General features: G+C 46.4%; 1 protein-coding gene, 1 non-coding gene and 1 pseudogene across 2 annotated transcripts; all 3 read left to right on the top strand.

Moving 5' to 3' along the window:
- Window positions 1-10,510: 10,510 nt before the first annotated feature.
- On the top strand, window positions 10,511-10,651 carry LOC117033482 (U4 spliceosomal RNA). Its single transcript, XR_004424883.1, has one exon. It is a non-coding gene; the product is annotated as a U4 spliceosomal RNA (small nuclear RNA).
- A 15,636-nt stretch (window positions 10,652-26,287) lies between these two features.
- Window positions 26,288-32,839, top strand: LOC117032822 (b(0,+)-type amino acid transporter 1-like; annotated as a pseudogene).
- Window positions 32,840-51,119: 18,280 nt separating this feature from the next.
- RHOB (ras homolog family member B) lies at window positions 51,120-53,518 on the top strand. The gene has a single exon (XM_033125323.1). It carries the CDS (start codon window positions 51,510-51,512, stop codon window positions 52,098-52,100), a length of 591 nt encoding a protein of 196 aa, XP_032981214.1. The 5' UTR covers window positions 51,120-51,509; the 3' UTR covers window positions 52,101-53,518.
- The last annotated feature ends 15,742 nt before the right edge of the window (window positions 53,519-69,260 follow it).

The raw sequence follows: 69,260 nt of genomic DNA, 5'->3' as shown, positions 1-69,260 counted from the left end.
TTCCTAAATATTTCTGGAGACAGTCTTTTCCTCTGCTCCCCAGGTCTGGATTTCTGTAGCAGGCCCTTCATAAGCCTTCCTGTGTTCAGTCTCACTCCCTCCAGTTAGTTGTGATCACTGCCATCTAAAATGAAAATCTGATTCCTGGCACTCATGCCTTTTCTTCAACCATTCTATTGCTTCCTGTTACCCACACCTACATTTCCCAAGTGTGTTCTGGTCAGTGCTAATAGGTATTACTTTAAGAAATGTCCCATGATCAAGTAAATATGGAAGACACTGGGATGGACATATTTTGCCTGCCTTATCCTTCCCCCTCCATTGGGCTGATAATAGCAGAAGAGTTTATATAGTTTAATCGGTGAAAATAGGTGGAGCCATCAGAGACCCTCCCTCCCTCAGATTTCAGAATTGGGACCAAGGGATTCCAATATCCCCCTGAGAAGTCTGTTGAACCAGGGATCTCTGGGCTGACTCGTCCCCCCAGGTGGACAGGGAACCCATAGAGAAGAGTGGAGTTGAGAGAGAAAAGGAAAGTCCTGGCAATGTTTCTCTTCCCCTTTCTTCCTGTACCGTGCTGGCAGCCTCTACCCTTGGATTCTGTAACACATGCGTAGATCCTTATAATAAATTCTGCTTTTTTGCTTCAGCTAGATAAAGTGAGTTTCTGTTACAACCGAGAGTCCTAAAAACCATGTGTATAACACAGTTATTATTTATTTATGTACTGCTTACAATATGCAAGCACTAAAGCATGCCCCATACATGGTCTCATTTAATGCTCCAGTATCCCCGTGAGCAGGGCAGCCCTGTGGGCATGTGACCTGTGCAGACCTTAGGCTTCAGAAGGGTTCCACCATTGGTTTACTGTTCTGTTGTCCCCATCTAGAAAGTCGATAGTTTTTTGGAAAAGAGGCCCTTTAGTTTCATTTTACACTGGGCTCTGCTATTATATAGCCCATTCTGTCTATGAGGTATTATCTCTATTGCTAAAAGGCTACTACCAGACTTCTTAGCACCTAAAAATCAAAATGTGCGTTGCAACATTTCCCAAACAAATTGGATTCTAGAAGACTTTATTTTTTCATGGAAAATCTCTTAGAGGTTTTGTACTCTGCAGAACACAGGTTAAAGCCCAAACTTTTAGTGATCTGACTCCCCCTATCTCCAGCTCCTGATTCCCTAAGCCAGAGAGCAGTTTCTTGACTCTGTGCCTTCACACATGCTTTGCAATCTGGCCTTGCTCATTAAGCACCCTCTCTTTATAATTGGCTTCTCTTGTAGCTTTACCTACAAAGAAAGAATGCACTCCTCAGCTACTATAAATATTAGATAGTTAAGGTGGACATTGTAATTGAAGCCTGACAGCCACTCGAATCACGTTGGGGAGCTTGTTAGAAATGCAGAATCTCGGCCCCATTCCAGAATTACTGATTCAGAATTTGCATTTTAACAAGATTCCCGAGCAATCCTCTACACAATAAAGTTTAAGAAGCATTGGTAAAACCAACCACAGTAATTTCATCTGACTTGATAGGAACTGGTTCTGTAATGAATGTTCATCCATTTTGAGCCAGTGAGGACACAAAGAGGTGTCCAACTCAGAGCATCTCTCTCTGAGCCAGTCTCTCTCTCCTGGATATAAACAAGAAAGCATGATGCCCCAGTTCCTGCTGACAGGCCTTTTATGACCACAAGGGAACCCAGACTGCTGCCAAGAATGCTACCGTGTTTGCCCGAAATAAGACCTAGCCGGACAATCAGCTCTATGTGTCTTTTGGAACAAAATTAATATAAGACCTGGTCTTATATAAGACCCGGCATATTATATTTATTATATTTATGATATTTATATATTATACCATATAATGGTTTAATTATATAAAACAGGGTTTTCTATTGTAGTAAAATAAGACCGGGTCTTATATTAATTTTTGCTCCAAAAGACGCATTGGAGCTGATGGTCCGGCTAGGTCTTATTTTTGGGGAAACACGGGAGTATCCTACCCAGAGTATTCGTTCTCCCCTTCTTCTTTAGTAACAGGTCCTGTGGATGCTCCTGTGGGCTGGAGGAGGCGTATGATAGAAGGAGTGTCCCGACACTCCAGCAACATGTGTTGCGTCTTACAAATGTGTCTACATGGCCTGTTGAGACAAGTGGTTCTCAACCAGATTTGCATATCAGAATCACCAGGAAAACATCTAAAATATAACGACTCCCAGGCCCCACCCCAGACATTTTGATTTCATGGGTGTGAGCTGAAGCCTAGATATTGATATTTTTAGAAAGCTCCTCGACTGTTTATAAAACGTAGCCATTGAAAACCACCAGTGTAGACAGATCGTATCAGCATAATGCCATCTTAATATTCCCTAGGCAAATACCCCCTTTCCACTGGGACTGCTTATGAAACTTCTTACAAACTCTTTTTATAACTATTTTTTTTAGAACAAGAAATACAGAAAAGTTTGAATCATCCCCATTTTAATATCACTGAAATACTAATATCCATATTTGGCGAACACCATTGTTACATGCGTAGATACAGATAATGGATGGATGAGAACTACACAGATAGTAGAAGGAATAGTGTCAATCTGCACTTGCTATTTTTAAAACACTGTGTTGAATTTAGTCTTACTTGAACAAGAGAAATAACTGAAGAAACTACTCAGATGTATATTTCTTCTTTGCAAGAGAGATTGATTCATAAAAGGGTTCTCAAAGGTTAAACAAAATTATAAAAATCATTAGTAGGATGGGATGACTTTTTCAAACTGTGTGCTTCACTATTGGTCAAAAGAGTTTCTCTTTTCTTATGGAAAAGTCTAAAAAGCATGAAAATTAGCACTTTCACTTCCTTCTACCTCTTCCCCATACTTCCTAATGTTTTGCTTATAGTATTTTTCGCTTTGTCAGGGTTTATAACATTTGCATTCTATGTTTTATCCATCATTTACCTATTGATTTGTCTTAATTCAGTCTGTATTCTCTGTCTTTTGTGTGATGTGCTCCGTCCCAACCCGCCCCCCCCAACCCCCCACGCACCTAATGGAAAGGTGGAAAGGCCACTTCTTTTTTTTCTGGCTACTCAAGGTTCCATGGGCAGATCCGGCACACTTTGTTTTGAGCTGTTGCGGGTGAAATCTTTTTGATAGCTTTCTTATTCATCTGGGACCAATGTATCTTACCTTCAGAGCTATAGTTTGAGTATTAGATATAGTTTTAAGCCATTTTTCTGTAGTTTTAAGCCACTTTTCTATAGCCTGACGAAAAAGCTTAGTCAGCACTAAGTTGGATTCTTGCTGGAGGGCCTAGATTCTCTTGAACATTTTTTGCCAAGACCCATGCCATCCAGTCAAGGGTGTATTTTACTCCCATTGGCTTCTTCTTGTTCTGTCAGCTAAAAAGGTCCTAGAAGATGGCAAACTATGGTCATATCCACTTTGCTTCCTGGCTTGTCCTGTCGTAGCAGCATGGTCTCTTAGAGACCTATCTCAGTAGTGAAGCAAAGCAAGAGGCCTGATCAACTTGTGCATAGCTGCCGGAAGGCCCCTGCTACTTCCAGGACAGCCCAGTTTCTTTAGGAATTGTCTGTTTGTGGAGGCTTGGTTTACATCCATTTCCCATCTAAAAAAAATGTTTTCCATCTAAAAAAATTATGAGGAAATTTTTCTTAGATGTTCTTAGTCTGGTGACCTTACATAACATAGAATAATCCCTTGATCTCCAAGTGAAATGTTCAGTCTCAAGTAGAACATTTCTCCAAAGCTTTTCCTTCCAATCTCAAAGTCATTGCCACCATTTCCTTCTGTCATTCTGGTGGTATTCTAAGGAGCAACGTGGCTTGTTGCTCCCTTGCCCTAAAGCCTTCACAAAGTAAAGATCCCACTGTTAGCTAAACCTTGACTATTGTTCTCCCGTGACAGGCCATAAAACAGTGGGCATCTGGACTGTGGTATGTTCTGGAACAGTTGTTCTAGCTTGGATAAGCTATGGTAACTATGGGTTTGCTTATCTTCTCTGAATGTTTATGCGTGAGACCAGTGCTGTCCTAATCTTACAGGTCCATTGACCCCTGAAGGAGAGCTAACTGAATATTAGAGGAGAGCCGGAGGCATTTCCCTGAACGTGAACATGCCTGGATAGGGTGGGGCTCTCCCCACTTATTATGGTTTCAGGTGGAAAATACTGGGTATTCCTTGCACTTGGGCATGGTGGAGAGTAGGGCTTTTCTTGGCTTAAAATAAGAAAGTTTAGATCCTAGAGATAGGGAGATCCACGACTGGCCAATGTCTCTGACTAAGGCAAAGGTAAAAACGCACCAGGAGGCGGCACTACCTCAGACATGCCACACTTCCATAATTCCCAGAGGATGACTTGCATACCATTGAGGTGATTCTGAGGCTGTGAGAAGGTAAGTCAGGGAGTCAAATTATGCTCATAAATTCAAAAATAAAAATCACCATTAGTCTACGGTGTCGAGGAAAATCTACTGGTATCTTGTACTTTATAGACTGCCAGGAATGGAGATTTTTAAATGTAGATTATATTTTCTCATTTTGTCAGTAAACTAGAGATGCATTCACATAGGAAAAATATATACAAAATATTATAAAAAATTTCCCACTAGTGCAGTAGGCTCACTGTGATATTGTGATGTATAATGTGGATGAAAAAGAGGCACTGTAAGAAATCTAACCAAAGTAACCTCACAGGGTGTTCTGATCCTACATTCCTAACTGGCCAGATCATAGTGCGTAGTCATGCCCCAGGCCTATAACTTCTTTAATAAAAGATTTGTGCTTTTGTGCAGTAAGTTAACACCTTCGAAAGGCCAGAAATAATACTACTTTTCCAGACCCCTATGATTCGTAAACCATCTCAGGAGCACATAATTTGTTAACTGTACTGTACTTTGCTTTCTCCCACCTTCATGTCATCTTCCTTATGGTCCCTCCTTAATTCCAAAGGTATAAAAGAAACAGCAAACTCATTCTCCAGAGCATTTCAGATCTTGCTTCCCAGCATTGTCGTCAATTTGGCTCAAGTAAAATCTTACAAAAATTCTCTACAGGGTTGTATCCTAAAAGGTGATGTGAGACCATTGGTAAATGTAAACATGAGTAAGGGGCAAAAAGGAACACATGTCTACTAGTTTGAAAATTGACCCCTACGTGAAACCATGGTAATTTCATGTTTTCTTAGGTCACCATGGTACTGGAAATGAATCGGCTTTTTATGGGACAAAATGTATACTTCAAAAATGTGATTTATATAGGGAAGAACTTTCTTCAGGTTTCATGTTCATTTTTACAAAATGAATGCTTTCCTGATTTTAACCCCTTTTCTGCAGCGTTAAGTACTATGTTTCACTGAATGGTGTTTCAATTATATGTAATAAATAGTGGATCAAGTAAAAAAAAAATCTCTACAGGTTTGGACATTTCTTACATTGACAATAATAAGAAATATATATTTGGTCTTCATCGCCATTCCTGGCAGAGCTGTTAAAACCTTTGGAATTCCCTCAGTGAAAATAGAGATAAAGGTGTCGTTTGTTATTCATAGTAAGTCATTTTTCAACCACACCTGAGTTAATGTTAATATAGTGACTTTTGGAAAGCCCATAAGGGTAGGGACTGGATGCCAGAGTAACCAACCAGGTAATTAGAGGGTTGGAACTTTCAGCCTATCCCTCACCTCTGGAGAGGTGTTGGAGGTTGAATTAATCACTGATGGCCAATGAGTTAATCAAACATGCCTGCATAATGAAGCCTCTATAAAAGCCCTAAACAACAGAGTTCAGAGAACTTTTGGATTGGTGAGTAGGTGGGGGTGCTGGGAGGGTAACACAGCTGGAGAGGGCAAGGAACCTCCTCTGTATCCCTTCCCCCGTACCTTGCCATATGTATTTCTTCCATCTGGCTATTCTGACTTGTATCCTTTTATAACAAACCTATAATCTAGTAAGTAAACTATTTTCCTGAGTTCTGTGAGCCTCTTTAGCAAATCATCGAACCCAAGGAGGGTGTTGTGGGAATCTGGCAACTTCTGATTTATAGCCAATAGGTTAGAAGCACAAGGAACAATCTGGGTGTGTGTTGGCAGCTGAAGTGGCGGGGGGGGGGGCGGGGATGAGTCTTGTGGGACTAGCCCTTAACTTGTGGGTCTACAATAATCCCAGGGAGATAGTGTCAGAACTGAATTGTGCTGAATTGTAGGACATTCAGTTGATGTCCACAGAGAATTGGGGAATTGTTTGGTGTGGGTGGTCACTACATTTGGTGACCAGAAGTGAAGTATTGAGAGTAGTAGCAGGAGAAACAGTGTTTTCCTTTAGTTGGTGTAGAAGAGGAAACAAAGAGTGTTTCCTACTCATTCAGCCTCAGTGTAAGGTCCCCTGTGTGTTGTGTGTGTCAAAAGGGCTTTACAAAGTCTCTCCATCACCGAAGCTCGTGGAGGAGGATGATCCCAGAGAGAAAACACAGCGTGACATGGACGACAGGACTGACCCATCACGTAGCCATCTCAGGTTGACAGGTAGAGCCAACATTCAGCATTTTATAGAGCGTATTACAGAGAAGCAAAACTTCCTTTGAAATACAGACATAAGCAAAACCTATGAATCCTTAAACATTTTTTTAAAATTTTTATTGGGGAATATTGGGGAACAGTGTGCCCTTCCAGGACCCATCAGCTCCAAGTCAAGTTGCCATCCTTCAGTCTAGTTGTGGAGGGCACAGAGCAACTCCAAATCAATCCATTGTTCTCACGCTAGTTGTGGAGGGCGCTTCACTCAGTTGTCTCACTGGTCCACGCGGGAATCGAACTGGCAACGTTGGTGTTATGAGCACTGAGCTCCAACCAACTGAGCCACCCGGCCGCCCTAAAACCTATGAATCCTTGACCATGAACAGTAACATATAGTTTGAAGTGAGAAGTAAACATCCTAGAGCAGACTACACCATGTGGGACAATCCCAGCATGGTTCACACAAAGGAGGTCACGGAAGAATCCTCGGACTGAGGAAATCCGAGAGGAAGAGAGACTATTATTCATTCTCTTGGCTGCACTAATTCATGGCTTTCACCAGCTTCCAAGTGAGGAGAAACTGAAGGCCAAGATCAGAACCTTCTGCACAGCGTTTACAGTTTATTGTCTATGAGAAGTTAGAGTAAACTGATTGTCGTTCTCATTCCAGGGTTATGTGCTCCTCATTTTCAACTAATCCTTTTGATATCTACACAAAGTCCCAAATAACAACTCAAGGTTTTGCTACAGATATTAGAGCTGGATGAATTTTATTGGACTATTGAAGTCAAAGATCTAGTACATACATTGTTCAAACGAGGTGAGTAGCTGTCCTTCCAGGCTGCTACTTGAACGATATTCTTCTGGGTGTACCTCATGGTACGTGCATATCCGAATGCCCACCTGTAGCGTCACCCACCACACGTGCCTTAGGATCCCCTGCATGTACCCACATGCCGAACAGGAGTGGCATGACCTCGTTGTGCCCTTGTGTACCTACATGCCCATAGACATGCACACTTGCAGGGTCACTCTCTTTAGTGGACTATGATTACTGTGTCCAGGTCCTTGGCCTATCTCTTTCTTGATTCCTGATTTTCATTTTCTCTGCAGAGAAATACCAGATCCCAGCACTGAAAGCATTGCTTCATGATAGCTTCATTCTTCCTGTTTGCTCAGATCAACATTCTGACTCATCCCTGGTGTCGTCCGTGACCTTTATCTTCCTTTAATACTGCACATGCAATGCATCAGAAAACCTTGTCGGCTCTGCCTTGGAAACAAATATATCCAGATTCCATCCATTTCCTACCACTTCCATTACTGCCACCCTCAGCTGGATTACTGCAAAGCCTTGTCTCCCTGCCTCCACCCTTGCCCAGCTCTAGTCTATTCTGTACCCAGAGCCAGTGTGTTCCTTTTGTTACTCAAGTCAGGCTACATCTCTCCTCCACTTAGAGACTTTTAAGGCCTTCTCACGTCACTTGGAATAAATCTAGAATCTTTGCCATGACATTTGTGATCTGACTCCTTGCTACCTCTCAGATCTACCTGTCACCCTTACCGAAGTCACAGTGGATACTTAGCTGTTCCTCAAACACACCAGCCCCCTTGCTTCAGGGTTCTTTGTGTTTTTAATTCCCCTTTCTGAACCCCCCCCCCAGAGTCACACATAGCTCACTTCCTCACTTCCTCCATGTCTCTGCTCAAATTCACTTTGTTGGGAAGACCTCTGAAGACTCTTCCTTAGATAACACACACACACTTACGTCTTTCCCTGCCATTCTGTATCCCCTTACTCTGATGGATTTTTCTTCATGGCACTGAGCACCGCCCACGGTATTATCTGTCTGTTTACCGTCTGTCTTCTCGCACTGGCTCTGTGAGGGCAGGGACGTTTCTGTGTTCACTGCTGAGCCCCAGCTCCTATATGGGGTAAATACGTAAGAAATATGTGTGCAATGAGTGAATGAACTCGTCATGGCAAGGTGGCTCCGCACGCTTGCCTAAGTGTCTCTGGGAAAAAGCTTTTACAGGGATTACTTCCAGGGCCTCTGAAGAGACGTGGTCAGTGAGAGTGCTAGCTGGTTCTCTTTCTGTCCTCACCAGAGCGGGCAGCTGCCCCGGGAAAGTAAGGTTGAGCGGTGGGAGAGATGACACTGTGAAGTGTTTATGTTTCCAGAAGTGCAGGCCCCGGGAAATGGAGCCATCAAAACCAGTCTGACAGGAGTGAGGGCAGGATTCTGCCCAGACTGGTAAAAATGAGAATCATGGGGGCCTCCCAAGCACTGATTCCGTCCATGCTGAGCAAGACTAGCAGAGAGGACACTGCGGCAGTGCCTTGGAGGTCTTGCTGAAAGACTGAGACGGTGAGGGGAATGGGGCATCATCCCAATCCACAAAGGATAGGGAAGCTGCAAAGCTGTTTTGCCATGAAACCAGCAGCTCCAGGTAAGCAGGCCTTACTTTCAGAGTCATCCATTCATTCGGTGAATATTTACTGAGTATGTGCCAAGCACTGTGATAGGCCTTTGACGACTGTTCTAGGACCTGGAGATTTCTGGGATATGGACCATAGGGCCACAGGAAGGGGCCGAGGTTGGCTCAGGAGAGGGCCCAGACCACCTTCAGTTCAGAGTCCTCTGTTTTTTCTCCATGTGGGCGGCAGCGGAGGGATGCCTCTCCACCTGCAGAACCTGCTGCCTCTCCACCTGCAGCGGGTTCAACGCTGCCTGTGTCACTGAGGCTGCTGGTGAGTCAAGGAGGCCCTGGGCAGCCTCTGGAGGTTTCCGTCACTGCTCTTCGTCACGAGGACCCCCAGCCCCTCCTCCTAACTGTTGTTAAATCCCTGAGAGATGGAGGGATATCTCTATCACCTGCTGCCCTGTGCTCTGGACCCAGAACTCCACCTGCTGACAGTCTCTCTCCCTTCGCCACCCTGGAGCTGCCCTGGGCACTGGCATTGTGGTATGCTGGGGGCAAGGAAGATGGCTGTGCCTGGTGGGGAAGCAGAAACTGGAAAAAGGTGTTTCTTCAGGGCAGGGTATTTGGGTGAGGAGGTCTCTGGTAGAGATAGAAGGGGACCAAATTATAAGCCAGTCGATTTGGGAGTTTCGAATGGAGCTCAGCCCTGACACTGGAGCTGAAACATTGAGCCCAGGGCCCGTCTGACACTGGGAGAGGTCCCCTGGGTGCCAAGTCCTGGAGGGCAATGGAAGAGCCACAGAATCATCAGTGGGTCATGACAACCCTGTGGTCTTACAGGTTGGCCTCACCCATTTACTTTTAGGCACAGCGGCCACAGGCCCAGCTCAGACTTCCTACAGGACTCTGGGAGTGGCGGGACTTCTGCGATAACTATCTTCTCTCTGGCAACCGGAGGGGGTGAAGTCACCTGTAAACACTTGGGTATACATACGAAATAGCTGGATGAGGCTCAGAACACAGAAAGGCTGATGCAATCTGGTTTCCAGTATTTGGTGCTCCCTGCCTGGCCCATGCAATCCATCCTGAGTTCCGGTGGTGATCAGCCCAGTGGGCTGGGGCTGTCCTTACAAGTAGAATGAGGACATTACTTTGGGTCATCTCTGGGGGTGCTTTCAGCGGGGCTGTTCTCTGACTCAGGGGAGGAGAGATGTATCTTGTGGGCTTGCAGATTTTTCAGTGTCCGTATGGGAACCCTCTGAACTCTGAGTACAGCACTTCGTCTTTTTCAGCACATTTGTACATGGAAATTCCGAGACAACCCAGACCTGCTGCAGAGTTGGCCAGAGGTTGTCGTTTGCAGAGTCTGGGCACCGGGGATGTTCTCCAGGCAGGGGAAGCTGGTGAGTGACAAGGAAGATAAATCCCGGCAGCGCAAGCCTTTCTGAGGGCCTCAAAATACTGAAGGGAGGCACTGCCAACTGGGCTTCCAGTTCAGAGAGAGGGAGCTGGGAGGTAAAGGAAGGTCTTATCATTATTAAAAATTAGGTTAGCTTTGCGCAGTGGCAGTATCGTAGCCAATGAGGTTTATCCGAGGCGCGATTACTGCTAATTGAAAACTTTTCCCAATACCCCGCCATGACGACTTGAAATATAGTCGGCATTGGCAATTTTTGACAGTCTCTACGGAGACTGTAAAAAAAAAAAGTAAAAAAAAAAAATTAGGTTACATTTTTTTTTTAAGGACCTTATTTGGCAGCTGCAAGTTGCTGAGATCTGGGCGAAACAAGCAGGGTTACTCCAGGCTATAAAGATTTCACAAAATGAAGGAAATTTCTGCCTGGGGCCCACCACCTTGGCTCCTCCTCAGTCAGCAGCTTTGGAAACGTGAAGAGAGTATTCTTGGGACAGACATTGCCTTTTCACGAGGGGCACTTGTGATGAGGCAGAGATGAGATGCTCTTGCTGCAGCATCATGAGCAGAGCACATTGGCGGAGAGAAGGGCAGGAGGTGGCTGACGCTGACAGTCTGGTTCATGCGCACACATGAGGCGCTGCCTGAGATCTCCCCAAAACACTCGAGGGGAATTTGCAGGGACTTGGAGCCTAGAGTCAGAGACTGGGAACAAGAGCAGGACATCTGACTCCCTGAATTTACAGCTGCGTGCTGATGGGAAGTGGGAACTTCTGGGTTACACTTACGGGATTCCTGTGAAGTACTCAGGATTTGTGTTTTACACAGGGGACAGCAGCCAGTGAGGCTCATAGTAAAACACACTGTCTAAAGCAAAGTGTTTTGGTCCCGGACTGCTCTTCTTCCTCCCCTGCACCACTGCTGAGAGCTGATGGGGCCACAGGCAGAGTCTGCACCCTTGTACGAGTGATGACAACCTGGCAATGGGGCTTCACAGGGACCCCACGGAAGCTGCAGGACACTTAGGTATGACAGGTGGGAGATGGTTCTGGGAGGACTGGTTTAGGTCTGCCATGGCCAACGGACCTCAGCCTCCCCAGTCTTCTCAGACCATGAAACCCCCAAGCTGGTTCTTCCCCTCCTCCATTACTTTCTTGGCAGTTCTAAGCTCTAACCTTACTTTCTACCAGCTTCTTCAGGGCAGAGGCCCTGCTGACCTATGGTGTCAACTCACCTCATACCCCCATCTTCCCATAGATTGATGGACCCCAGAAGGCTTCTGAGCCTTTGGGGTTCAACGGGGATCCTGTGGTTTATAGACTAATAAATTCTCACTAGGGGGGCCCTATGAAGTTGCTGGTTTCTTACCTCAGACACCAGATAATTTCCCTTTCCTGTTGATCCCATTCTATCCCCTCACTCCCCATATATTCGCTTTCCCCATCTTCGCTACCCTGGCTCTGTTACTCCCCGTGCATAAGAAATCCCATGGGTGCTGGTCTGAAGAGGACAATCAATGCCACCTCTTCTTCAGGCCTCTGTCTGATAGGCTTTTGTGCAGAAGGTTCAAGTAAGAATGGGATCGTTGGGGAACTCTACTCCAGTAGAAACATCTGCATGGCACTTGACCCATTCACAAAGCCCTTCGTAACACCAGGAAGAAATACCCAGATAGCTATCGTTCATTATTGTGCTTCAGCGATGCCTATCTGGGAGTGGTTTCTCATCTGCTTTGCCCACTCTGGACTCCATCTGGACCACAATTAGCAGCTGAGTTCATTTAACTTGCCTACACAGGACTCCAGAGCTCTGCAAAGTTGACCTACATGAATAAGAAGGGTTCTTTAACTAAAAATATTATTTACACAAAAATAATTTTTTAATTATCTGAGACAATTGAAAACTACCAAAATAACACAAGAAACCAGCAGTCAATTATGCAATGACCACAAACTGTGTAGAGCTGGACTATCTAGTATGGTAGCCACTAACCACATGGGCCTATGGAAATATTTTAATTCATGCAAATCAAGTAAAATGAAAAAAGCACTTCCTCAATTGCACTAACCACATTTCAAGTGCACATTTCAAGCCACATATAACTAGTGCTGCTGTATTAGTGCCGATAGAGAACGTATCCACCATTGCAGAAATTTTTGTTACACTCTGTTCTGGAGTGTCAATCCTGCATTTAATCCACTCTCTTCATAGCATGGAAGCAGGTGAAACCCTTAGTCAGATATGCTTGGTGAAACATCTCTGTCCCGGTTCTGTTCATAGCTTCCTCATCCTTAATTCTGCGGCTTGTCATCTGTGTCCCTCATCCCACGCTGTCTGGCCTGGAAAGAGTGCCTCTTGATATCTTTGCTGGTACGCACCTAACATCATATCACTGTCTTTCCATTTACAATTGGTTGGAGTTTACATTTTAAGTGCAGAATCCTCTTCAGCTAGTTCTATACCAGCTGCTTTAGAGAGTGAGTAGGAAGAGTTTGCATGAAAACCTCTTCTTTTTGGAACAGGGCTGAACTGTCCTGGCATTTACATAGTCTGGGTCAGTAAGGTGCCAGACACAGCTGAGGCCAGAGCCAAGGTCTTCAGAGTAGCCTGCTTTCCTTTGGTTCAAACACCCCTGGGCTGCTGTAATCATTAACTTTTGCAGGTGGCTCAGATCACTTATCCCTGATCAACTAGAGGCAGTTTCTATTGAAGTCTGCGATGGAGCAAAGTAAGGAAAAAAAATGGAAGTGAAAGGGTATCAGCAAGAGCCCAGGGGTGGGACGCTGGGGAGGGAGGGAGATGGACCAGCAATGCACCGTGTACCTAATCATGTCTCTGCAGTTGTGTGGGTCCCTGTGAATAGCCCTGGGGTCAGCTCATGGTCTGGGCAGCCTGTGGCCTCCTGGTCAGGGTGGGCACTGTGTGCTATGCTAGGCCCGGCACCCTGGTTCCCAAGTCTGGGCTCGGGGAAGTGTTCTACACTTCCATCTTATCTCCCATGGCTCCTTGCCTGCCTTTCTTGTCACCTACACATTGGTCCTGATAACCCGTTGCTAAGTACGCACAGCCATTTACCCTGGCTGCTCCTCACTACCCCAGCTGACAGTCAGGCCGCAGCAGTTCATGCTGGACTGCCTCCCGTCCTGCGCTGAGGTCATTCGCACATTGCTTGGGCTCTAACACCCTGTGCTCTACCATGCAGAAGCCCTCCTTACCCGTCAGCACCCCATGCCAGTCTGCCCCCTACAGAGACACTCTCCTCACCCGACTTGGGCTGTGACACCCTGCACCAGCCAGCTGTTTCCTATGTGGCACCCTCCTTACCCAACTTAGTCTCCGACATCCCAGAACCGATCACTGTCTTAGTTCTGCCTGCAGTAACGAAGTAGCATAGACTGGATGGCTTATAAACAACAGACATTTATTTCTCACAGTTCTAGAGACTGGAAGTCTGCGATCAGGGTACCAGCATGGTTGGGTTCTTGGGAGGAACCTCTTTCAGGTTGCAGATAGTCATCTTCTTGTACCCTCACATGGTGGAAAGAGACTGAGGAGCTCTCTGACGTCCTTTTTATAAGGGCACTAATCCCATTCACGAAGCCTTCATTTTCATAACCTAATCACCATCCAAAGACCCTATATTTAAATACTGTCACATCGGGGGTCAAGATTTTGACATAAGAAATCGGGGCGGGGCACAAACATTCTGTCCATTGCACTCTTCTATCCAGACGTCCTCCATACTATGCTTAGGCTCCAACACTACTACTTTTGGGGCTGTGGCACCTCTGCCCCACTCCCTACATACATGCCTATTTTGCTTGGTGCCACCAAGTGATATTTGGACCGAATTGATTAGAAGGGAAAGGGAAAAGAAAGAGGAAGAGAAAGAGGAAGAAATATGGTTTATTTTTAACATCCAACAAGTCTCAGCAGTGACCATTTTGTGTCAGTTTCTCCTAGTGCACGGTATTTCAAGTTGCCTTTTACTTCAGGAACATTTTCTTGCACTCTTTGTTCCGTTCCATTGTCTTGCTTTTCTTCTTTGGAGATTCCACATTATGTGCTTATTGCCTCTCTACTGTCTTCTCCATGTATCAATGAGTTATTTAAAAGCTGTATTCTGTTTTATTCTCTACACTCGTTTCACTTCTGTTCTCAAGCTTTTTTTAACTCCTGTTTCCTCTACTCACACCAAATGTGAGGGTTTTCCACACCAAGCAATTCTCCAGTTTTCGGTGGACACCAACTAGGTGTCCTGCAATTTACTCAGTTCTGACACTAATCGCTGGGGTTAGTGCAGACCCCACAGGTTAAGAGCTCAGCCTCACAAGACTGCCCCCCACCCCAATTTCAGATGCTAATTGCAAGTACCAGGTTGTCACCTGTACTTTGGACAAACCAGCTATAAATTAGGGGTTCCCATGACCCCCTCCTTATGTTTGATAATTTGCTAAAATAGCTCACAAAATGCAGGGAAACACTTAGGTTTACTGGTTTATAATAAAGGATATACGAAAGAATAGAGGAACAGCCACATGAAGAGGTACCCAGTGCAAGGTCCGGACAGGTCCCCAATGCAAAAGCTTCTGTCCCCGTGGTGTTGGAGAGCTCCGCCCTGCACCAATCATGAAGCTCCCCGAAGCCCATACTCGAGGGATTTTTATGGAGGCTTCATTCCATAGGCATAATGGATTATTAACTCAATCTCTAGCCCCTGTTCCCTCCCTGGAGGATAGGGCTTGGGGCTGAAAAGTTCTTAGCTTCTAATCATGTTAGTCTTTCTGCTAACCGACCCCCACCCAGGAGTCCACTAAGAGTCACCGTATTAGAACAAGTGATGCTATCATCACCCAGGAAATTCCAAGGAATTTAGTTCTTTGTAAAAGGCTCTTATCATGCCCATTGTTCAGGAACGTACAAAGGTTTTGGGAGCTCTGTGTCAGGAATGGGGTCAAAGATCAAATATTAGAACAAAAGATGCTTCTAGCACCTCTATCACTCAAAGGATTCAAGGATTTTAGGAAGTCTGTCAGGAACCAGGGTCAAAGACCAAATATTAACAGAAACGGGGGCAGAGACCAATATACATATTTCTTATTATTTCACATATACCATTCTTCTTTGCCCTTTCAATGGTTTTATATAATTGACAATTCTTTATGTGAACTTTTTCCTGTTAAATTAAAACTGCTGTGTGGTTTCTGTCACCTGATTGGATTCTGACAGACACAGATGGCTCCTGGGTTTTGTGAAATAAAAAACAAAATATCCATATTTTCTTGTAGTCCTTTTAGGATTTTTGTCTTTACGTTTTAAATCCTTGATTCATTTGTCAATTATCTTGGTAAAAGGCATGAAAGTATGGATATATCTTACTATTTTTTCCCAGATAGCTACCTAGATGTTTCAACATCGTTTATTGAACAATCCACCCTTCCCCCACTGATTTGAAATGTCACCTTTGTCATGAACTGTATTTCCATCTATATGTGGGTCTGTTTCTGGACTTTCAATTTGTTCCATTGTTCCACCTGTCTATTCACACGCCGGCATTATACTTTTAATTATTTTAGCTTTATATTTCATATCTCATTAAGGCTAATCTTCCCTTATACTCTTTTATTTTAGAATTTCCTGGCCATTCTTATTTGTTTGATTGTTTCAGAAGAACTTTTAGAATCAGCATATCTAATTAATTAATGAAAAATTAATGAAAAATTAATCTCCTAACCTAGGGCATGGTTTGAGTTTCCATTTGTTCTACTTTTTTTCTTTTGTCTCCATCAAGAAAATTTAAAAACTTTTAAAATGAATCTTGTACATTAACGTTTTAATTGGTTTAGAGTTTAATTTGCATCATTATTATGAAGGCAGAGACTATTTTATAGTTTAACTAACCATTCATTTCCTCTCCCCTTATTTTGCGAGTAGCCTGTTTATAACTTACTGCCAAAGCTTTACTGCAGCTAATTTTTTTCTTATTCATTTATAAATGTTGATTTCTACATCTTACATAATCCACATACTAATTTGTTGTCAGTACTATGCATTGGAAATATCTTCTCCCACTGTGTGGTTTATTCTTCATTGGTGCTATTTGATTTTAAAAAGCTTAATTTTAAAATATAATAATAGTTATCCATCTTTTCCTTTATGGTCAATGCTTTTTGGGTACTGTTTTAAAAAGGAATATTTTCTTAAACTAAGTCAAAAAGATAGTTTTCTATGCTGTTTTTCTTAACATTTTAAAATTTAGTTTTCATGTTTTGGTGCTTTAATCCAATTCTACAAATCCATGTAGAATTGACGTCTGGTATGATATGAAGTAGGATTAATTTTATTTTTCTTTTCAACATGGTTAAGCTATTTACCATCACCAATTATTGAAAAGGCACTGCTGACATATATTAAGCTTCCACAGATGTGTATGTCCCTCTCTGGGCTCTCAGGTCTGCTCCTTTGTGGTCTTTCTTCCCCATCCAACATCACACTGTTTTAATTACTATACGTTTTACTGTGCAGGCCAAGACTCCTCACCTTGTTCTTTCCCCCCCCAAATTTCCTTGGCTTGAAATTGCATCAAATTACAGATTAATTTGGGGAAAATGGACATCTTACACCTTTGGGTCTTTCTATGCAGTAACACCTTTGGGTCTTTCTATAGTATATTTCTCCATTTATGTATATTCTAAAATACTTTCAATAAAGTTGCATACATTTCTCAGTAAAAATCAAGAAAATATCTTTTACTAGAGTAATTCCTAGGTACCTTTTTAAAAAGTTGCTATTATAAAATGATGTGATAGGGTGGGTACATTATTATTTCCAACTCTTCATCCTTCCCCATCTCTGAATCTTTTGCTATGTGTCTTTGTAGTTCTTCCCAGGGGAAGAGTAAATTCCACCCTCAGTACTGATGTTGGACTTGCTTTGAATCATGTAATTTGGGTGCAAGTGATAATGTGCCAGGTTTGAGACTTTCTCATTTATACCCATGGGATTTTAATTTTTGGAGAGGCCAGTGCCATTGAAAGAAGACTTTATTACTTATATTTCCCCAGAGATAGGGGCCTGCCAACCCAGCAAGTTCACAGAGGAAAAGCACCAGTCTTGGTCAGGAGACAGAAAGGAGTGAGGGAAGGCATAAGCCACAGCCTCTACTGGGGTTTCCGCAGGAAAGCCAAGACAGGGCAGGGTAAACAGCTTCGGATTGGCTAGGTGGAATAATTCCGGCAGGCTTTGGGCTATCAGGGTGGTCTCCAGTTGTCTGGGCCTTGGCCCTGGAAGATCTAGGGCTGGGGAAATGTGGGCTAGGTATGTGAGAGTTGGACAGAGGGGCTGGTTGGCTTGTCTATGAGAGGCAAGCTCCCAGGTAAGTTGTCTCCTATCTTTAGGAATTAGCTGGCCCTGGGAGGAGCAGTCTCTCCCTGAGAGTGTAAGGCCCCCAAAATGCCGGAGCATCGAGAATATTGAAAATATAGTTAGCATAGAGACCAGGTCTTAGGGTGAATTGTGAGTTCCTGCTTGCCCTCTGGTGCTTTTGCCTTGTGAACAATATACCCCATTGTCTCAGGAGAAGGAGAGACACACAGAGCAGAGATGTCCCAGCCCAACTGCAAGCCTGCAGGTGGAAGCAGAGCCAGGGCAGGTATGCAGAACTCCAACTACCTCTAGGTGTGCAAGCAAACTAAGTGATTGCTGTTTCAAGCTACGGAGTTTGAAATGGTTTTGTCACACAGCATTATTGTGGCAATAGATTACGGATACAATTAGTATGTTTTATAAAATGACACTTGTTTTGTTTTCTGCTTGTTGCTTGACACTTTCTACCTTTTTGATATTAGTGCATTACAATGTGATTTTTTTCAAAGTTGAACTCTCTTAATTCTAATAATTGTTGATTCTGTATAGACAATCATCTTGTCTGTGAACCATAATTTGTTTTTCCATTTTCAATGATTTTGTTTTTATTTTTGTCTTGCTACACCGGTTAGACTTCCAGCACAGGGCTCAGCAGAAGCAGTGTTGTGATCATTCTTGCCTCGTTGCTGACTTTGAAGGAAATATCATGTCACTAACATTTCTTATTAAGAAAGTGCCTCAAGACATCCGCTCTGGGGCTCCAGAGGGGTGCTCAGAGTATCGAAACTTTCTCCATGCTTCTTACACCTGTGCTAATAGGGGGTTCGTTGTTAAGGGGGTGCAGACACCAACAATGGCCATGGAGGATCTGGACAACGTGAATCCCCATGGTCGACAGAACCTTTACAACCAAAGTGGGCTCATTTGAAATTGAATAAATACATGTACCTTATAACTCCTGCTTAGCAGGCTACGATATAAACCCTGGATTGGTGAGTAATTGTATCTGGCAGCCTTCTTCGTTGCAGACAACAGCAACTGACTGATTTATGCAGAAAAAGAGATTTATGAATACATGTTAAGTAATAACAACAATAGTTAACATTAATTAAGCATTGATACTTTGCCAAGCATCATTCAAAATTCTTTGCATGTGTGAAACTCAGGAAATCCTTTTTACTACCTTCATAAAAACAATAGTACCTCTGAGATTGATACTATAATTAGCTCCACATTGTGGATAGGGAAATGGTACAAAGAAGTTAAGGAACTTGCCCAAGGTCACACAGCTAATTGGGAATAAAGCCAGGCAGCTGGACTCCAGAGCTTCTCCGTTGCTCACTACACTTCTGAGACCTGGTGGTAGGAGAGCTGGTGTGTTGGGGAGGAGGAAGGACTGAAAAACTATGCTGGAAAGATATGGCGGCAGGAACAATATTCCAGATCATAACATACAAATTATGGGGTGAAGACACAGGGAGAAACCCTTGCATTGCTCACACCACTGATGCTGGCACGAGTCATCGTTCCTCGAACTGCCACCACTCATTAACCAAATGGGTTTCCTGCTTCTTCACATCACAGGTTTCTGATTCAAAATGTAAATGCATCTGATTGGCAGAACTGAGGCCGTGTGCCCCCATGCCCAAGCTGGAAGGGAGTTTGAGGAACATTTTTTAGCTTCTCTAACAAAATACAGTCTCTACTTCATAAGGTGAAGGACTTATATATAGAAAGCTGTTCCAATGCTGGGCAACTGAAAGTATTGACAAATATCATTATATTAGATATTTTGCTTTTCTTTTTCTCTTCTCTGAAAGGGACTTTTTGTTATGCTGTTTTTTGTGTGTGTGGTTTTTTTTTTTTTTTTTTTTTTTAATCTTCAGCATTGTTTCTTGGGTATTTTGGAGATGACTGAATTTCTCACTTAATATGTGGGTTACTGTATGATGATAAACCATATCTTAAGCTTTTGGAGAAGAACACAGATCACTTAGAGATCCTGGACTCAGCAGAATGTCATGATTGGGTGTAATCCTTGGTTGTCTCCCTTTGGGGAATAGGTTAAGTGTATCAAGTAGCTTTTGCTGTACAACAAATTACCTTAACATGTATGGCTTTACCACGGTAATAATTTATTAGTCAGTAATTCTGTGGGTCAGCAATTTGGGCTGGGTCCAGTGGCTACTTCTGCTGGTTTTGGCTGGGCTCACCCAAGCTTCTATGGCCTTCTCCATGTTTGGAGGCTTTCAGTCAATGGCCCCCCACTTATATTTCTGGCTGTTGGCTAGGGCGAACAGGACAATTGGTTATGTGTCTCTCCCCATCCAGCTCATTCACACGGTTGATGTCAGGGTTCTAACGAGCAAGAGAGGGCAAACTTCAATGTGCAAGCAAGTTTTAAGTCTGCTTGGTTCAAGTTTGCTATTGTCACATGAAGTGACATGAGGCCAAACCCTGGGCTAGTGTGGGAAGGGACAATGGTATGAGAGCTTGAGAGCCGAATGTTAAATTTCTAGAAATTTTGCAAGCTACGTGTTAAACTGCTTAAAGTTTTAAATTAGCCATGGTGGGATAGCTGCACTACAGAAATTGGCATACATTACAAACCAGGGCTTCCCCGCCATCCCTCTTCCCAGAGAACCAGTTACCACTATGTCACTCGGACTCTCTGAGGACATGGCTAGACGGAGAGGAATTATTGAAACAATCTATCATAGTGAATTTAGTCTTTTTTTGTATTTGAGAGTCATAGTTTTCAAACATAAGCATTATTGGAATATAAAGATTGGTTGTGTATGTGTTGAGCAGTCAAGTGTTCACATGGTCATGGTCATTTATGTTTTCTTAAAGCAGCCTTTAGTCTTTTCCAGTAACAAACCCTGCTTGAAACAGGCTAAACTACTCTCAATGACACAATGATTTATCCAAAGGACAAGTCCATGAACCAAGCTAATCCAGTCAGAATCATTCCCCAGGTTTTTTTTCAAAACTGAAGTCGGGAGAGAGAAGACCCTGTTACAAATTGTGATGATATGAGCCAAGAGCTGCCAGAAGTGATAACTCCACTTCTGTGGGGTCAGCCAGCCTAAGAGAGAAAAGCTAACATACAGAGATTTGCATGAAGGAGAGGCAGAAACAGAGATCAAGAGTGAGAGTGTTCAAGGAGAGAGAGAGGAAAAGTTGGATCTACCCCAGCCCTTCTGGCTGTTTGGTTGTATCTGACACAACATATGTGTTGAATTAACACTTTCTGTCACTTGCAACCAAATAGCCCTGACTAACACCCATATCCTGGTGAAGAGGTGGAGAAACTAGGATAAGGAAGGAATCAGCATTGCTATGCAAAGACAAAACCTGGGTCAGGGTGTTGTGTTCATCCCGGGGTGGGGGAGTTGGTGGTGGCGGGAGTAAATTAAAGGAGGGGATTGGTAATATCATAGGAAGAGCTCCTTTGAGATTTGCAATTCTCTTTACCCCCATCCCCTGTATCAGTTCAAGGTATGGTTGAAGATAATGGAAATGACTTTGGACAATTGAAGCAGAAAGAGACTTACTACAGGGAATTAGGTGATTACAAAATTGCTGTGAGGGCAGGTGGATCAGACTGGAGGCTGAGCTTCCGGGAATAGCTCCTTCACGCGTGTGTGCTTGTGTGTATGCATACATGTGTATAAACAAAATGGGATCACACTGGATATTGGTCTGGTGGCCAACTGATTGAAAGGGCCTCTATTTGGATGCCTTTTCTAAGTGAACAATGAAAGAATATGACTGTTTCTTAAACAAATTGCTCCAAACCCTAATTTTGACACGGAGTCAGCATCCTTGGGAATAAATCTAAAATATCAAGAATTAAATAAATAATGGAATAACTCTTTGAAAATCACTTCAAAATGAAATGTTTTTCTGAAGGGAAGTTTGGATTTGTGTATACACTTTTTTTTCATTTAAAAATGACAGCTGTTATAATTTATGAAGGTGAAAATGTATATTCATTAATTTATAAAATACCAGAATTTTACAGTTTTATCTAAATGCTATTTCAAAACTTGCAGAGCAAAGACATTATTCTTTTAAAAACATGGTATAAAGAGCAAAATAAAAACAAAATTTAAAAATCATCCAAACACTAGAAATTAAAAAACAAAAAACAAAAACCACCTAAAAACATAAAAAGAAAGAAAAATTTCTGCATCTAAGAGTAAATGGCATTTATAGGCTTGATTTCACATAAGGGATAATCAGACTAATATATTACCTAGTCAATGCCACTGAACAGACTCTATAGTTCAGTGATGTTAAGACAAAAGTCTAGATGAAGAGAAAAGAACAAGGAAGTCACTTGGCAGAGAAGAGCATCTGGCCTCACCCTCACTTCTCACTGGCAGGCGGGTCCCAGGTCCTCCCACACGCCCTGGGGGGTGTACGAGGGACAGACGAGGCTGCACAGTCCTGAGTTACTGCCTTTGTGTGGTGACCCTGCTCCAGGAGCCCCATCTCTGTCTGCCATTCATCCATCCTGGCGCCGCTCGCGGCTGTTAATCACCACAGCCCAGAGAGTGGTCTCCTGAGTGTGAGACTCAAACAGGGAGAGATTCCACCCCGTCTCCATGGACAACCAGTCCATTCTAAAGTTGGTGTCACCCAACCTCACGCGCTAACACTGGGGACATCCCCCTGGCTGGCCTCCTCCGGGAGCAGGATGGGGCCTGACTGGGCAGCCCAGGGGGGATGTATGGGGTCAAGTGAGGGTCATTTGGCTCAGATAATGGGGGACTCTCGCGAGAGAGGCATTGGGCCTTGAGTTCAGCTGCAGCTGTAGAGAGGAGAGTGGTGTTCTAGAAGATAATGTAGCTCCTTTTACTGAGGGAACTGGGGCAGCAAGAACAGGTCTGAGGGGCATAGATGCATCTGAGACACAGCAAGGGAGGCCTGGCCTGGTGTTTCCTGTGGAGGGTGAGGAGAAGGGGTGTCAGCCCTGGCTGTCAGGGTTTGGCCCTGGTGACCAAACGTTGCAGATTGCAGTCCCTGGAGAGGGGTCTCTGAGACAGACTCACATTCCAAAGGTTGATTAGGCAGTTCTCTTGGGATCCCTATGGGAGGGAAGGGAAGGAAGCAGCATTGGGAATATGGAGAAGTCGAGCCACGGTGCAGCCTCCGTGGAGAGCTCTGCTGAGCCTATGGGATGTCCCTGCAGAGTTGTGCCAACTTGGGCAGTGGGGCTGGCATTATGTTCCCACACTGACAGGTCTTTGGATACAGATCTCCCTGGGAAAAGAGTGGTGGTGGAGAGGTGGCTCCCTGCAGCTGAGGAAATCCCCCAGGGAGACTGACAGCTGAGGGCTTCCTGCTGGCAGCTCTCCCAGCAGATGCGGGGATAAACCCATCATTCCTGAGGGGATCTGGGCAGCCCATCGCCATGTCTGCCATAGTAAGGAAACATGGTAGGGCTTAAAGAGGAGTGGATTTGGGGAAGGTGATGAGTTCCATTTTGGACACGTTGAGTTTGAGGTGTTCAAGGGACAGGCAGGTGGGGTATCCAGTGGACAGCTGAGTGTATAGGTCTGAAGCACTGGAGGAAGGTTAAGGATAGAAGTACAGATTTAGCAGAAACCTAAAAGTGGAGCGGAAGTCAGAGGACTCGATGGGGCAGTTGGAGTCCGAGTGAGACGACACTTGAGCTGACCTACCCGGTAGCTGGTCCTCAGAGGGGCCTCATAAGAGGAGGCATCTGTGTAAGATCAGCAAAAATCAGGTGGGTTCAACAATTCCCACCCATTCGGAGCTCTTGGAGTTGAGTGAGAGCCCTGGTCACACACAGCCTGGTAGAGCTCTCAGTGGCTGATGTACAAATCCGGGGGAAATACTTGACTGCATGGTGAGAAACAGCACTGCCCAGGGGATGGGGATTCTCACACAGGGAGGCCTCTCCCCTTCAGTTCACTCCATCTTTCACGTCCTTCCTCCTCCGTCTTCCTCTACCCATTTTACTTTCAGGCCTTTCTCTCTTCCTGTCTCCTCCCCCTTCCTCTCTCTCTGTCTCATCTTTCTCCTCTCTGTCCGGTTCTCTCTCCTTTCCTCCCTCTGCGCCCACTAGAGGGCGGCAGCTCACAGTCCAGGCCCCCTGTGGCCTTTGCCTGAGCTCCACCCTCTGGTTGGCGGGCGGAGAGGGGAGATGTTAAGGGAGGGAGGGAGGATGAGGGAGGACGGCGAAGGGGAGGTTGAGGGGGTCAAGCACGAAGATTACCCTCAGGCCCTTGGGGCTTCTTGCCCGAGAGGCCTGTGCTTGTAGAACTCCTGTGTGGTGGGAAACGCTGTGTTCGGTAGAGAGGACACAAATTGCTTCTTTGCCCTGCTTCCTTGAAGCATAGAAACACAGCGGCCAGCTGCACCCATGTTGGACTGATGGGAGGGTTGAGGCCCCGAGAAGGGCCAGGACTTTCTCAAGCTCTCTGAATTGACAATTCCTTTCCCCTGCTCTCTCATGGGGCTGTAAGGCCGCGGAGACTTAAGAAATTGGGGCTGGATCTTGTTCCCACCGTTCGTGTCCCAGGTGCTCTTGAAAGGAATTTTCTTGGAAGTAACAGGCTCCAATATTGTCCAGGAATCAAAAGACGAGTGCTGGTTCCCAGGCTGCTGCAGTCCACCTCACCTGGAAGCCTCACCTGGACTTGGTTGCCTGGGTGTCTGTGAGACCCCAGTGATTCCTGAAAGGTTCCTTCTGACCACAAGTCAAAGAGGCTGTGTCTGAGCAGGGTGTCTGGACCTGCATTACTGAAGGCATGGTCAAGCCAAGAAAGACTAAGTTTTTCCAAGTGAGGGGAAGGAACATGGAATAACCTGGTTGGGGAGGAGACATGCTGGGAGAAAACCCTTACAACAGCAGGTCAGGGATCAGAGTCCTTGCCTGAAACACCTGCCTTCTCCCCCGGCATCCCCACTCCTCCCCACACATATGTACACAGGCTAGCTTCATAGACGTGACCACTTGGGACAGTATCGGCTCTTCGGGGCTCAGAGAGCAGCCCTGGTCAAGGAGAAGTTTGAGGAGCCAGGCCTAGGAGTGCAGGGACTTCAGTAGCAAGTCACAACCCCTGATCAGCATCTTTGACTTTTGAGAGTTTGATAATGAAGTGTCTGTGGCACAAGGTTATGAGATGCCCCTGGCATTTTCACGGGGATGAGGTGTCCTCATTGGAATGTCATGGATATCAGAAAGGAGTTGCACACTACAGCCTGTGGGAAAAATCTGGCCTGCTGCCCATTTTTTTTTTAATGGCCTGTCAACTAAGAATTATATTTTTAAAAGGTTGAAAAAAAAATCAAAAGAACACGACTTTGTGACAGTTATGTGAACTGAATTATATGAATTAACTGTATCACATGACAACTATATGAATGTGACAATTACATGAAATTAAAATTTCATTGTCCATAAATAAAGTTTTATTGGAACACAGCCACACTCATTCATTGACATATTGTCTACGGCTCATTTCTCACTGCAATGGCAGAGTTGAGAAACTGCGATAAGGACTGTACACCCTGCAGAGCCTAGACTATTTACACTCTGGCCCTTTACAAAAAGAGTTGCTGTCCCCTGATATCTGCTACTGACAGGGAGAGTTGGGCAGGAGAGAGAACACAGTGGATGCCATGCATAGACTGAGGCTGGCAAGTGAGATATTTCCTAAGAATTCCCTAAAATACTTGAGAAGACTTGTAGGAGATCATGCATGACCAACAGGGCAAGAGCAGGGAACATGAGTTTTTGATGTTGACAGAACTTCAGTCATCTCTGTAGGATGATGGCATAGAGCGGTTTTTCGGTTTATTCTCATGAACACTTTTGTGGGAGAATCATCAGCCCCATTTTACTAAAGGGAAACTGAACTAACGAAGATCTTGCTGAAAGCACAGTGATATAAACACACAATTCTGCGGTTCTCAGATGCCAAATTTCTTCCTGCTGCATCCATTCTGCTGAGCCTTACACAGGGTCAGATCAGCTACTCCTATTAAATGTGGTGGCAGCACAGGGATGTCATATGGGGTGGCCCTGCTTCAGAGGGTCCTTTCCTCATCGTCAGGCCCGACCTTAGAGCTAAGACCACACTAGGGCTGTGGGTGTTGCTAATTGAAGCCTGTACCACCCCAGTGTCTCCAGTTCTCCCCACCCAAGAACACCCTGAGGCGAGCCCTTCCCCACTGTACTTCCACCTGTCCCCTTCTTCAAATTCCTGCTGGTTCCAACTTCTTAAACTGGCATTTAGGCTCCTCCTCTTTAGACACACTGCTTGACAAGATGAGTCATTAAAAAGAATCTTTATGTTCGCATAATGTTCCTTAGGTTACAGGTACCTCCACATCTGTGTGGTAAAGAATTTAACCTTGCCTAAAGAGAGGGCTGGCCCTCGCCCGTCAGCTCCTGGGAGGTCATCTCTAAAGCCTTGGAATGTCATGCTTGATGGCAGTGTCTTTGTTTGCCTGGGGTCCTCGGGTCAGCCCCATAGTAATAATGGGATTTTGGATGAGAGCTTTGGGTCATGGCATATCAGCTCGCCCTCTTGAGGGGCCGGAAACCGAGGTCAGCCACGTGAGCAGTCAACCATGTGTATGTCCTGGAACCCCAGTAGAAGGTGGACACTAAGGCTCCCAACTCCACAGGGAGAGAAGAACTGGAAGCCCTGTGTTTGGAACCCTCTTGGGTTCTGCCCTATGTCCTTTCTCCTTTGGCTGACTTTAGGTGTAATAAAGCATAACTTTAGTAGAGAAGCTTTTGGTGAGTTCTGTGAGTCCTTCTAGCAAATTTGGGAACTCCCAAATTTGCCATTGGTGTCAGAGGTGAGGGTGGTCTCGTGGATTGTTGTTAGACTGCGCAGTTGGCTAACTTTCACCGCGTCATCCATCAGCAACATCCCCTGGAGGAGAGGTTTGACATTTGAGTGTCTTAGTTACTGCTTAGTTACTGACAGGAAGGCAGCTGCTTTTCCTTCCTGAGCTTCCAGGATGCTTTCCTTTTTTAGCCTCTTTCCCCTAGTTTTTCTATTTTTTTTTCCTTATGTACTTCTCTGCCTTCTTCTCTTCTCTCTTCCTACCGGGTAGGAACTTGGAAGGACCTCCTTGTGAATTTTGGAGAGACCCCTCTCAGGGATTTTCTGAAGAAGATGGCTTTACATTTTCTGAGGATCTGGGCCTAGTAGGCTTCCATGGACCCCCCACCCCTCCAACAGGAACCAGTGACAGTGAAGCCCCTTGGATCTGTCAAGAGCTTTATTGATTACACACGTACATGAGATCCAACGAGCCGATATGACTGGCTTGAGCTAGGCCAACCTGTTTGGGAGACTGCAAGTACCTTTCTGCCCACTTTGGGTGCCAGCATCTTTACCCCAAATGCCAGTGCCAGTACAGGAGCTACCACGGTGATGAACGTGTGCACAGTTGCCAAAGTGTTCTCCTCTCTGGTCATCGTGGGGGTGATGCAGTGGTGCTGGACCAGGGACGAGGCCGCACGGGAGCCCTTCTGTCTGCCTTCCACAACGCAACACAGCAGGCCGGGCGAATTGGCGTGGCCTTCTGCCAGGGCCTGCGGTCCTTTGATGGCTGGAATAGCCTCAGCTATGTGATGGAGGAGCTCAAGAATCCACAAGTGAGTCCGTGATACTGCTTTGGGAGGGGGTGGCGGTGAAAGCTCTGAGCATTATTGTTATTTGAGCTAATAAAACCAGGAGGAATGGGCTGCAAACAGGGCCTCCCTTCTAGTACGCATGGCACTTGAATGCCAGCCACTGTCTACTTTGATTCATTTATGGAATTATATAAATAAAAATAATGACTTCTCAAGTAAGCAGAGAACTTCATAGTATCACCCCCATGGTCCCATTTTGCTGCCCTGTGAGGTGGACGTTATCATCCCATTTTTCACGTGGGAAAACTGATGGCTTAGTTTCCTATCTCCTGGATTGTTCTCTCTGGAACATTTCAATAGATACTTAATTCCTACTTGCCAAAGCATGGAAGCCACTACAGGACATAGCAGCATGGTTTGGAATGGGAGAATGGCCCAGTCCTGCCTGGCTCACCCACCTATGAACCTGGGGCTAGCTAGTCACTGCCCTGGTGGGAGGTGATCTGCAGGGTCCTTTGGGAGGCATTTGGAACATGTGGACTTTTCTGACAATGGGGATATTAACTCCTTGCTATAAATATAAATATATTTGCCTAGGATGCTATTTGTTTTCTTGTTCCCCTGCAGGAGTCTTCAATTCCCATGGGATGAGAACTGCCAGTTTCCTCTCTGACCTCTGGGTTGTCTTACGGGCCATGACAGTTCTCAGCGAAGGCTCCCTGGAGGGGGGTTTGGGAGATGTTGGAAGGAGAAGAGGAGCTTGGAGACTGAAGTCCAAGAGCAGAGAGAGCCAGGTTTCCTGGGACCTAGTTTTTATTCTTGCATGTAAATTCCTTGTGCCTCCATTCTTTGCCTATGAAATGGGATCACAGTAACTGCCCTGCCTGCCTCACAGGGCTTTGGAGTATGAAGTGATGTCATCACTGCAGATGACGCCTGGGCCTCTGAGTACCATAAACAGCTGGAGAGTTGTAATTTCAGGTGAACAGTCTGCTCTGTGCCTCTGCTCTCATGGTTACCCCTGCTGGGAATCCCTTCCCACCTGCCTGAATCGCTTCCGTTCTTCAAGGACAGTCCAACACAAGGCCCTGGTCATTCTGGAAGCTTCAGGGATGGCTCCTCTCCCCTCCCTGCCCTTTAGCCCCTCTGTTCTTCCACTTCTCTGACTGGTTAGTGCCCTTCCCAGCCTCCCAGCACACTGGCCTGTTCGTGTATCCATGCTGAGGGTCTCTGAGCTCATGGAGGAGGGCCACATGGCCTGAGCGTCCCCAGGGCCTAGCACACACCCTGTAGCCAGGATGAGCTCAGCGCTGCGCGGTGGAGCTTGTTTTAGGGGCCTGAGAAGGACCTCATGGGTTAACACGTGGCCTCTTGTCTCTGACTCTACAGCAGAACCTGGTGTGGGCGCTGATGTTTGCCAGCCCCCTGGACCCCGGCCTGTACATCCTGGTCAACGTCAGTTACCTGCTAGTGTTGTCACCCAACGAGATCTTTCCTTTGATGCTATGGCTGTGAGCTGGGCATGAGTGAGTCACGTGATGTCCTAGGCCACCGGGCAGATGTTCAGGATGAGGAGGGATAGTGGCCCCCACCCCACATGTATTTCAACTTGTCTCCGATGCCCTGGTTGCTCCATTTCCAGGTGTGCCTTGTGGCAGTCTTGTAGGTTGCTCTGGAGTTCCCTCCCTTGATCCTCTGTTGTCCTAGGAACCAGGTTCTGGGAGCCTGGGTCTGGCTGGTGCCTTTGGCTGTCACACTCTGACATTCAGCTGTGCCAACGGGATGTTCTTCAGAATAAGCGTATATACTATGTGGCTTCGAGAGATGGCCACATGGTAAGAGATGGGGTCTGGGCTGGAAGGACTGCAAACTGAACTTTCTTCTGCCGGAAGCTTGGCATTTAGCCTGAAGCAAGACTTCCCCTCTAAGACGTAGGCCTCTTTTCTCCTGAGAATGGGGTTCAAGTCTTCCAAGCATCTCTACCTGAACTCTAGTGTCTTGACTTCCAGGTTTTGGGAGATCACTGTGTCGGGTCACAGTGTGGAGTCTGTAGGTGATGGGGACATTTTGCACACCAGTCGTGTGGGGGCAGCAGGAGGAGTGACAGGAGCAGAGCCAGTGTGTACCCTCTGGGTCACTGCCCTGGAGAGACTGTCACTCTGTTAGCTTTTGCTGCAATAATGCTGAATAAAAGACACCCCCCGCCGCCTCCCTCAAGTCTCGGGGGCTTACAACAACAAACATTTCATGTTGCCTGTGAGTTGATGGTCCAGCGGTGGCTCTGCTTTAATCTGGGCTTGTATTCGGATCTTCTCATTTGGACTGTGAGTCCATTCTCATCTCAGGGACGTAGGCCAATGTAGTAGTGGCTCCTGGGGTGTGTTTTGCCATAGCAGGTGGCAGGGGTGTGAGACCAAGCTAAACCACACAAGCATACATAGAGCCTCTGCTGTGTCGTAAGCTCACATTTCATTGGCCAAGCCCAACATCAACAGATGGGAAACAATATTACTCCCACAGAGGTGGCGGGAGGGAGACTGAGTGTTTGCTGAACAATAACACAGCCTAGCATAAAAATTCACTATCCCTCTCATGCTCTAGCCATACCTGTCCTGACTTTTTTTCCCTCTTTCTCTGTCTCTCCCCCCACACTTGACTTCTGTCCCTCTTCCTGTTTTGGGGGTGAGCAGTAGAAAGTCAAAAGACACGGCCAGGCGTGTACTTCATGCACACTCCAGCCCCACACCCTAAGCTATATGTGTCTTGTCTGGCCTGGAGGGACAGGCCCTCCAACCTCTACCCTGAGCCTGGTCACCCCAGGTCAGCCACAAACCTACATCTGGAAGCCGTGGGGACTGGGGACTGTTAGGTTGGGCTTACTAGTGTCCAGAGTGAGTCTGGCAGGGAAGGCGGCTGGCAGCTTCCCAGGGCAGACACACACTGCGGCTTCCCAGGGGCTGCCTTACATCGGACTTTGTTCCCCAACCCCGACTTCTGTCCATGGTGCACATGCATCGCCTCATACCAGCTCCAGCCCTGATGTTCACCATGGCCGTGGCTTTGGTCCAGGTCATTCCAGGAAACTTCAGCGCCATCATGCACTTCTTGAGGCAAGTGAGACTATCCTCCCAGGCTGAGTATCTTGTGGCCCCTATGTGTGCACACTCACACGTGTACATATGTATTTAAATATATACATGCACACTTCTGGAAGTCTCCTATGTGTGTGTGGACACACACACATACACACGCTTACAGGTCTCTGGAAGCCCAGGCTCAGGGCCCCTGCACATGCACACACATTTCAGCTGTTCTCTCTTCGTTATGTTTCCAAAATTAAATGTGGCTCCCTCCTCTCTTGCTCTGTTTTCAAAAATTCAATGAGACAGATTTTTCATCAAGAGACAGAAAAGTTAAAAGCTTGTGTTGTCTTCGTCACTTTTTTCTTATTCCTTTATTGTGTTGCTAAGATAACATTAAGGAATATTCAAGCTGTACTCACACTCCTGTAGCCCTTGGTCCTGGTGCGATTTTCCCCTTGTAGTCTGGTCTGCATTCTGGACTCTGCCCCAATAGCTTATCTCTATTGAACTCAGGGTAGACCCACAGGCAAGCTGTGTAGGCATAGTCAGGATTACATCGAAGTGGGGTGATGTTCTGATCCCCTTAATCACTTTCCCTGCAGCAGAGATGATGGGTTGTTGTGCTATCCAGTTGTAATTTTATAACCACATCTGAAGCTGGTTTCATGGGCACGTCCTTAAACCAGTAGGAAAGCAGAATGTCTGGGTGCAGAGGGAGTTCTCAGCGTAATTTTTCAAGCATCACATGTCTCTGCCTCTGTTGTCATAAGTATAATTAATCTTCTGGAACAGGATATGCAGTACTCGATGTGACTTTCTGCAGAACATTAAGTAACAGACATGGTTTTTCTTATCTTTTTCCCTTGAGAAAGCATAAAATCATTTTATGGTGAGAATAAAATCACATCCATGGTGACAGTAGGGAGTTTTCAGCCTGAGATTGGGGAGCATGACTGAGGATGTCCCAGCATACAGTGAGAATTCTGGGAATTCATTTCATGTCAAGTAGGATCCAGTATCTTCGGTCTTGACCGCCGCAAGAGATGGCTTGGTCTGGACCCTGCCTCCAAGGTTAGATGGAGTTTTCATCAGAGCACATCAGCCAATCAACAACCCACACTGGGTAAGCAGAGGCCAGGAGTTTGTCTGGGTGCTCAGCACACACCCATCACCAACTCTGAGGTGGGGGTTCTGGCTATGAGTGTGCTGGTCCCTGAGGGGAGCACAGGCTTCCTTGAGATTCCACCAGACTCTTTTATGGGAAACAGACACTCCTCCCTCCCTTTGAAAGTTGTTCTCCTCGCTCCAGCTGGGGGCAGTCAGAGGCTTGATCAGGAGCCACGTTGGGTGACTGGGCTTGTGTGTGTGTCCTTTTGTGCCCGAAGGTGAAGGAGGCGGGCATGGGCCAGTGTTGATCCTGCATCCTTGTCATTAGTGCCCCAGCCTTGCCTTCTCTCCGTAGTCTGCATGGATCAGAGGAGCTGGAGGTGGCTGAAATGCCCCGGATGAGCTTGCACCTCTGCCCCAGGTTTGTGCCTCGTAGGCCAGCCTGTGGCAGGGCCTGGTAGTAAGTGGCTCAAGCTTGCCTTTCAGTTTCCTTGCCTGGGTCACCTACGGAATCACCATCAGCTGTCTCCTGTACTTGTGGATGAAGAAGAATCTTCCTGCCTTTACAAGGTAGACTTTGGGGTCGACATTGGGCTTTTTCAACCCTCGGTTGTTGCCTGAGCAGGTCATTGGACCACAGCTTCTTTCAGAACCCAGAGGGAGAATGTAAGGGGTGGCCACTGTCGTATCTGGTAGAGAATTTCTGTATTTCCTGGGGAGTGAGGGACACCTCACTGGATCACAAGGCATCTGGCTGCTTGCTGGAGGACCCCAAGGGAGAACAACAGGAGACAAATGCAGGAGAATGCATGCACACAGTTTGATTCACAGAGCACAGAGAGGATCAGGCTGGTCCCAGAGCCTCTGCTCCCTGGAGGATCTCCTGCAGCCCAGCAAGTGGCTCCCCTGGCCAGGTAAGTTCCTGGAGGAGAGCAGCTGGTGGCAGGTAGTGGCAGGAAGGCAGGCAGGAGGGACATATGTGGCCCAGGGGTCGTATCCCACCTCCTATGTACCTCTTCATCATCCAGATCTCTGTGGCCATTGCAGGTCCCCACCATCATCTCTGCCATCGTGCTCCTTGCTTCTATGTGGTGCTGGCACCCATCATCGGTGATCCCCAGATAGAGTTCTTGTACATCTTCCTGTTCCTGCTCAGGGGATTCCTGCTCTATTTCCTGTTTGTCTACTTCCAGCGCCAACCCAAGTGTTTGCAGACGGCTACCCTGCATCTCCAGCTGCTCCTAGAAGTTGCTCCAACCACTAAAAATGTTGACTGAAGGGCTGGGCCGGTCCACACTGCCCTCTTTGCTGTAGACACCTCTATCCTCATAAAACTGGCCTGGCCAGCTTCTCTATAGGTTGACTATGCAGAATTCCAACAAGCTCCTCAGGTGCTATGACACAGCTGTCGTGGAATTTGGGGTTATCCACCCAGGACAGCATCTTCCCTCTTGCCCCAGGCCTTCTCTAAGAACTGCTTCTTCCACCCAGGTGGATCTCATAGCCACACTGAATGTAAGAGTAAACAGCACCTTTAGAGCTAGTTTCCCATTAGAGGCAATCAGATCAGTATATCACCAACTCTAGGTGATCTAGTCAAAGACAAAAAGGCAGAGAAACAACTCAAAATGGATTAAAGACTTAAATGTAAGACCTGAAATCATAAAACTTCTAGAAGTGAAACAAGGCAGTAAACTCTGACATTGTTCTTAGTAATATTTTTTTCTAATATATCTCCTTGGGCAAAGGAAACAAAAGAAAAAGTAAGCACATTGGATTACATCAAACTAAAATTTTTTGCACAGCAAAGGAAACCACTAACAAAACGAAAAGAAACCTACAGAATGAGAAAAGATATTCACCAATGGTAAATCCAATAAGGGTTAATATCCAAAATTTATTTAAAAACTCTTACAACTCAACACTAAAAAATAAAAATCAAAAACAAACAAACAACAACCAAACAATCCAATTAACAAATGGGCAGAGGATCTGAATAGACATTTCTCCAAAGATGACAAGTGGCTACTAGACACATGAAAAGATGCTCAACATCACTAATCATCAGAAAAATGCGAATTAAAACCACAATGAGCTACCACTTCACATGTATCACAATGGCTATTGTCAATAAATCAATAAACAACAAGTGTTGGTAAGGATGTGGAGTAAAGAAAACCCTTGTGCACTGTTGGTGGGAGTGCAAATTGGTGCAGCCACTCACTGTGGAAAACAGTTTGGAGATTCCTCAAAAAATTAAAAATAGAACTACCTTATGACCCAGCAATTCACTTCTGGGTATTTATCTGAAGAAACCCAAAATACTCATTCAAAAGATATATGCACCCCATGTTCACTGCAGTGCCATATACAATAGCCAAGATATGTAAGCAACTGAAATGCCCATCAATAGACGATTGGATAAAGATATGGTGTATATAATAATACAAGAATATTACTTGGCCATAAAACAGAATGAAATCTTACCATTTGCAACAACATGGATGGACTTGGAGGGTATTATGCTAAGTGAAATAAGTCAGACAGAGAAAGACAAATACCATGTGATTTCACTTATATGTGGAACTTAAAGAACAAAACAAACAAAACAGAAACAGCCTAATAGATACAGAGAACAAACTGATGGTTGCCAGGTGGGTGAGGGTCTGGGCAGCTGGGTGAAAAAGGTGAAGGGATTAAGAAATACAAACTGGTAGTTACAAAATCGTCACAAGGATGTAAAGTACAGCATAGGTATAGTCAATAATATTGTAATAACTATGTACGAGAGTATAGTGCCAAGTGAGTACTAGAATAATTGGGGGGAATCACTGCATAAATTATGTAAATGTCTAACCACTATGCTGTACGTGTGAAACTAATATAAAATAATATTGAATGTAATTGAAAAATTAAAAGAAAGAAAAGGCAGAGAAATACTTAGATGATGAGACAAGAATGGGGTGGGAAGATAGCCACTTGGCAGAGAAGAGCATCTGGCCTCACCCTCACTTCTCACTGGCAGGCGGGTCCCAGGTCCTCCCACACGCCCTGGGGGGTGTACGAGGGACAGACGAGGCTGCACAGTCCTGAGTTACTGCCTTTGTGTGGTGACCCTGCTCCAGGAGCCCCATCTCTGTCTGCCATTCATCCATCCTGGCGCCGCTCGCGGCTGTTAATCACCACAGCCCAGAGAGTGGTCTCCTGAGTGTGAGACTCAAACAGGGAGAGATTCCACCCCGTCTCCATGGACAACCAGTCCATTCTAAAGTTGGTGTCACCCAACCTCACGCGCTAACACTGGGGACATCCCCCTGGCTGGCCTCCTCCGGGAGCAGGATGGGGCCTGACTGGGCAGCCCAGGGGGGATGTATGGGGTCAAGTGAGGGTCATTTGGCTCAGATAATGGGGGACTCTCGCGAGAGAGGCATTGGGCCTTGAGTTCAGCTGCAGCTTTGGAGAAGAGAGTGGTGTTCTAGAAGATAATGTGGCTCCTTGTACTGAGGGAACTGGGGCAGCAGGAACAGGTCTGAGGGGCATAGATGCATCTGAGACACAGCAAGGGAGGCCTGGCATGGTGTTCCCAGTGGTGGGTGAGGAGAAGGGGTGTCAGCCCTGGCTCTCAGGGTTTGAGACTGGGTGCCTTGGTAAACACAGGGTGGTTCACAGAAGTAGGGAGGAGGGGCAGGTTTGGAGGCAAGGGAGGCATTTTATTTTGCTCAGTTGGAAATGCTGCAGGACCATCCTGTGGAGAGAGTCAAGTGAGTCTGCGTATCTGGAGCTCAGAAACCACATCAAGGCTGGAGATGCACATGTAGAAGTAAAAGTGGAGCCATGGAAGTGAATAAGTGCTGAAGACAGAAGGTTTTGAAGTCATAAATAGGCTGAGGAAGTGAGCAACCTCCTAGAAATCTACCAGGCCGGTTTTAAAAGTATCCCCCACCCTACCACATAGACACATATGCTCACTTCCTGCATGTGGTCACAACACTCGTGCCTCGTGCTGAAGAATCAGGAGTGTGTCACACGGAGGAGTTCTTAAAGAATTTTCCTCTTAAAATACGGGTGGGGCTTGCGTGGACCAACGTAGAGGATAGCCAGCTCCCTTGCTGTCTGGGGGTACAGGACCCCCTCCTGTCTTCAGAGCTTCCCCCCACCCCTAACCTGCCACACTCAGAGTACTGGCCCTGGGTCTGGCCTGGGTGATGTCTGAACAAACCATCAGTGCTTGGAAGGTAGAGGGGGTGTTTCGGTGCTTTGTTTCTCTCTCTTGCATCATAGCTCCCCTGGGTCCAGGTCCTGCCTGCTGGGCTCCAACCTTTCAGGGCCTGGGGTCTTATTTCTGAACTGCCCTGGGGCTGGTTCCTGTCCCCAGCAGCCGCTTTTTTGTACTAAGTGATGGACACAAAAGCAATCTGAACACCTGACCTTGCCTGTTGTCCTGTGGGAATCTTTCTGATGCTACCTGCCCACTGGTTTACTTGGTTACCCCCAGGCCCACCCGCAACCCCCATATCCTCTCAGCTCCTGCTTTCTGTCAGTTGCTTTCTTATGGCTGCTCTCTGGTGAGGCTGAAGAGAGCTGGAGGCTTCACCTGATGCCTTATGGCTGACGGGCTCTTGTTGGGGAGAAGTTGGCAGCACAGCGAGCAAAAAAGAAAGAGCAAGTCCCTTTCCGTTCTCTCCTCCTGCCTGCCAGTCTGCTTCTGGTGTGCCCTAATGGTGTCCCCTATGGGCAGAACCTACCAGGAACCAGCTGACAAGAGAGACATGGAATTTGCAGAGCTTCACCCTCCAGCAGCACAAAGCAAAGGGTGGTCCTGGAGCTGAGGCACAAGAGCTTGAGGACTAGCTAGCGCAGTGCTGTTTCCTTGCTTGGCAAACTCTTGGCCATCCTCCGGGTCTTAGTTCTGGTGTGGTTTCCGGGTTCCTCTGGACCCAGTGCCCACTGTGCTTCCTCACAGGACCCTGCGGGACCCTTGTAACCAGCACAAGCCAACTTGCAGGAATGCCCTCTCTATGTCTGCCTTCCTGAGTTGGCCGTGAGCTTCTGGAGGAGACTTTATCTAACAATTTGTAAGATTCTCTCAGAGCTTATCACACAGCTCAATAAGTCTTTGTTGAACCATAGTTCCTGAAGTTGTAAGCATTTTCTGGAAAAAAGCTGGGAGTAAGTGAGGAGCGATGGTTTGCTCTCTCACAGTGGGGTTCCTAGGCACATTTTTCCCGGACAATAATAATGATTAGCATTTATGGAACACCTGGCAGGTACCAGGTACTATTCTTCACACTCCACATGTATCCAGTAATTTAATCTTTACAAATGTATCAGCTGAGGCAGGGAGAGGTTGAGCACATTGCCTAATGTCACAGAGGTAGAAAGCAGTAGAAGCAGAATTTGAAGTCAGGCAGTCTGACTTCCAGAGCCTGGGCCCTTAGCCACTACTTTGTCCACGGATAATGGAAATTAGGAAAATGTGGCCAACTTATGCTGATGCCAATGATAAGAATAATACTATTGATAAAATATTACCTCCATAGTCCATAGCTTTCCATCACACTACTCTCCTCTAGGAATAATACCTCTTTTTTTTTGGGGGGGGGTGGAGGGAACCAAGCCTCCCAACTCTCCAAATGTGTAGTTTTAGAAGAGGCTGCTAAACGTAGTATCCCATATCCACAGGTGGAAATGTGACCCAGGTGGGTCCAATGAGAACTCTCTCTGGGGTTTTTCAAGTTGGTACTAGTAGATGAAAGAAGCTCCTCTTGGCAGGTGAAGCTGGAAGATGCTTCAGGCTTATGTGAGAAGCCAGACCGACGGAGAAAGAAGCTGGTTCACAGAGAGCTGCAGGGATGAGAGGAGAGTGCCCCCTTTCCCTGGGTCCTGATCCTCTTGAGTCAATAAGTTCCTCTTTGGCCTCATCTGGTTTATGTCTGGTTTCTCACACTTGTGACTAAAAGAGCAATTTATAGTTTACAAAACGCTTTCACAGGAAATTGACTCTTATACTAGCCTGAAGAGGCAGGTAGGGTCAGTATCATATCCCCATTTTTCAGAAGGGAAACTGAGGTTTGGAGCAGCTCAGTGACTTGCCAAGAAGCAAGTGAATGGCAGAGCTGGCAAAGCAGCCAGTGGCCCCCCCTCAGGCTAGAGTTCTGTCTATTTTTCCACCTTGTGCTCCCATGGGGCCCAGTGGGGGGAAGGGGCGTGTCTCAGTCCCACAACTCCCTCAGTGCTAGTCCCTTCCTATCTCAGAACCCAGGGCTGGGAAGTCCGCCCACCCAGTTCTGAGCACCTTTATGGCTTGTCGGGAAGCTCCTCCTCTTGCCAAACCAGATTTGGGGTTCTCTCTCTGACCTGGGCCCCCGCATGGGGAGGAGACTGGGTGTAGGGGCCTCCTCTGGCCTGGGGGCTGGAAAACCGGAGGCACCTCTGGGTTGGGAGCTTGGTGATCCAGCTTAGGGTTGCCAAATGCCAGCACCAGCTACTATTCTGAATCCTAGTTTAGAATCTTCTTAATCCTGGCAAGGCGAGCAGTGAGCCTGTGGCTGGAGCGCACTTCCTGTTTACTGCTGGTGTTGGGGCTGGTCGGAGGGAAACATCCTTCTGTGGTTTCTGAGAGCCCTGACATCTCCCACCCTTCGCTCAGGCTGACTCATATCCCCTTGCCCATCTAGGGCTGGAAGGCTGTGCTGCCTTCAGCCCAGGTTCACTCCTCACCCAGAGCCTGGGCTGAAAGCACTCTAGGATAAGAGCGGCAGTGCCTGCCCTCTCTCTGAAGCCTTCCTGGGGCCTTCTTACACACCCATGGCCGTTGGCATCCCCTTTCACAAAGAAGGAAACTAGGGGTGCCAAAATTAGCAAAAAATAAAATAAAAAAGAGGCTGCTTGTGAAATTTGAATTTCATTTAAACAGCCAGTAGTTTTTAGTGTAAGTATGTGCTATGTTTTGTCTGTGAACTCTAAAAGAAGCTCAAGCCCAGTGGCCTGCATGGCTGCTGTGACTGGCAGTGCAGGCCTGAGAACCAGGTTGTGCCAGGACAGGAGAAGACGGGTGTCTCAGCTCAAGGAGAGAGCAACTTCACCCCTCCGCCCCCCTTTTTGAGACCCTCAACAGATTGAAAGATGCCACATTCATGAGGGTGATCTTTACTGAGTCAAATGCTAATCTCTTCTGGACACACCCTCACAGACACACTCCAAAATCATAGTTACCAGCTCTCTGGGCATCCATTAGCCCAGTTGAGTTGACACATAAAATTAGCCACCACAGGCACCCAGTACCAGGCTCTACTCTTCTCTACTCCACTTACCCTGTTTCTAAAAGATGTTATTGCCTCGTCTGGGCACCCGGTATTCTTTGTTGGTTCTGTCTCACACCGTGGAAGCATTTTGGAGTAAATCTCTTTACCTCGTTGTCCCTCAGTTTCCTCATCTGTAAGAAGGAGGTTAAGCCTTGCTTCACAGGGAAGTTGTAAGGATGGAATAAGAAAGTGTTTAGTAAGCTCCTGAGGGCTTGAGCACATCAGGGGGTTTTGTTAAAATTGCAGGTTCACTCCCTTCTGTTGGCCACCAGAGGGGTGGGAAAAGGTGGCTGGGCAGGGCCCAGCCCAGCAGTAGGACCTGGCTACGGCCATGAGTACCTCTGCCACTTGGGCCATCTGGTAGACCTGTGGTGGAGGGGTGTCAGTGGTGGGGAAAGATGACATGTAGAGTTTCTGGTCAGTCTCAGAGGGAGAATCACACTGCAGACCCTTGGGTTTCTGGAACGAGGCCAGGCCCTGTGGAGTGCAGAACTAAATGTCTTTTGAAAAACAACTTCTGGCATGTTTCTGGGCCCTAGAACAGACAGAACCTCTGAGCGCGGGACACTAAATGACCATGCAGCTGGAACTACCCACCAGGAACTGAGTCCTGTCAGAATGACCAGATCATGAGGTTGAGTGGACCCAGCAACAATCCACAGTAAGATGGGAGGGGTGCGTCTCTGAGCATGAACGGGACCAGAGGACACAGCAAGCAGGTAGCCCAGAAACCACATGACACCCACCACAGTGGCACCAGTGCCCCTCCCGATGCCCATGGCTGTGGGGAGGATCTGAAATAATCCAGCTGAAGGAAGAGGAAAGACCCAACCTGGCTTTATGGATAGGTTACCTTGGTTACATGGGCATAAGCCGAAAATGCATGGCAGCTGCTCTACAACCTCTGAACAACAACGTAGCATCAAGCATAATGGAAGTTGCTTTTCATTCTCTCACTTATACATTAATTTCATCCATTCATTCCATTCACTTTCTCTCTCTCATAAAGCAACTGTGCATTGGACTGGATCCCTCCTGCCTCCTCCAGTAGGACCTGACATTTTTGTCTTCTCTCTAGCATTTCTCTAGCATTTACCTTTACATGACAACCTTTCCATCAGCATTTAAAAATGCTTAAATCTCTTTCATCTTCTAAGAAAACAAAACTTAAACTTTTTTGGGAAAAGAAAAGAAGGAAAAAAAAAGAGAAACATAACTCCACTGCCCTGTAAATCTATTGCCCATCTCTTTTGTTCTCTTTACAGCCAAACTTCTTAAAAGACTTGATACCTGCTGCCTCAGTTTCTCACCTCCCTAGTGCTCCTCAGCCAGATCTTCCAGGCAGGGCTCTATTCCTGTCACTCTCTCGAAATGGTGGTCGCCTCCCACATCTCTGTCATGACCCCATTCTCTCCATCTCCACTGCCACCAGCCTGACGCCGACCACCCTTACACAGGTATCTGTTATAGGCTCCTAACTTATCTCCAAGGAACAATTTTTGTTCCTTGGGTCCATCCCCTAGCAGCCAGGATGATCTTTCAAAAACAAACCTCAGTATTTCACATGCTGTGTTAGTCTGCTAGGGCTTCCAGAACAAAATACCACAGACTGGGTGGCTTTAAACAACAGAAACTTGTTTTCTCATAGTCCTGGAGGCTGGAGAGCCAAGATCAAGGTGTTGGCGGGTTTGGTGTCTGGTGAGAACTTTCTTCTTGCAGGTGGCCGCCTTCTCGCTGTGTCCTCACATGGCTTTTCTTCTGTTCCTCGTCTTATGAGAGACTAGTCCAGGACAGACCCATATTCTTTATGTATGTGGTCTACAAGTTCCTGTTGATCTGCCTCTTGCCTGATTTCCAGTCTCATCTGGTCACCTCTCCCCTTTCCTCTGCAGATTTCTTGGTTCCTCGGTTCTCTTGCTAGGACCTTAGTACCTGCTGTTTCTTCTACTTGAAATATTCCTTTACCACCCTCCTCCACAGTGTTAGCATGTGTGATGCCTACGGTGTTTCCCCGAAAATCAGACCTATTTGGACAATCAGCTCTAATGCGTCTTTTGGAGCAAAAATTAATATAAGACCTGGTCTTATATTAATTTTTGCTCCAAAAGACGCATTAGAGCTGATTATCTGGCTAGGTCTGATTCTTGGGGAAACACGGTAGTTATTCCTCAAACATTAGCTCACATGTCTTCTTCAAGGAAGTTTCCCATGACCCTGTCACCAGGTCATGTGTTCTCTACACATGCCTTACTTCTCCTGTGGCACTTAATACCACTGTAATTAAATCTTTAACTGTATAATTAATTGTTTCATGCCTCTTTCCTTTCCATAGAATGAAAGCTCCAAGATAGGAGGAACTATACCTGTTTTGTTTGCTGCTGTGGCTTCAGTAGCTAGCACAATGCACTGTTCACACAAGGTACTTAAATAGTTATTTCAAGAGCAAATTCACAAAGGTTGAAGGTGGATTTTCAGGTGAGTTGAAGAACGAGCAATCAATCATCAATAATTTAGAAACTATCCCTCCATGAACCTCTTTCTCATCAGGAAAGTCAGGCTGATGAGAATGATATCATCTTGACCTATTTTGGAAATTGCACAGAAGACTCTAGTCTCAATGGTGAATGGTAAATTTCTATCTCTGTCCAGATTGTTCAATCATGGGAGATTGTTTTCAAAGATGGCTGAAGCCATTTGTCCCATGCTTCTTTGCAATGTCCCATGACATCGCTGCTCCTTCTAACAAGAGGGAGTGGCAACTTGTCCTCCCCTTAAATCTGGACTGGCTTTGTGACTTCTTTGGCCAATATAATTAGACAGAAGTGATGCTATGTGAGTTCTAGGCTTTGCCTACAAGTGTCCTTATAGCGTTTGCTTCTACTCTCTGGGAACGCTGCCCCAAAGACCACTGTGTAAGGAAGCTGAGTTAGCCTATTGGAGGGTGAGAGACCAGGTGGAGGAGAATCAAGGTGACCCAGCTGACACCAGCAACAACTTTCAGATATGTGAGTAGGATCTTGGGCCTTTGCGCCCAGCCAATCCTCTAGCTGAAACTCACTGGGTAAGGAAGCCCAGGAGCAACCAACAGAAGAACCCACAGAACTGGGAGAATAATAAATCTTTGCTGGGTGGTTTATGACCCAGGAATGGCTGAGTGGAACATCAGTCCTCCTGATTTCCACATAATTATCCCATTTCCCCTTCTCTAAAGAGTCATGCCTTCCCTTCTGACTCTCTCACTGTCACACTCAGTATAAATCATCATAACACTCCAGAATTTTGCTATTTCCAGCTGTAAATCCAAGACAAGAGAAATGATTCACAGCAGGGTCTATACGTGTGACTTCTGCGGAGTCTGGATGTAAGGGCACTGTCAGAGACTACATTCTTGGAAAGGTGGCCGGCCATGTTCACTTACCTAGGACCTGGGGCTACCCGGGTGGAAGATAGAGGCGCATTTCATAGGCCCGTGACTGTAGTTCCTAAACTTGAGATGTAATCCAGGATTTTTGTCATATGAAAAGCTTCCTCTTGTGCCATAGGTATATATCTCAGAAAGTCTCCCACATGTACACATTGACCTAACCAGTTGCAGCATTAATCACTGCAGCATGGTTTATATCAGCAAAAATGTGGGAATAACCAAAATGCCCAACAACAGGAGACTGGATAAATATTTACAAAATTGAATACTACGTAGGTAAAATGAATGAACAAGCAGCTACATGTGCTAACATAGCTACATCTCAAAGAAAATCATTGAGTGAAAACAGCAAGCTGCAGAGGTGACATAAAGTACGATATTATTTGTGTAAACATTTGAAACATGCAAAACACCACCATATATTCTTTAGGACACACTCATGTGCAGTGTAAATATGTGCACGGGGATGATAAATAACATATTCGATGAAGGGAGGCTGGGGAGAAGGATTGAGGAAGGGTACACAGGAGCTTCATCTGTACTGAAATGATTTGAACTAAATGCGGGGAATTCAAAGATTAGCAAAGCTGGGTGGCCGATATTATTCTCTATATTTTTCTTGTGCTTGAATCATTATGTCATGAAAAATATAAAAGTTCCCTTTCCTTCTTCTTACTGGCAAGGCATATCTTTTCTGCAGTCCAATGTCTTCAACATTGTTTAGCTGGCAGCCCTGCTGCCACTTGGGGTAAAGCAATACAACATAAAGAGGTCTGTGGTATGCTTCGTTTTATTTTCTGACCATAGAGCTTTAAGTCGGGGAGTTTCAGAGGGAAAGGAAAGAAGTTGCCTCCAGGGAGTGCTGTTTTCCCAGTGTGGGCTCAAGAAACGATTATGGAGGATGTGAAAGATTGTGGCCGTATTCTGCACCAACTGTGCTTCGCTGGGCCTGCCGGCAGGATGCACAAGCCGTCACTATCGCCCCTTCCCATAGCTGATTGGGTTTCCTTAAGGCATGCAGCCAGGTTCCAGGAAGAAGCAAGTACTTCTCCAGCTGCAGCTTGCATCATTGTTACTGATATCCATTGGCTTAAGCCAGTCATATGGCCAAACCGCCCCACTCATCATAGGAGGGGACCACACAGGAAGTTAATATGTGGGTGGGGGATGTAGTTTGATGAGTGTCACCAAAGGAGCCATATGCCACTTAGTTCAAACCTTCTCTGACCTCCTCAGCCCCTTCCCCTGTGCCCACCCAATAGCACTTACCACAGTAGATTGAAAGTGTCAGTTTAACTGTTATGACTGTTATGCTAAATTGCCCTTTATATTTATGGACAGGAGCTCCTCTGAAGGCAGGGACTTCTTCTAATTCCTCCCTGTAACCCATTGCTGGCATAGAGCACGTTTGCATAACGAATGAGTGAGAGCAGCAGCTGTTATCCCCTCCTTTTTATCTGCCAAGTTCAAGCCCTGCCCTTACCTTATTTAGATGTAGGCAGTTCAACAGCTGTCTGGTACCAAGTATACTAAGTCTCTGAGTTCTTTAAAGCATGGCAGGTAGGTCCTCTACTGAGGTCCTGGCATACAGGAAGCATTAGTGAAATGAATGAATGAATGAATGAATGAATGAATGAACTTCCTAGGCATATTCCTGAGATTTCCAAGGTAGAAATGCATCAGCTTCTTTCTTAAACATACATTGTGACTGAACTGAGTAGAAGTCACACAACTCCACATTCCACAGAGGAAGCAGCCCAACCAGAGAGTTGTCAAAAAGAGATTTCCCAAGCTCTCCTTTCTGGTTCAGGACCCTCGAGAACAGTTTTTTTAGCTGAGCCATGTTTCACTGTCCTGTGCGGCTGGAGGAAAAGCAGAGGCCTGGGGTGGTGGGATGAAGTGTGTCCATCACAGCCTCCCCATGAATGTTTTCTGCTCCACAGATTGTCTGGTTCTGAGCAGTCTCATGCTATAAATAACCACAGACCCATCTTAGGTGGTAACACACTACACTGGCGTGTGGAAACACATTGTGAATGCAACTCCTCCCCTATTGCAAAATTCTGACATCATAAGAGAACACAAGAAGTGAATCATCCCTGAATAAATACTTTGATTAGATCATTTATTTGCTTTGCCTTCAAGACTGAAAAAGGGGAAGAGAAAAAACTTGGTGTTATTGCCCTCTGGACTGACATAAGGGGGTGACATCTCTCACCTCACTGAATGTAACCTCTCGGCTGTGAGAATAACTTATTCTTTTTTTAAAAAAAATTTATTGGGGTGACAATTGTTAGTAAAATTACATAGATTTCAGGTGTACAATTCTGTATTACATCATCTGTAAATCCCATTGTGTGTTCACCACCCGGAGTCAGTTCTCCTTCCATCACCATATATTTGATCCCCCTTACCCTCATCTCCCACCCCCTCCCCCCTTACCCTCTGGTAACCACTAAACTATTGTCTGTGTCTATGAGTTTTTGTTTCTCATTTGTTTGTCTTGTTCTTTTGTTGTTTTTGGTTTACATACCACATATCAGTGAAATCATATGGTTCTCTGCTTTTTTTGTCTGACTTATTTCGCTTAGCATTATACTCTCAAGATCCATCCATGTTGTCACAAATGGTCCTATTTCATCTTTTCTTACCACCAAATAGTATTCCATTGGAGAATAACTTATTCTTAAGACCACACTTCTCTAGGTTCCATCCTTTGGAATATTTCATCTTTTGGACCTTAGGGTAAGCAACTGGAATAAAAGAAGGTCTTGAGTAATACAATTAAATAAAAAGGATTTGTTACTTTATAAAAGTTTTTTTCCATTTTATGTACAAATTAACAACATTATTTTTTGCAGGTGAGCCCCCTTGATCTGTTAAAAACAAAATTCATCTACTCTGGGCCACAGACTGGTTCTGCTAGCCAAATCTAGCCTGCTCTCTCTGTGCCTTTTTTGGACAGCACAGTAGTTTGTTTTTAAACACTGAGCTTCTCTAGTTTAGCTCTGGCAGGTTCTCTGCTTCCTCAGTTTCCACTGCTGCCTAGTGTCTTATACACGGTTACGCTTCGGGACCCCGGTGGACATTTGTGTTTCCAACCTCTGAGTTCTCTCCCTTATTTTACAAATGGCGAAAGTGAGGCCTCGAAAGGATGATTTACCTATGGCTGTAGAGATAGGAATGGAAGACCTATGAAGCAGGTCTGTAGCCTCCTGGCATGAGGCTCTCTCTTTTCTGCTTACTGCATCTATACACGACTTTCCTGTAGTTTTGGCTAAATTAATAAGTGCATGTGCAATTTCAGCATTTGCCACAGGACCAGCTGGCACTTGCGGGGGTGGATTTTGTAATGACAGCACTTATGTAATGGCAAGTTCTTGGGACCTTCCTCTTTCCTTTCTTCTCTCCCATTCCTTAGGGCCAGATAAACCTCTCCCCAATGTTGTCACAGTGAAAGGAGGAACATTTTTCTACTCCTCCTTGCTACTTCTCCTTTCCCATCAGATGGCTCTGGTTGGAACCTTTCTCCACGTAAAATCCACACAGTAAATGTTTCAGATGACGCAAATGGGCATCTCTTTGTTCCGGAAAAATCCTACTTGTTATTCAAGGCCTTGCTCAAATGTGACCTCCTGTGCGAAGCTGGCACCACCCTTCACTTACGTTAGTGATATCACATCCTATAATGGTGTGTGTTTGTGTGTGTCTCCTTACATGTTGGTCCTAAGCCTTACTTACCTTTTGGGCCTTCATGTCCCTTTCTCCACTCCCTCTCCTCCATCCCTGGTTACCGAATTGTATTGAGAAGACTGTGGTTGATATGAGAATTCCAGAAAACAATCTACAACCCCACTTTGCTGCCAAAATTGGACAAGGACTAGACTTTGGTTCTTTTTTTTGGAAAGGAAAATCAGTCACCATGCAACAAGGCCCGAACAGCCTCTACTGTTCTAGAAAGTACCGCCTAGTGTTGGGATGAGAGCTGGACAGGCTTGGACTGGGGCTGCTGCTTTGAGGAGACAGATAACAAACACTGGAGATGCCTGGGCTGGAAAGCAGTGATGGAAAGTGGGACGAGGAGGCGCCATATTGCCCAAACCACAGTGTTTATCTGAGTGTCTGAGACCCTCTGAAACCCAGCCATGAATTTAGGACAAATAAAAGGACATCATATTTGCAGGAAGATTAGGAGGCCAGAGGGCTCATATAAGGGAGACTCCCGAGAGGATAGTGAGGTGGGGAACAGTCAGGGAGCCACATGAACTTGCAGAGCTTGCAGAGCTGTCCAATTGAAATATAATGTGAACTACATATATAACTTAAAATGTTCTAGTTGTCACATTAAAGAATATGAATTAATTTGAATTTTATCATCAAATGTATCCAACCTACTAAATCTCATATATTTAAATATTTATCTACTATACCTAAAAATATTGTCAGGTCAACACGGAATTAATATCAAAATTATTAATGAAGTATTTTACATGTTTTTCCATCTAAGTATTCAGATTATTTTATAGTTACAGCACATCTCAATTTGGACACTAAATTTTCCTCTAAAATACTCGATCTATTTAGATTTCATAAGCTTTCCAGTAGGAAAAAGTAGATTCGCTTAACCAAGTTGTTTCAAACCTACATAAAAATTTCCCAATAACTGAATCAAATATCAGTTTTTATTTACTTTTTGGTGGTGCACATCAGTATTCATTTAATTCTCCTCCCCCCAGATTTATTGATATATAATTGACGACATTGTATAAGATTACCACCATACATTAACTAACACCTCTATTATGTCACATAATTACCATTTCTTTTTTGTGGTGAGAACATTTAAGATCTACTTTCTTAGCAACTTTCAAGCATATAATACAATATTATTAATTACAACCACCATACAGTACATTAGATTCTCAGAACTTATTCATCTTACAAATGGAAGTTTATACTTTTTGACTAATATTTCCTCACTTCCCCCACCCGGAAGCTTTTAAGTTATTTAAATTTAATTATAATTACATAACATTAAAAACTTAGTTCTTCAGAGACACCAGCAGCATTTCAAGTGCCCAACAGCCACACATGGCTCGTGGTTACTGGATAGGACAGTGCAGTTTCAGAGCCATCACGACCTGCCCCCTGCCCACTGCCTGTGCCCCTTAGCCTGGCCCTGGGCTGGACAGACAGACGGTCTGATGAGAGTTCATTGGCCACATTCTGAAGTTTGTCTAGCTATGGTGGTTTTCCTGTGAGCCCAGCCTTCTTTGTCTTAAGCCTGGGTCACACTGGGTCACAATCTCAGGGCAGGAGAGGGATATTTTACCTGCTGTTGCTCATTGCTGGAGACCCCAGAAAGCAGCATAACTGCTCAGTTGTGTAACTCATGGCTGAATGGGTCCCAAATTGACCTCATGGGACCGCCTCAGTTTTTCCACCAGAAATAGTATGGCTAGTTCTACAAGAACCTGTCCCTTTTTAAAACTCATTGTATTGAGATGGAAGGTTGACAATTTTCTTAGAGACTTTGGCTACTCCTTAAATTAGAAAAAAAATAAAAAATCAAACGGCTGTCAGGAATAGCTCTTAGTAAATGCTTATTGGTAAATGAATTAGGATTACTTCCACTTATACCAGAATATCCAATAATGGCTTTCTCTTTTTAAATTCTTAATTAACTAACTGACTACTTAATTTAATAATGGATTTCTTAACTATGGCAAAAGAGCAGGTGGTTTTTGTACAATTTCTGTACAATTACAGAAAAATGAAGTCCATTCTTATCTGTACTATTGAGATTCTATACCCTTTATCTCTTTCTTATCATCTCTTTTATAAGTTACTATTTAACTAGGAAATAATTTGTTATTTTAAAGTGTATACATATGAAAAGAGTTATGTGTGTGTATAAACATATATGCGAAGGATTTCGAAAGAATTTTTTAAAACATTCTTTAGGGTTTTACATTCCATGAAAGATCTCAAAATCAAGACAGTCATGAAATGCATGCTCTTTGGCTAGATTAGGTTTATTGTAATCATATAGCATGTGTACTTTTTTAGAGGAACAAAACCTGTAAAGATTGCCACAAGGTGGTGCTAAAATCCAATGAACATTCCAGTCTCTGATCTCTGGGAGGAGTTGGGGGTGATTTACAGATCTGTAGGAGACACCCGACAAAGTAAAGATTCAGTAAATTAAGCTGAAGACTGGAGGGAGATGAACATCCTCCGTTTGTCTGAAGGATAATTTTCCTCTTTCACTGGTGTGGGTATCTGTCATACAATGAATCTATATGTCAATAGTTAATTATTAAAATGATTTGTTCTCATAGACAGTTTTCTCCTTTCAGTGAGAGTATACTGTGAAGAGAAAGGGGAGGCAGGGAGGAGACTGTCTGGCACATCACCTAGTTTGGAAAAGTTTATCCTGTGAGTGGAGCAGTCTTTGAAACAGCCAGTCTCCACTGAGCTTTTATTGGACCAAAAAAAAAAAAAAAAAAATGAATACCACAGAAAGAAGTTGCTGCAGAACATGGATTTTCCTATTTGTTTACTTTGGCATATTTACCAAACGAATATTTTTAGAAATTATTTAGATATTGGGATTTAAGCTTGGAACACCTCATATAATATGTCTGAGAATCAGGAAACGAGTGAATTAAATCCCTCTTCCTGGTTCTTTGTATTTCAGTTTTTTAAAAAATACATGGCACAAACTTTTAATTGTTTAATTTTTAACAATATTTGAAGCTTAAGGACATAGCCAAGGTTCCCAAGCTATATTAAGACCAAGGAAAACAGTATAGTGTTAACTATACAGATATACAAGGTTTTGACTGAAAGAAGGAAAATTCAGATAAGAGTTTTCTAATACATTAACTTAAAAAGGAAAAAGAAAACATTTCCAGATTGGAGCCTTAAACCAAAAAACTTACTTTCTCCTGTGGGACCCACTGTGGAAAAATTATTTACTTGCTGACAGTTCAGTTCCTTAGATCTGAAAACCAGAGGCAAAACAAAACAAAAAAGCTGGGCATTGTATGTTGCTAATCCAGAGTGAAGGTAACACTTTTGGTCCTTTGGATTAGATATTCTCTATAGGATGGGCTCTAGGGGTTAGCGGCACTAATGTCTTATTTGACCTTAGTATAGCTATTGTGTCTATAGAGACCTAGCTCTCAATTTATGAATCCAAGGTTAAAACATCAGGACTCAGTTACAGCTGGTTGCATGGGTTTGGTTGGATGGAGTCTGGAGTTTGAGGTAGGAGACCCCCAGAAAGTTTCAGCTGAGTTCCTGAGCATTTAGGTGAATTTTCCACAGTCATTTACTGATTCCTGCATAGTGGGTCAGACATTGTGCTACATCTTCAAGATGCTGAGATAAGACAGAATCCTGGCCCTCCAACAGCTTCATTCTTAGAGAGGGAGGCAGAAATATGAGGCAATAACCTCATCATGCCGTGGTTGGTCTCTCCTTTGCAGAAAAACCAATAAGCATCCCCCAGCCTCTACAATGGAGATAGCCCAACCTGCTCAAATGGTACTCTATCTAGGCCCTAACCTGAGTTTCAGCTTTTTCCATCAAGTGCAGCTACACTAAGCTATTCATGGTTCTTAGAGTTTATACTATTCTTTCCCACCTCTCTGCTTTTGTTCATGCTGTTCCTCCTTCCTGGGAGGCCCTCCCTACTTCCCCTCCCCACTTCCCACCTCTTCTGTCCTTTGAAATCCGTTGACTTAGATCAGATGTAGGTGTCATCTTCTGCAGGATCAGTGGGATGGATGAATTAAGTCTTGGTGTGTAGCAGGAGGCTAGGGACGTAGCACCTCACCAGACATTAATTTGCTGTGTCCCCCTGCCTTCAAATTTCTCCTCCCACACTCCTCCTCGGGCCTCACCCTCTTCTTGCCCAATGGGGTGTGAGGTGATTAAATTCTATTGTACTGTCTACTTCAGACGACCAGCATCCGAATTAATCATGCAAACCAGGGCCGAGGCTATCTTTTTCTGTGTGGTAACTTCCTTCAAGTGGACGCGAAGTTCTGCAACCAGCCTTGTCCTTCCCTTTTCACTGGTCCTCCTTCCCCTAATTTTCACCTAGAGACTCAAGCTGGGGGCAGGGCAAGGAGTAGGCGGTAGGACTTGGAAGAGCCTCGAGGCTCGGCCCAGGTCCACCCTGCTCACAGTAGTCTCTCTCTTTCACTGTGTCCAAACCTAGGGCTGCTCCAGGGTGAGTACTGGGGCGAGGAGGGTGAGGTGGCAGACTAGACTAGGGAGGGGCCGCTTGTAAAAGAAAAGGAAAAAAAACCTTGGTTGGAAAAAAAACCTTGGTTGGAAACAAACGTGTGTGTGTGTGTGTGTGTATTTAAAAACAAAACCACGTTAAAAGAGGCGCCCCCTCCCTCACAGGTCAGACCACCCGCTGGGAGTTTGCAAGGAAGCGGGGCAATTTTGAGTGGGAGGGAGTCGCCAACGCCCCACAAAGTGCTGCCCCTCTCGGCACCGCTCCCCCAGGCTCTGTGGGCTCCAGGTAGCCAGCTCTGGGGGCTTGGCAAGGCGCGGAAAAGCTGCGAAGAAGAAGGGAACCCTGGTGTCACCAGAGCCCGGCAGCGCCAGCCCGGGCGCAGACTCCCCAATCGCCGCCTCTCCCAGCCCCGCGGCCTGGGCCGTCAATCAAGTTGGTTAGGCTCCGCCCCTGGGCTGCAGTGAACCGCCAATCAGAGCCAAGCTCCGCAGCGATGAGCTCAGTCGGCTCGCTTCCCATTGGACAGCTATATTAAGAAAGTGGCCGAACTCTTTAAATAGCGGGCGCTAGGGCCGCAGCCTGCATCTGCCACCGCAGTCTGGCCGGAGTCCTGTGCTCTCCTGTACTCTTGGAGAGGCCTAGGGAGACCCAGGAGGGAGTTCAGGTCGGGCCGCCGCTCCAGCCACAAGGAGCGTTTGTGCACAAAGGCGCTGACCCCGGGTGTGGGGCGAGAAGAGAGGCCACCGCCCGGGAGCAGCGCGGAGACTCACGGTGCGCCCTATGCCCCCGCGCCCCCACCGCCCCCGCCGCGGCAGCCGGAGCGCACCGAGAGGACGCGCCACCGCGGGGCCTGGGTGCAGCTAGCGACCCTTGCCCCCAGCGCGCAGCCCGAGGTGAGCGGCGAGCGGGACGGCAGCGAGGCGTTCGCGGGCCCCCTCCTGCTGCCCGGGCCCGGCCCGCTCATGGCGGCCATCCGCAAGAAGCTGGTGGTGGTGGGCGATGGCGCCTGCGGCAAGACGTGCCTGCTGATCGTGTTCAGTAAGGACGAATTCCCCGAGGTTTACGTGCCCACCGTCTTCGAGAACTATGTGGCCGACATCGAGGTGGACGGCAAGCAGGTGGAGCTGGCGCTGTGGGATACAGCGGGTCAGGAGGACTACGACCGCCTGCGGCCGCTCTCCTACCCGGACACCGATGTGATCCTCATGTGCTTCTCGGTGGACAGCCCGGATTCGCTGGAGAACATCCCCGAGAAGTGGGTGCCCGAGGTGAAGCACTTCTGCCCTAACGTGCCCATCATTCTAGTGGCCAACAAGAAAGATCTGCGCAGTGACGAGCACGTCCGCACAGAGCTGGCCCGCATGAAGCAGGAACCCGTGCGCACGGATGACGGCCGCGCCATGGCCGTGCGCATCCAAGCCTACGACTACCTCGAGTGCTCCGCCAAGACCAAGGAGGGCGTGCGTGAGGTCTTCGAGACGGCCACGCGCGCCGCGCTACAGAAGCGCTACGGCTCCCAGAACGGCTGCATCAACTGCTGCAAGGTGCTATGAGGGCCGCGCCCGCCCGCCCCTGCCAGCGCGGCCCCCCTCCCGGGCCGGTTCCCTCAATGATCCCACCGGACTGTCTGGTGTCTGCCTTCCCGCCCGGCAGCCGTGGCGTGGAGGCTGTGGCCCTGGCGCCGGGAATCGGCATGGGAGGCACTGGGCACCCCCTTTCCAGTGTCTGTGTGCGTCCAGCTATGTTGCACAGATTCAGGCGCACCGCTGAGTGCCAAGGGTCCCCTGAGCACCCTTGTCTGAAGAGCCAAGCCTCTTTCGAGTGTGTGGCTGTGTGTATCTTCCGACTTCCCCCTTCCCGTACCACTCCGCCCCCGCCTCTGGTCCCTGGAGAGGAGCTTGGCGCCGGGGTCCGGCCGAGCCCCATCATACGTTCGCCCATAACCAGTGAACGCCTGCTATCTCTTGTGTGTAACATAGACCACGGGAACTGCGGGAGGGGAGGGTTGGGGAGGACGGGGTGTTATATAAATATAGATATAATTTTATTTTCGGAGGTAGGATGGTGTTATTTAATGGTGGTGGTGGGTGGAGTGACAGGGCGCTAGAACAGCTCCAGCCCAGCCTGATTCAGGCGCCCATCCAAGCATGAACTGGACTTGGTCGTCTTTCCAACCCCTGGGGAAGACATTTGCAACTGACTTGGGGCTGAGAGGACACAGCTTCCAGACTCACGTCTCCTGCGGGCCAGCCCCAGTGAACACCTCACCAGCCACCAGCCCTGGGCAGCAGGAGGGAGAGTGTGCTGCAGGTTGTTTTTGCCATAAGCGAACTTTGTGCCTGTCCTACAAGTGAAAATTGTTTAGTCCAAGAAACTGATGTTATTTGATTTATTTAAAGGCTAAATTTTGTTGGGTTTTATTTTGAAAGAATTCTTTGCACAATTATTTCATTGTTTGACACTTAATGCACTTGTCATTTGCATAAGACAGTAGCATTCTGACCACACTTGTACGCTGTAACCTCATCTACTTCTGATGTTTTAAAGAAAAGTGATGACTTAAAAAAAAGGAAAAAGAAACCACTAATTTTTGTTTTGTTTTCTTGAAAAAAGTGGCAACACTGTTTAGTTATTTTTTTTGTGCAGGTCTGCACACTATTTTGATAAACAGCAGTAACAAGTATTGGGGCCTACCTAACCCTCCCCCCTCCCTTTTTTTCACAAGACAGTCTCTAAAACTATGTGAAATTTTCTCTGCATCTCTGTACAGAGAATGAACCTGCCCCTAGTCTCCTTCCTCCCCCCTTCCCCACCCAGTGGTACTTCTACTAAATTGTTGTCTTGTTTTTTATTTTTTAAATAAACTGACAAATGACAAAGTGGTGAGCTTATGATGTTTACATAAAAGTTCTATAAGCTGTGTATACAGTTTTTTATGTAAAATATTAAAAGACTATGATGATGACATTTATAAAATGGCTCCTGTGGTTTAATAGTATACAAAAATATCTTAATGAATTTGGGGCAAGAGGCGAATTCAGCTAGGCAAGGTTTTTTTCTAGCCACCAACTCTCTAATAGTGTTTGTTGTAAATGAGGATGAAATTCTTTGGGGGACGTGTGGGGGTTGGGTGGCCATGGGAGACCGGGTTGCTCCTATCCCAGGCCCAGAGGAAGACTATGGGTGGTACTTAGGCACCCAGTATCAAAACTTTTGACCTCATGTGTACTGTCTCTGTGTCCTAAAGACACTTGTGTCTCTTATGGGGCCTTTGCTCCCTATTCTTTGAAAGTTAAAATTGTCATTTGTGCAATTTAAATTTAGATAACATTTTTTCTGTTAATCACCGGTGTGGGGTCACGCTATCTGTCTGGAAGGCTGGTTACTGGGTTCCCTTCAGCTCCTCAAGGGTCAACACTGTACCCCATGAAATTGTAAGTTATCTTTGGGGCTGGAGCTCCTGGGTAAAGGCCGAATCAGGAGTTGATTCTCCTATTGCTGAACTTTACGTAAATGTGTATCTCTGGGGAACCTAGAATGCTTTATTCTAAGTACTGAGAAAGGCCACGTGATGGGTAGAACACGATGCTTTGGAGGGCTGTTATTTAAAGTCGGAGCAGCCACATTTTGAGATTTAATCCTTGATGAGCTCTAATTTCAGACATTTAGCCTGCTGCAGGGGGTCTCAGAACCAGACAGGCAGTTTATACTTGGAGACCACATGAAAATCCTATGGCCATGATAGCTCAGATCTGCCAGCTTTCAGCAGCTTCTAGGGAAGGTAACTTGATAGTGCCAACCTCTCCCAGCTGCCTAAGAAGTGTGGTTTTTGTTTTTGGAATCAGCACTTTCTGGGTTTCTAGCACTTAGTGGCTCTTCCTCTGGCCCTCTCCCGACACCCCAGGCAGAGACAGAGTAGATCCCTTTTGAAGTTTGCTTTAAAGCTTGAGGCTTCTGTTTCTCTCTGGACTCACAGAGCTTTTGTTGAGTGAGGCAAACCTGGTCTCTGCTGACCTTTCCCCCACTTAAACAGGCAGGAACAGGGCCTCCTGTGCAGCCAGGCCTATTGGCCAACAGAGGGGAATTGTCTGGGCTTCCCCAGGCGCAGAGCAGGGAGAGGGTCCCCAGGCTGGCTTCTCTGAGCCACTGCCTCTTGCCTTCGTCAGCCCCTCAGCCCATTCATTCACCTCCACCCCCCAGCCTACTTTTCCTTCCTCGTTTTAAAGACAAAACTTTTCATTGAAAAACAAAATGTCGATTTGCAGGTTTTACAGCTAGCAAATCCTTCAGTACCAGGGAGTGCAGGACTGTGGAGAAGAGCTCAGGTTTGGGCTCAATGCCCAGGACTCAGCGTTGTAACCAGCCAAGAGCCTGGAGACCCAGTCCCCTGAAACGGCCTTTGCTGAGTTTCCTGCCTGGTACCTATAGCTGCCTGGTTTTTTGTTTGTTTTTTTTAATATTTCGGGAAGACAACCACCCAGATAATTCATGGTGGCCCGAATGGTGCTTGTTTTAAAATGCATGGCATTTAATAATCCTGCCGGAACACACTCTTCTTGCTGCGTTATGATCCAACTGGAAAATACAAAGACGAATTGCTGTAGGCTGGAAAATCAATTAGGAAAAAGAGGTAAAACATCTGGTGTTACTCTTAGGATATGAAAATTCATTTTGCACATTTAAAATAAATGTGCTGAGTTCATTTAATTGCCTGTTGAACTGTTTTGTGGAGAATAGTGGGGGTGTTTCACTGATCCTGGGCATTTTATAGCAAGGGGTATTGGCTTGGGTTCTCATTTAATCTTAATTTTAAATCAATCTGGATTGTATTTCTAAAGTCTTTTCACATGAGTTTCAGTGCATTTAAAAGGGTGGTTTTCAAACTTAAGCATGCATCAGAATCACATGCAGGGCTCAAAACACAGATGGCTGGGCCTAGCTCCCAGAGTTTCTGATCCAGTAGGTCTGGGGTGGGGTCTAAAAATTTGAATTTCTAACAAGGTCCTAAGTGGTGCTGATGTTGCTGATCTGGAGACCACACTTTGAGAACCCCTGGCTTAGGATAAGGGAGAGTACCTGTCAATGTACAGAGGAGGGGGTCATTTAGTTGAAAGTAGCTCAAATTCCTCAGACTTAGGGTGGTGTGCCCTGCAGTCCGGACTTCCTTACTCCAGGGAGTATAGTGCTTTCGGAGAGGTTCCCTTGTAGGATGAACCACACAGAACCCCTTATTTCTCCGCTCCACATTCTTGTGCAAAAGGGGCTTTCATGCCCTTCTAGAGATTTATTTCTGCAACCTTTGAACTCAGAATGCAACAGCACTCTGTAATTCATTCAGCATTGGAGCTTACTTTGTCAGCTCTGCTGAAACAAGGGATACAAAAGCAAATAGGACACAGTCTTTGTCCTGGACGGCCAGGCTATTCCAGGAACACATTCACTCAGACCTTGAATACAGCACGCTCAAATGAAGGCATTAGGCCCAGGGCACACCAGGAGCTGGGAAGTTGGGGAGGGCATCATAGAGGAGGAGACATTTGAACTGAGTCTTTAAGCAGGAGTGGGTGATGTGTAGATGGAAGATGTAGCCTGACCTCCGGGGAATAGAGCTCTCTTGGGTGAGAACTACCGTCTACTTTTAGCCCTGCTGGTATACATTTCCTCAGTCAAGAAAAATGGTGTTATCCAGCCAAGTCCAACACAGCCTCTCCCCTGCCCTCCCGGTCCACAAACTGGCTAGGAAAGAAGGTTGGTGATGATAGTTTCATTGTTTTCTCTGTGCCTTCCAGGGATGCGGGGCAGACACAAGGGCCAGCTTTGTGATAACTGCTCCTGGGACATATGCAGCCTGGGCTCAAGAAGGCCGCGACACCACAAAGGGGCCTTGTCCTCCAGCCGGTTGGGGATGGTCCCTTACCACTGTACTTCTTGGTCTTCTGGCTGGAGGGAGGACCTGGGCCCTCAGATTGGGACTACAGGACACTGTATCTAGCATTATGCAAGAGCTTGGGACCCAGTGGACAAATGGGCATGGTCCCTCCTCTCACAGAGCTTTAGACTGGTAGTGTGTCTAAGCAAGTGATAATAATGACAATGGTAATAGCTAATATTCATCGACAGTGCATCAGGCATTATTCTAAGCCCTTTAGCTGTATCATTGGATTTAATCTCTATATTAGTTATCTATTATTGCATAACAAATTACCCCAAAACTAAGTGGCTGAGAACAACATTTAGTACCTCACAGATTTTGTGTGCCAGGAATTCAGGCACAGCTTAGCTGAGTCCTTTGGCTCAGGGTCTCTCTTAAAACTGTAACCAAGGTGTTGGGTGGGGCTGGATTTATCTGAAGGCTTGACTGGGGAAGGATCTGCTCCCCAGCCCCATCACATGGTTGCTAGCAGGGGTCAGTTATCACTGGCTGAGGCCACCTTCGGCTCTTTGCCATGTGGGCCTCTCCACAGGACAGTGACGACATGGAAGCTTGCTTTAGCAGAGCATGCAAGAGAGAAGAGAGACCGAGCGAGCAAGAGAGAGGCAGAAGTCAAAGTCTTCTAGAACCTAATCTTAGACGTGACATCCCATCACTTTTACTGTATTCTATTGATTAGAAACAAGTAACTGGGTGTGGCCCATGCTCAGTGGGAGGGCACCACCCAAGGGCACACGTATTGGAAAGTGAGATCATTGGGCACCATTTTGGAAGCAGCCTGCCACAATCCCTAAGACAACTCTGAGGTAAGTACTGTCATCCGCACTTACTGATGAGGAAAATGAGTCAGAAGAGGTTAGATAACTTGCTTATGGTCACAAAACTCATGCGGATTTGAATCCAGGCCGTCTGGCTCCAGGACAACAACCTTACATATATATGTAGTGGGATAATGATTTGAGGAAAATCACCTTGATTGCACTGTGGAGGATGGATTGGAGCAGGGAAAGCCAGAGGCAAAAAGATCCATGGGGAAGACATTGCCCTGGTCCAGGCAGAGGTGAAAAGGCCTACACCAAGACACCGACATAGGGAGGAGAGGGAAGATTGGGAAGACATTTGGGAGGTAGAAGGTGTGGAACTCTGGGTGGGAGGCACAGTGCTGAGCCCAGGATTCTGGCTTGGGTGACTCTGAGGATGCTGATGCCATCATTAAAGACAAGAATAAGCAGAAGGTGAGAAGATGTGGAGGGAGGACGCCAGAAAGATATGTTGAGCTTGGTTTTATACATACTGAGTGTGAAGTACTTTGGAAATGATCACTGTCCTCACCTTCCTTCTCACACCACAACCTGTGTACTTTCTGTGCAGAGGGAGACTATTGTGTCCTGTTCAGGTCGTGAGGGAAGGCCACCATCTACATGGATGAGAGCAGTCTCTCCTGAAGGGAGGAGCCTCTCACCAAATCAATCTTCCTCGGAAGAAGCAAGTCTTGAGATAGGAACTGTGGTTTTAGAAAGTGGACCTTACGCAACAGGGAAAGGGGGCTCCTTCCTCTCTCTCTGCGGACCCACTCTAGGTGAGTTTAAGGTATTGTTGGGTGATAATGGAGCCTGCTCTAACTGAGTGGCCAGGGTAGGCAGAGATCTTGGGAGGGTCATCCAGACCAGGGGGCTGTAGGAGAAACCACAGCCAATGGCCAACTGTAAGTTAAACCCGGTGAAAAATTAATTCCCTTCTATTCCTTTGGAACTTTCTATAAAGTCTTGCTAAATGGTCTAGCTGGCTTTAACTCTGCTGTGGAAATTTAAGGCAGGAATATCATCCATGTCTGGGCAGGTGGCAGAGAAGCAGTACTTCTGAGGATTTCCATAATGGTGCTTTCAGCTGGGATCCGAGCAAGTATACCCAAGATAAAGGCATTCTGGGATAAGAGTCGCGCTTGTGGTCTTCAACCATCCCTCTTTACATGGAGATTGGGTTCCTCATTGCCAACCACAAGTTGGCATGTTTATATGACACTGTCTGGCACACAGTTGGATGGGTCCGTGGGTCAGCCAAGCAAAGAGGGAGTTGTGAGGGTACAGGTAACAACGGAAACCTTGGAGAAGGGATGAGATGATCTGGGAAGAGTATGTGGAACGAGAGGAGACTGTAAGTTAGATCATAAGCTCCACCATGAGTCTAGAGACCATGTCTGCTCCATCACTGCTCTGTCCCTAATTGCTTAAAATGGGGCTTGGGACATACTAAGACCTCAATAAATTGTAGAAGAATGAATGACTTAATTTTAAAAAGGCAGAAATTTAGGGAGCACCAACTTTTAAGAAACCCAAGGAAGTGACAAGGGTTGGGAACAGCTGCTGTGGGGCATGAGAAGACGGTGAGTTAAGAACTGGGCTGCCTGGAGGGTCTAACAATGCTCGGATACTGGAAGATAATAAAGCAGGTAAGTCAGTGTTTGGACATGAGTTCTGCGGGACACAGCAATGACAAACAACTGACTATTTTCATCACAGACGCTGAGTCCAGGGAAGTTACGCAAGTGTTCCTGTAAGGCCAGGATTTGGGTCTGACAATACCAATTGAGAGAAGGCCTTCTCTCGACCCCACCCCTAGCAGAATTCCCAATGTGCTGGGCCCAGTGAGGTCCCTGGAAATACTCCCAGTCATCCTGGGATGAGCAAGCAGCGGGAGCACATGTCCAGGGCTTGGGCACCCTCCGCAGGACCACGTGGGTGGCTGGATGTGCTCAGCTGCTGTCACTGCTGTGCGGAGCTTTGAGTGCTGGAGGAAGCTGGGCAGTTTTGGATCCTGGGGTGGGAGCTTGGCACGACTGGCCTATGTTTTTCATTTTAGAAATTATGACCTGAGAGTGTAATTCTAAGGGTTGTGGAAGTAGGCATCGGGCTTTTATGACTCCGTGTGACCTCTGTCCTCTGGCTGTCATTTAGAGCTATTTTTCTTCTTTCAATCCTGAAAAGGGAAGAAACAAATGTTACCAGAAGCACGTTTCTCATCACTTTGTTAATGATTGATTTCGTTTGATTCCAGAACTTGTTTGGCCTTTGAATAAACAATTGAAACCTTCTGGAGGCACCTAAAAGGAATGCAGGAATGCATTTGTTATTTAATGGTAGGAAGATTATAAATGGGACTCTGTCAGAATAAAAAAAATATTATTTATACAAGTGCTAAAAAGAAGTCACTTGTAAAGTACACACTCTTCAGTAATGGCCAAATATGGGAAAGTGTGATATCTGGTCACTAACCAGGCTGACTGTATGAGAAAGGGAAGATCCATCCATCCGTCCTCTTTCCTCTAGGTTGACCCATCTTGTGGCTAAAAATTTCCTCTGAGGAATTCGAGTGGTAGGCTGAATGGACCAAATGGAGATCTAGATTACATGCACGACAGAAACCAACATAAATTAGCCGGTCTGGGTTCTCTGAAGATGTGTTTAGCTGTGCCGGGGAGAATCACAGACTGTGAAATCTGACAGGACTCATAAAAATGAAATGCAGTGAAGGTATAAACAACTCAAAGGGGAAAAAGAGTGCGACTCGAGCTTAGGAAGCCACACGTTTTTCCAGCAGGCTGATATGATCTGACCTCCTCGCACAGTGACCAACTGGTGAGCAGTCTCACTTGTTAACTAAGGCAATTCAGAAGGGCCAGCACCACCATGGGTGGTGCAGAGGAGGCCCCGGGAGTAGGACCAGCCAGCCCAAGGCCTACCCTGCGTGTGTATAACCCTCTCAGCCTCAGCTGGGTGACAGGAGAGATTGCGGCTTCCCGAGTTTGCTGGGGACCCCAAGAAACAGGGGTAGGAGTGGAGCAGTGTGGTGTGTCTCCCCTACATTGTCATAGCCCCTGTCCTACTCTATCGGTCATCTCCTTCAACAGCATGACAGGTAGTGTTTTGGGTGGGAAAATCAAGGATTACAGGCAGAAGCCCCAGCTCCATTTATGACTACCCATGGATACATGCGCCAATTGCTTTTACCCTCTCCTGCCTCGGGTTCTTCATTTGTAGAATGGAGATAATTTTGGAGGTTTAACCAGGTCGAACCAAGTGCATAGCACAGAGCCCAGCTCATTCTATGTCCTCAATAAATCTCGACCCCCTTCCCTCTAGTGGACTCATCTTAGTTGCTTAAGCACAAAGTAGAAGTGGAATAAATTTTATTGAGTAAACAAGTGTACAATAATAACAACTCTTTGGTTCATCAAGGACTTTTTCAACTGTAAGCTCCTCAGGGTGTCACATTTTTGCAACCCCAGCATCTAGCACAGTGTTGGGCGTACAGTAGGTGCTTAGTTACTACTAAGCTACCGAATAATAGCTCAAGTTCAGAGGGTCTTTGATAAACTGGAGAGTCTCAGGAATGCACAGGATGAATTGGCACTCAGGGAAGAAGAGCCCATCACTCAGGTCCCAGAGGACGTGGTGGCAGAAACCAAGCCCCCTGTGCTGAGGGGAAGGCGACAGGGATCTGGGCACCAGCAGGCTGTCTTCCTAGGAGCACGGTGCTCACGAGACCTCAGCAGAGTCTAGACAGGCTCCATACCAGTCTGTTGACCCAAAGACATATAATGAGGAGTGCGGTGGCCAGGGCTCAGAGCCAAGGAGAGCCGGCCCAGCCTCACCTCACTGACGTGGCCACAGACGGAAGCAGAGCAGGTAATTTCTCCAGGTGAAATGAGTGCTAGGAAAATTGCTGACAGCTCCTAAGTGATCAAGAAACATGTTAAAAAGATCCAGCCCTTATTAGTCCTGTGTATGCAAGACTCAGGATTCAGCTGCTGCATTTGTAACCTGAGAAAGAAACTCTCTGCCTATTATGCAGCTCAGCAAAACCATCAGACCCCCCCCACGGAAAGGGAAAACAAAGAAATGAGGAGACTTGATCACCTGACCACAGCACCTCTGAGCCCAAAGCTCTATTTCTGCAGGAGTTTACCAAACTCACCGCAAGTGAGCTGGTAATCACTTTAAGTCTGGGCAGACTGGTTTGCCTGGCACAGAGGTAGGAGCTGGGCTTAATTAGGCTGCAGGATTAGACTGGAGGAGAGCCCTTTGTTCAGGGTTGGCTCCTTTGTTTTTTTACTTTCTGGTTAAGTAAGAACAAAAAATTATATCCTGAGGCATCGAAGCACAGGGCAGGGGTGCAAGATGGGAATTCTCATTCAAAGGTATGTGTTCACCCTCTCCACATTTCAGCTTTTTCAGAAAGCTGACCCTGAACTTCAGTTCCTGGTAATGCCTGACCTTGACGAGATCTGGGACAGTGTCCTGGGGAGGGCTGGCTGCGGAACGGAGACTTGGCTGTTCCCATCTCATTTTGGCAGGTTTTCTTTCTACAAGTGACTTGGAAATAGATGCCTGAATTGACTGAACTATGCCAAATTCCAGGTTCTGAGGAGTCTGGGCCAAACTTGGGGGTGGTCTGTGGCTTGGGGACCTCTAGGTGTGGGGAGGCTGTACATTGGTGGTCAGTGGTGGAAGGCAACGTCAAGGATGGTCCCTTGTCTTACCTTGTTTGCAAGCAGAAAGTCTGATTTCAGAGCTTGGGCTGAAAACAGGTGTTTGGGATGGATCCCCGAGCTTGCTTTTGACATGTTGTCTTTAAACCCCATTAAGATTTATCTGTCTCCTCCTTGCTGACTAGGCCAAAAGTGAAAATGTCATTTGAGTTCAAGGAGGCAGGCTTGCATGGAATCTGAACTTGCTTTCTGGATGGCAGTGGACTAACCTGTCATACCCTAGTGGTCTAGGCATTGGCAAGCTAGAGACTCGCCAATGCCTGGTCAGGGCCACCAGGAAGGGGTTCAGGCCCCAGTGAAAAACTTTTTGTGCTCCCTCTCAAGGACATACAGGCTCAAGATCTACATGTGGGATTTGATCCAGCTGGTCAGGATATAGGCCATACAGGTCCCATCTGGCCCCCTGGGCCCTGATAATTAGTATGGTGCCCGCAAGAGGCAGATTTTTGACTCGAAAGAAGGAAGAATACTAGAGCAATCAGAACAGTCCAAAATGTCGTGAGTCGAAGGTCATGAGTTCCCTGTCATTAAACATTTTCATGGCACAGCAGGTTGACCCCAGTCCAAAATGTTGTGGAGGGAATTTAAGTATCAGATAGGTGGAGCTCTCAAAAGGTAAGACTCCCTGAAGGTCTTCCCAGGCGCTGGGGAAGAACAGCATGAGGGGATGGGAGAGGAGGGGGCCTGCAGTTACCTAGGGGATGCTCCTTGGAGACGTCTCCATGAAGAGACAAGCCTGAGTTTTGTTTCCACTAAACCTTCAAAGCAGAGCTCAAATATCATCAGCCTTTCCTGACTTCCTCTATCTCCCTCTTCCTCTCAAAACACACTGTTCCTTCTTTTATTACCATTCTCACCTCTTTTTAGTGTAGTTGTTAATTAATTATACGACTCCCATCTAAAATATCTCCTGGAAAAGGGGACCTATCTTATAATTATTTGTATCCCAGACCTCTAGAGCTAGGCCTGGCACAAGAGCTGTGTAAACATTTGTTGAATGACAGACTCATTGAGGACATTTCTTGTAAAACAAAGAGTTCATGGCGCTGCTGTGGAGGCAAAAATAACATGTGCAAAAATTCAAGGAGCAATTTAGCATTGAACTGTATGAATTTCTGGGACAAAGTACAATTCGTGAAAAAGCTAACTTAGAGTCTGTTGGCCTACAAGCCATCTCTGAAAGGATTGGAGGAAGGCCTGAAGGAAGATGCTTCTTCCCCTGCTAGAATGTAAACTCTAGGAGGGCACAGCCTTTGTTCACTGCTGGGTGCCTGGCACGTAGTATGTGCTCAATTAACATTTGAGGAATGGAAGCACTTTTGCTGTTGTAGTGTATTTTCCTGAAACAGAGAGAAATAGTGTTGATGATTAATTTGTCCTCAAACTGTGAAGGTGAACTCCAATGGGAAGGACTCACACAGAATCAGATACTCCCTAGAGACGGGGCAGGCTTCATGGGCACGTGCCCTGTGCAGCTGCACAGAGTCCATGGCTCAGGAGGGCCCTGTAGTTAGTTTAAAGTGATGCTATTGTCATCTTCAAATTATTAATTTTTGAACAAGGAGCCCTCGTTTTCGTTTTGCACTGGGTCCACAAGTTACTAATTAATTAGTTAATTTCTAAAAGGTTTTATTACATGCAGAGTGGAGGGGGCTCAGTCTTTCTAGGCCACCGCCTTCCTCATGGCTCCCAGGATGTTGCTCAGCTCCTCTCTCTTCTTCTTGGTGCTGATGTGTGTCCCACCCTTTTCTTGATGACCTTGAGGGCCTGCTTGTCCTTGGAGAGCTTGAGCTTCTCCATAGCATGCCACTCATAGGAGGCCAAGTCTCACACCTCTCGGATCACGTGCTGCATTGAACTTGGTGTGCTTGGTGAGGAGCCCTAGGCCACGGGGTGGCACAGAGCCATGGTTACTGCTATTCAGTGGCTGCCAGAGTCATCACAAGTTATGCAGCCAATTCTACCCTCAGCACGGACCCCGTCAACCCACAGCATGGGCCAGCAGAAAGCAAGGAAGAATCTTTGGCTTTGGACACCCATCTGGCAAATTGAGTTGCCCTGTGGGCTCTGGGCAGCCATTCAAATGCTGTCTCCCCTTTCCTGCGTGGTCTAATCTGCAACTACTTTTGTTGTGTGGCTCCACCTGACCTGAAGCGACCTCAGGGAGTGGCAAAGAAGCCATAGCCAGTGACCTCATACCTCTTGCTGCTGCCAACGTGCTGTCACTGGCATGGGATGGCTCTCTCCCTATGAGTCGGATACTTTTATGGCCTCATCAGTGTGGTTCTCACAGGAACTTCCCACCCTACCCTTTCAAGGAATTTGGGGCATTTCGCTGGCTTAGTTGGAGGACATTATATGGCACCCCCAGAGCACCCTTTGCTGATGTCAGTCATTTTCCAGTTCTTTAGGGCTGAATCCAAGGAACCTCCTAGCTGAGAATGAATTTATGCACAACTGGGTGTGGGTGATTTTTCTCTCTGGTTCAAGGACTCTGATTGTAGTAGGCTGGGGCCTTCCTGCCCAAATCTTTTCATTTCTCTTAGGGAGACCACCAGTTGTCATGCTCATAGGGTATCTGTGACAGAATCTCGCAGGGAGAACACTGTTCCTTCTGTTCGAGGTATTTGTACCTGCTGTTCGTCTGGCAGGGTGGGTTGGCCACTGGCAGAGTCACACTTGATTCTGAAAAAAACCACCTTCCTCTGCCCCTGGTGCACAGACAGGTAACTTGGCTGGGCTTTGGCAAAAGGGCCCCACAGGCCATAGCCATGCTGCCTGGCTCCTGGTACTTGCTGTGCCCTGCTGCAGTGAGATGGAACCCAGGATGGATCAGCAGGGCTCACGATCTCCTTGGAAGGCTGCTTTTGGGGGTCTCCAGGTTTACTCAGCGTGTGCAGTGAGCAGTCATGCACGCCCCGAATAATGTCATATTCAGGGGAAAACATGGCATTGTTCTTCCCTAAACTCTCCTGACTGAGGTCAGGGCTCACTAACAGGACAGGTGCATATCAGACTTTCAGAGGTGGCCCAGGGTAGTTCTTAACCTTTGCTACTCCTTAGAAAACGAAAAGGGGGAATTCAAGTTAATGAATAGAAAATGAAGCTCATGAAGGTAGATTTTTACAATTTCAAAGTCGATGCCATTATTAGAATTAAGATTTTGGTTTTTTTCTGTAAGGCACTATTGGTTTTCATTTTCATCCACTGTCAGAGGTAGGAGGGAGACCAGAGGTCATTCACCCCAACCCCCTCCTTCTAAAGATGGGAGCTGGGGGGCTGCCCAAGGTCGCACAGCTCATTAGGAGCAGAAGAAAGAACCCAGGTCACCCCCACCCACCCTCAGGCCCCAACTCTCTCTCCATAAAAAAGTTGTTAAGATATTTTAGCTATTAACTAAACATTCACGGTTAGAGATCTGAGCAGTGACTGGAACAGTGTTCTCAGTACGTTGGCAGTATAAGCTCAGGAGGTTTTATGAGTGTTTGTTCTTTCATCATTCATTCTTCACCAACTCTTTATTGAGCGAGTGCCTTGTCCCAAGCCCTGTGCTCAATCCTAGGAATCCCAAGTAGAATCAGATGTGGTTTGTGTCCTCAAAGGCTCGTACTAGGAGCACGTGTGTGCACGTGCACGCTCTCAACTAGACACCCCCTCTGTCCAATCCTTTACAAGAGATCATTGTGCCATACTTAGCTTCAACACCTCCAGTCAGGAAACCTACTTAAAGAGCTCTTGTCCAGTGACTTTGAAATCAGAGGAGTTAGCAGTTCCAGTGTCCCCTCCAGTAGAGGTGTCTTTCTCTGCTTTATTTCAAGCCAGCGCTGGAGGTGGGGTCACTGGACCTGAGCACGCTGTCTCATTGGCTGATGGACATCTGTGCAAACGATCAGACATGAACGCATGTGTAATTTTGCATGAGCACACACACACACGGACACACACACACATACATGGACACACACACACAGTTCTGGATTACATGACCCTTCTTTGTCAGATGAGCGAATGGCGACCCCGAGCTGTTTAATCATTTGCTTAACTAGCTAGTTAATCCAGATAACTCATGGACTCCTTAAACCATTTAAACTTTTCGTTTATTCAGGAACGAAAAAAATGGGAAGGGGCTTCCTTTACAAATGACTTCCTCTGAATTGCTCCTGCTTCTCAGATGACATCTTGGAGAGGCATCAAGGCAGCTGTGGTCTCCTGCAGTTCCTTCACAGAATCCCAGGAAGTTACGGCTGTTACACAGGATTTCGAGAGACTGGAAGTCAAATCAGATGTCCCAGATGGCAGTTGCTCCCTCTGACAAAGGCCTGAGACACCCCAGCTGGGGCTGAGGCAGGTGCTGGGCAAGCCTCCACTGGCCCCCACTTCCAGCCCAAGGGGTCCCCAGGAGTTTGCAGGGTGGTGGGAAGGATCAAGGGTGTGCTCCAAGTCCAGGGCACACCACAAGATGCTTTGGTTTAAGCATGGGATTACTGCTTTCCCTTCTCACCCCAGGACAAAAGCTGCTCAGGAATACCCTGCAGGGGCAGGAGGCTTTGATGCCTGGGAAGGCCAGGGCCCTCTCTCCCTCTGTAAGTAACTCAGCGCATCCACAGACTCAGAACCAGGGCTCCTTGGGTGGGACAGGCCTCCAAGCTGACTGAGTTCAACTTCTCTCTGATGGGTGCTTTCCATAGTATTCTGCCCCCGCTTGCACTCTTCCAGAGAGAGAGAGAGGACATGCGCTCCTTTACAAGAGTGCCATTTCCAGCTTTAGAGAGGACTGCCTTCTCATAGGGAAAGGCTGCCTTCCTACGCGGTCAGACAATTAAGTTGCAAACTCATCCTAGAAAAAGTGCTACATAGCTCATTGCTGAATATCGCTATGGTCACCTTCGAAGTCCTCCCCTTGGGAAGCTATGCACTGACGCCAGCATCTAGTCCACCCTTCAAAGCAATTGTGGAACTCCTTTTCTGGAATGGCCATCAGAGCTGTTGTCATATTACCCTTGATATCCTGAATGTCATCAAAATATCTTCCTTTTCGATATTTCCTTTATCTTCAGGTGAAGAAAGAAGTCACTGGGGGCCAGATCAGGTGAGTAGGGAGGGTGTTCCAATAGTTATTTGTTTAATGGCTAAAAACTCCCTCACAGACAGTGCCCTGTGAACTGGTACACTGTCGTGATGCAAGAGCCATGAATTGTTGGCGAAAAGTTCAGGTCGTCTAATTTTGTCATGCAGCCTTTTCAGCACTTCCAAACTTGGTTAACTGTTTGTCCAGTTGGTACAAATTCATCATGAACAATCCCTTTGATATCAGAAAAGGTTAGCAACATCGTTGCAACAAGTTTGTGAACTTAATTGTCAGGCCTCGTATGACGTCTGTCTCGGGGGTACCAGCCCTGCAGCCACCCTGCTCTCTGTTGTCTGCTGCCCTGTGAGTCTGATGTCTGCTGTGCACCGGACCAGCCATCCACAGGTCAGTGTTTGGCCATCCCTCCCAGACGTGGCTGTGAAGCCCTTGATCTCTGCACAGGGGGCTCCTGAAACCGTGAGCTCTAGAACTACTGGAAAACCAAAGCTAAAAGCTCCAGGTGCACACTGAGCGAAGCAGAGTGAAACAGGGCTGTTTTCTTCTTGGCCTCGAAGACTTCTCTGCAACATGGAACATGGAAACCGCAGTGTTTGCGATTTCCCACCAACTGCCTTGCAAACTGTCATATGTATGTTTTCGCCTGGAGTTTGGTGAGCCACCCCAGGGCTGGGCTCTACTGTTCCGCTGCAAGTCCTCCCACCTCAACCTCAATTCCACCTGGAGGCAGAGAATTTTCTAGGTGTTTCAGAAAGAGCCAGAGTATCAACCACCATGCTGCCTGCTGTCCTTGATTTTGTGGGCTCCAGCTTGGGGGCAGGGCCCCGGGCTCCCTCAGCACTGTGTTCTGGGCATGCACCCACACATGTCGGGTGGATAGTGGAAATAAGCAGAGATCTATGGGCTGTGGCAGGGACCCCAGCTCCTGTGTCATTTCAGGCTCAATCGTTTACGACTGGCCATTTAGCTTATGTCTGGATAAGAGGCCAAGGCCAGGGCTGGGCTGGGTTGCAGTGCAGGTGTGGAGCTCTCAGGGCAGAGTGTGACCCTGACACCCCCGAGGGGACCCTGGAGGACTGGGCAGCATGTGCCTGGAGTGTTTCCTAATGAGCTCACCCCTGCACACGTCCCTTCCCTTTCACCTACTCAGCAACATTTATATTCAGCGGAGTAATCCTGGTGAAAATGATTCTTTCATTGGCTGCCTAACTGGATGAGTAAAACCCCTAGGGGTTATTTGGACAAGAGTATAAACGATCTCAGGAATGTGACCTGACCTAATAAGCACGGGAAAATAAGGAAAGCTTCTGGAGGTCTTTGGGGATTAAGTGGCGGGTATTAGGGCTGGGGGAATGCCTCTGTAACGGGTCCTGTTTCTCATGCACCAACAGGGGAGCCATCTTAGCACAGGAGGAACAAAGGGGTGCTTCCCTGCTCCGCAGTGGGCTGGGGAAGCTAGCTAGGCAGGCTGTGTGCACTTAGGAAAATACTGTTTACCTTCCCCTTCAACACACAGTAATGACTCTGGGAATTAATGTTTGTGCTTGTGTGTGTGTGTGTGTGTGTGTGTGTGTGTGTGTGTGTGTGTATGCAGTTGAGCCAATCATTATCCATTTGATGACCTGAAAGAAGGAGGAGGCTGTTTGCTGCATACACTGGTGGAGACACTTAGAAAAGACCCAAATGTAGTGTCCCAAAGCCCAAGCCCAACGTGAGTGATCCTGCAGTAGCTCGCTGTGAATTTTCCTGCCAGGCCAAGGATGGCTTTGGACTAGAGCTGCACTGAATAATTCCGACTGGGAAACACATAGACTGCCAAGGATTATGGTGTTTCCCAGATTTCCTGCCTGGTGAGGAAAATGGGAGGGGCAGATCCTCCAGGGGTCTGAACACTGGTGTCTGCTCGGGGAGACGGCCTAGGTTTCCCTCAAGTCAGGAAGGAGGTTCACTCTGTAGAATGGCTCTTAGGGAATGTCGTAGGTCTGAGCACGAGCTCTGTTCAGCCCAGGGTCTGTGGGAAGAGAAAAAGCCCACCTGAACTCGGCCTCTGCCTCAGACAGGGTGAGGACCCTCCCCCAGTCTGAGGACCTCTCCTGCTCCCAGCCGCTCTCAGCCCCATCCAGGCTGCAATCCCCGTGCATATTTCC

The sequence above is a fragment of the Rhinolophus ferrumequinum genome, chromosome 13 (assembly GCF_004115265.2).
Source record: "Rhinolophus ferrumequinum isolate MPI-CBG mRhiFer1 chromosome 13, mRhiFer1_v1.p, whole genome shotgun sequence".
Lineage (NCBI taxonomy): Eukaryota > Metazoa > Chordata > Mammalia > Chiroptera > Rhinolophidae > Rhinolophus > Rhinolophus ferrumequinum.
The sequence above is the reverse complement of the archived record's forward strand: the minus strand, read 5'-3'. Positions and strand labels throughout refer to the sequence as shown.

Bases quoted from the DNA above. Each gene is read 5' to 3' on its own strand.
- RHOB (XM_033125323.1), top strand. From the start codon at position 51,510: ATGGCGGCCATCCGCAAGAAGCTGGTGGTGGTGGGCGATGGCGCCTGC.